The sequence below is a fragment of the Pomacea canaliculata genome, linkage group LG11, assembly GCF_003073045.1.
Source record: "Pomacea canaliculata isolate SZHN2017 linkage group LG11, ASM307304v1, whole genome shotgun sequence".
NCBI lineage: Eukaryota > Metazoa > Mollusca > Gastropoda > Architaenioglossa > Ampullariidae > Pomacea > Pomacea canaliculata.
Window position 1 is genome coordinate 7,197,648 of NC_037600.1, and position 64,599 is coordinate 7,262,246.

The following is a 64,599-nucleotide window of genomic DNA, read 5'->3' on the forward strand; positions in this document are numbered from 1 at the left end:
TAAATACTATCATATCCTATCTGCCAAAGCCTCATAGTACAGATTTATATATCACGACATAAAATAAAATATCTTCTAAAAATGAAATTGATAATTCAATAGATTATAAAACATTCTCTTTTCATTTATATTTTTAAAAGAAATATGAAGTTTACATAGCTTCTCGAGGCTCAGGTAAAGGGAGACAATCTTTGTTTTGCATTGAGTGTGATTACGTACCTTGAGAAAGAAGGGAAATTTTGCGACGAAAAATCAAAATTATTACTGTATTTGAATGAACACCCGCTGGTGCAAATAAATACTAAGGACATCCACACCGTTTATAAGACTCCAATAGTTTTCACCTATTGTCTACTGTTGCTGAGATACACACATGTACCACGTGGTGGTTAGTTTTCTTTTTCACCATTTCGGTTTGTTGTTGTGTGATGATGATGATGATGATGATAAAATGTTTGGCTGTTTTGACTTCTCATTTTACCTGTAATCAATATTGTACAGACTTTCCCACAATTTCAACACAATTTTCCACTTGTCGACTGTATTTACAGTATTGTATATTACAACATATGCTCTACACTACCATCAGCAAACTTGCTTTAATTTTCAAACCGGACTGCTGGTAATTATGAACAATGCATAGCGACAACATTGTCATAAAACTGAATTTCGCAGTCTTTTATCACATCATGACGACCTTGTAAATATACATTTAATATTTTTATATTTTTACAGATCCTTGTATATATTTTATATATTTATAGTCTTGTTGAATGACGGTTGATACTGCAGGAAATAAAGCTTGTTAACAGCAGTTACGACATTTGTTTTTTGTTTGTTTTTGTTTCTGTTTTTTGTTGATGTCTTTTTTTTTGTTTTTTGTTTTTTTGTTTTTTTTTTTGCTTTGTTTTTGCTTGTTTTCATTTCTGTTTGTTGTTGTTTGTTTGTTGCTGGTCTTTTTCATTTTGTTTTGTTTTTGTCTTTGAAACACTGCTTATGTCCCCTGCTTAACAAGGGACAGCTATACCAGAATATTTTCTATTCACTCGTGTTCAACAGTTCAGCTTCTGGCAAAGGCCAAAAAGAAATAATTTCTGAAATATTCTTACTTTTTTCAAAGATGCTATATCCCTAGTAGCATTTGGAGGAGAGGCCATATAGGACCCATGTGTGTCCCATATAGGACCCATATGAGCTATCTTATGACCATATGGGAAGCCTATATCGGCCCAACCGCCGAAAGCGCAAACAGGTCCGACCGTGGGCTGAGATGGGCTTCCTATATGGGAAGCCCATGTGAACCTAGATACCTAGATTTCCAGCTATTATTGGTAATTTTAGGTATTTTGGCATATTCTGATTTACGTTGTTTTTAAATCAGGATATGCAAAATTCCTAGAAAAACCAATAATATCAAATGCATCAAAATAACCCTATAAATGCCAAACAAAATGTTACAAAAAACAAACATGATTTGTCGTTTCTGATGTTTATTGAAATTGTTAATTAAAAAACTAATTTTAAATATGCAAAATTGTACAGCTTTACTTGTCCTCCAATTCGTTCCCCACCCCAGAACTATTTACTGACTTTAACAGTCTGTGCTCAGGTGCCCTTTCCCTTCTGCCATTCTCTCAATCCTAGCACCAGCTAACCAGCTAGAGAGATCTGCGTCTGCAGTTCTGCTTCAGTAGCTTGAGGGCAAGTTTTTCGTGCAGCATCTAAAAATAGAACAAATATAAGAATATGAACTCTGCGTAAAAATAATCACTTAATTGTAGGTCACTGACCCTAATATCCAGAACATAAGGTGAATAAAGAAAGGTACAAGCAAATTATATAGATATGTAAAGTGGCACAAAAATTTTAAGTGCTATAAACAGAAAGAACTACAAGTGGAACTGCATTTGAATTTCAGGTAGAATTTCTATAGGCAGGAGAACTCTGGAAAATACTGATTTCAAAAACAATCCCAGTACATGGGAACTGTAAAGATGTCTATCAACTGTCATCTTAATTCATTTCTACACAAAAATTAACCAGCTGATTAAAGGACTAGACATTGCATAAACATATTGACTTTTACAGACAAATGAAATATTTTTTCTCAATGACTCATGAAAACCAGAGTCAAATATTTAAATCCTTACCCTGAACTGTTTGTAAAAGAAAGGGGTGGTTCGTGAGTCCCTTCTTTCCTTCAGACCATGGAAGTTGTAAGACCTGGCTAATTTATTTGAAAATAGCAGAGACCGTTTGTCCCTGACGATATGCTTTAAAGTGAATCCCCACGCATTGCCAAATAGCATTCCTGGAAACAGACAATAATAAACATACATCATTTTTTAAAATAAAACTTGCTGTGGGCAGTATCATGATACGTGTTATGAGAACTAGTATTATAAGACCAAAATATGGATGAAAACCATTAAGGAAGTTTCATATTTATCTTTGTAACCAAGCTAAAGTGCTTACAGAAAATTTATTATCAGCTGTAATTCATGCCAGCATAACTATGCCTTTGTTACTTTTAGTACTGCAGACATGTCATTTTGTTCTATACAATAAAATGCTATGAAAACATTTAAAGGGAATAGCAAAAATACACTTGACTCCTCCTTCTAACAAATCAGAAGGTTCCCAGTCACTTAATCCCAGACACTTAATCCCCGACGCTTCATCCTTAAATTGAAATTTTACTATAAAATTATGAAGCCGGCAAAAAATTTAATTGAAATTCAAATAATTATCTTCATATAAACATCACAATAAGTTTTACAATTAAAATAAATATTGAAATACATTAATAATATTTCAAATTATACTATTAACTTCAACATCATTTGAAACATCTACAACATTAGTTAAACTATTTTAATTGTAAAAGCGTCGGGGATTAAATGTCTGGGGATTAAGTGACTGACACCAATCAGAATAAGCAAATTATAAAGATATGTAAAGTGGCATAAAAATTTTAAAGCGTTATAAACAGAAACAAGTGGAGCTGCATTTGAATTTCAGTTAGAATTTCTATAGGCAGGAGAACTCTATCCATAAACTGTCATCATAATCCCTTTCTACACAGTATTAACCAGCTGATTAAAAGGACCAGACATTGCATAAACATGTGTACATATTTTAAAATTTGCAATGTAATTCAACCACACTGAAATATTTTTCTCAATGACTCATGAAAACACAAAGTCAAATATTTAAATCCTTACCTGAACTGTTCTTAAATAAAGGGGTGGTTCTTCAGTCCCTTCTTTCCCTTCAGGCCATTATAGTTGTAACACCGGGCTAATTCTGTGAAAATAGCACAGACAGTATACCCCTGACTACGAGCTTTAAGCTAAAGCCTCCCCTCATCGCAAATAGCATTCCTGGAAACAGACAAAATAAACAAACATCCTTTTTTATAATAAAACTGCTGTGGTCAGTATCATGATACATGTTATGAGAACTAGTATTATAAGACCAAAATATGGATGAAAACCATTAAGGAAGTTTCATATTTTTCTTCGTATTCTAAGACCAAAATATGGATGAAAACCATTAAGAAGTTTCATATTTTTCTTCGTAACCAAGCTAAAGTGTTACAGAAAATTTATTATCAGCTGTAATTCATGCCACCATAAAAATGCTTTTGTTACTTTTTAGTACTGCAGACATTATACAAATAATGCTATGAAAACCTTTAAAGGGAATAGCACACAGACACTTGACTCCTAACAAATCAGAATAGAGTACATACCAAGCGTGCACGTTTTCCTGGATCGTCTTAAATCCAACTTGAGACATTCTACACCTCTGAAGATTTTAAGAAACTGTAACCCTTGTGTCAGATGTCAGCTCCTTTTCTTGGGTTTGGCACTCCATCTGCGCAAGCCTATTTTTCACGTCTTTCACGTCAGTTTTCATCTCTTCCAGAAGAGACAGTATATGCTGTACAGCTTTCTTAGTTTATCTTGTTTACCTGGAACCAACAAATGCAATAGCAGAAAACATGTAAAATAGTGATCCTTATTTATTTCAATTTTTTCACTATGGCAAAAGAAGCCTGGGATTTGCACTTCTAGTTATATTTCACAAAAACACTGTTCAAAAGTCTTGCCGAGGGTAAGAACAAACAAAATGTTAAAATGATTATGAACAAAATGACTTCAAATTACCTTCCAAGGGTTGGGGGTCCCTGTGCTGGCAGGATGAACACCAGACAAGGGCCGCTGGAGGCGTGAAGGCAAAGGTGCTAATTAGATGTCACAAATCAAGACAAAAGCACAGCATAAATTTCCCTTTAATTAATCACGTACTTTAGTCCCTTTCACTCTTATAGGGCAAAATCACAACCAAAGTTACACTGTTTGTGCCGTAATGACATGTTATAGTGTTCAAACAGTTCATAAATTTTCTTCTGCACAAGAATTAATTATGAATATTAGGAATCAAAAAATAAATTGCACTTACTTAATGACTTGTGCAGGAGAACTGGAAGCATAGAACATGAGGAATCTGGCTTTATAGCTCTAATTAATGAAGCTTGCATCTGGTTCAACAGATTGTGATGGCCAGTTGCACATCCTGTGACCACTTTCATCTTTAAATGCCAGCAGCCAGCTATCTAGAATAACAGTAAAATAAATTATTGACCATCATACAGTCATTACCATTTGTTGTAGAGAAAATGCCATTAAAGTTAATTTGTCCGAATCGAATACTTTGTAACGCTACTATACCAGTAAACAGAAGGAACTGTCGAAATTCTGTTGCTTTCGAATGGTAAAGTTCGTGACCTACACTTTCGTAATCGCAATTATTTGAGGAAATTCTGACAGCTCCGAATTCTCTGCATCGCTAACGCCTAAAGAATTATCAAATTGCAAGCTTCAGAACTGTTGGGCCTGATTTTACTTACTCTCTGGAAACTTGTGCATTTATTGCGTAAATGTGTACTCTAATCTTTCTTTTCTTAGCGTAATATTCTGCACTGAACTTGGAACTAAAATCTCAATAAACTATGCTAAACTTTAGAGTATATAAATTATACATACTGTTATTGAAGACTCCAACACATGTATCAGTTTTTATTGGAATTGACGGCGAAGAAGCTTAATTATAATTCCTCGTTGCGAAAAGTGTAGAACAAAACTTTGCAAATGGCGCGCAGTTCCGATCACCTAGTACACCATTGGCTAAAAGTCACGTGCCATTATAGGGGTTATGGCCCTTGGTTGGTAAGAGTACTCTCGCCCGTCAATATAGGTAACCTATATCGGGCCGATATAAGCCGAGATTTCGATGCGCATAGGGATGAGCCATTTCCAGATGGCCAGTCGCTTCAGGACCTGCTGGGAGCAGAGAAGGGGGTTATCGCGTGCAGGTGTCCGCGGATACTTTTTCTTTTATCTTTTTTTTTTTTTTTTGACCATCTCGCAAGCACTCGCTGTCCTTGCCCCGCCCACTCGCCTCTGTAATGGCGGCTTAGGGTTGAAGGGAAATACACTGCCGAGAGCGCTAATAATACTAAGGGACTTGTATAGCGAACTAATCCTGGTCCTGTAAAACACTTCGAGGCGGTAAACACTTTGAGAGCTTTGATGATCAGTGGATGATTTGTCGAGAAATATCCCCAAGTCGGTGAAAGTGTTTTAAGCCCCTTTTAAACAGAGACAAAAATGGTTAATGTTTGACAAAATTTTAAGCAACGTCTTGACGGATGTATAAAAATTTCGCTAAATTTGGTCAAAGGTTCGCCTTTTTTTTTTTTTTTTTTTTTTTTCGTTTTGTCCGGTTAGGAAGACACTTTGGAGAATCTGGCCCCTGACACAAATGTAGAGCCGCTATGAGTGCTCCTTCCATTCCTCGCCCTATCCTAAGGGTAGAGAACGTTGAAGAGACAACGCATCCACCTCCCACCACTTGCTCGTGGTGAATCCGCACCCGGCAGACACATATATACATCTAAGACACGAATGATAATCTATTTCCATCCCACAACCCCTGACCTCTGTAGACACGGTCTAAAAGCCACTGAAGTGTGGCGGCCTGCGCTACCAGCCAGCCTGGCAAGTAAAAACTTAGTCCTCATACCTGTCCGACAAAAATACCCTCCAGGTACAATCCCCATTTCCACCTGTCTGATGAGACGGATCGCTCACTCACGGAAGGATGCTAATAGTGACATCAAGAACCACTGTACTTACGAGGATGTAGCCCCCAGGCCTGTTAACTGACTAAATCAGTCCTTCCCAATCAGCTTAAACGTTTATTTTTAACAAACAAGACTGGTATAACAGAGGCATCCTCAGCCATCTTGAGCAGGAACAGATGGGGATGGGTGAGGTGTGAAAATCGAGGATTTTCCCCACCTGATGAGATGGCGTGTAACATAGAGTTTAGCTGAAGACGATGTTTGCTGTGGGTAATCAAGGCCAGCTGGAAAGTAGTAACTAGTACCCGTGATTAACCCGGGTAGTTTTCGTTTTCTGTAGTACATATAACAGACTGCTGTCGAGAGAGAGAGAGAGCGTGACCATCTTCTCGCTTACATCACTGGGTTCACGTCAAAGGTCAAGTCTTTATTACTTGAAAAATAATGTCTATGAATATAATCAATATGAAAAACTCGTTCTGTCACAATTATATAAGAAAGCCTGTCTACCTATTGAAATAATTGTGCTTATCTTTGTCTATATGTCTATATATGTATATGTCTATCTTTATATTTGTCCATACATTTTTTTTTTATATTCGTAAACCCATCTACCTCACAATAATCTTTATTTTCATGGATGTACCTGTTAATCTGCCTATAAATTTGTCTAGAACTCTAAATATATCTATCTACCCTTTTATCTCAATATTTTGTCTGTCCATCTATTTGCCGATCTTGTTTACTTGTGTATGTGTGTATTCGGTATACACGGTGTATTCCCCTGTTGATCAGGGGAAAAAAATTATTATAGCCGAGCTCGATGAAATCCTCCAAACTTTAAAAAAAAGATAAAAGTTTCAGAATTGTTGTACCCACCCTGCTGATCAAGAACAGTTTCGTGACAATTATTTAGCCTGGCAAAGATTGGGTTGGGAAGGGGAAGCGATTTTGAGGCTGGGTTCTCTTCCTTGACGTTTGAACTGAAACATTCGCGTGGAAACTCTGTGCGAGGAATCATCCACCCTCCCCTCTACTTGATCCCTGGCCTCAGCTCATGTATCCTCCAGTCTCTGTGCTACGAGCGCGATATCTCTAAGGTCGAAGGTCAAGTTGGATCAAGTCGCTGATCGACGACCACAAGGTGGAGGGCCCTGAGTGAGACAAGTGTTGTTGCATACTTCCGGCGAGCGCAAATCGCATTTGTGATTCCTTCACATCGTGAGCTTTCGGTGCGAGTGCCTTGACACACTTCTTCAGCTGTCACCGGATGTCGACACAGTTGCAGCCCTTTGGGGCAGTGTCGTCAACCTTGTATCTGCTTATCGCTAGAGTTGATGGGAGGCACGAAAGAGCCGGCGCGTGGAAGAAATTAACAATGTAAGAACAATTTGAACATGCAAAAAAAAAAAATCTGGAATGACATTAGAGAATACGAAGACTTAGGGAAAACGCCATCTAAGGCAAATTTTCATTTTATTATACATTGATAAACTGAGTGAGAGAAAGAGACACTTCTTCAAAGAAAAATCTTGCGGACGATGAAATCAGGTAGAGAAAAAGAGACCACAGCGACATCAATGGAACCGCTACCCATTTTTTCCTGATGTGAGAATGGGATGGTGACAAAGTTTTATTTATTCAAACACCTGGCGTTGGTGCGACCGTTTCAAATATTTAAAAAGTCAGTTCAAGGCGATGGAGGGACTGTGACCCCAACATTGACAGTTTTACAGTTATCATGGCGCTAGCTACTCTCAACACAAGGGCCATCACCGTGAATTTCAAACACATCAACACAGCTCCTGGTTGGGCATGCTGGGTCGATGACTGCGAAAACACAAATATTGATGAAACCTAATCGCGCCGCCGATGGTGCCGACACACGACGACGCGACCCAGAAACGAGCGAGACTCGTTGGGGTCTTTTGCGCATGCGTCGTGCTGTGGAAATGACGTAACACATCCGAGCCGCCTAGCTCCAGTGGCCAAGTCCATCAAGTCTTCGCAAACATGAACACGCCGAGCGTAGGGAACGCCCCGGATGTAACGACACGCTTGTCAAAATATTTGAAACTGAAGCAGATGTCCGTTAACTTCTCCAGTTGGCAGCCACAGTGACATGCGACCCTGTGGTGTCTCACCCGCTGTCTGGTGGTCACTGGTCAGCCTCCTTTAAATAAAAATACAAATATACAAAATAATTTGAAAGGAGTATTTTCATCATCATTACATCAAATGTCAAACATAATTAAAAAAGTAATAAAATTAATCCGTATTCGGTGAGGTTCGTTCATGTCACAATCTTTTAAAAATTTCTGTCCTGATTTTTTTTAATTTAATATTTTATTGATGGAGTTTGGGATTTTCAGTTCATTAGTATAATAGTTTCCTAATGATCCTCCTCCTCTCATCATCATCATCATCATCTGTGTCCCGTTGTTGGGGTAGTCGGGGGAGGGCTACATTAAAAAGCTCTCTACCAGCTCGCTCCATGTTTTGATGTAATCATCTCGATCATTATCTGTCCTTTGCTATATTGCCAACTCGCTGTAACTCTACCTTTGAATATTTTTTTTTTTTACTTCCTTCTCTCTGTTATCATCAACACGAACGATCCACGGTAAGGGCATATGTTGACATTCTGTATTCCCCTGCCCTCACCCTCCACTCTTCACAGATAATAAATAAACAAAAACAAAGGTTATGTTGAAACTTGGAAGTTTTGTAAAAAAGCAAACTACTGATATGGCAAAGCTTTCACAAACCACATCGTTCTGTAATGGTGAATATTTTCCACTTTACAACCAATTCTGGAGAGGAAGGTTGGAAATCTTCGTTCGTAGAACTCACAAAGGATGTGTGATAACGCGACTGAGACGAGATCAGCGCGAGCTAACCCCACTACCACCCACGAGGCGACTTGCACGTGACCGACTGGCTTCCATCCTGAGTCTTGAACCACAACGATAGGTTTGCACCAGACAGCGGAAACTACTTGCTTGACTCAATTATTCTTATCTCACAGGTGAAGGGAGCAGTTTGAAACTATCGGAAACCGGCGTTGGGTTGGGAGAGGGGGAGGGTCTGTGGAGGTTGTGGGGCGGAGATGGAGATAAAAGCTCGTGTGGCTGATGCATCGACAACTTTGCCCTGACTGCAAGATAATTGGTGTTGAGGAAGCGCGAGTTTGTCTTTTTTTTTTTTTTGTTCGTTGAGTGGAATTACCGAGTAGAAGGGTTGATAGCATGTGTCGAGGGATGGTCGCCCTGGCTTCAAACGAGCTCAACCCTTACCGTACCTGGTTGTGATGGCACTGCTGAAGCTTGACGCCTGAAATAATAGTAGAGGATGAACATATATTCAGCCTGGTTGGTTATTTGAGTCCACCGTCATTAGTTATGATTATTGTTATTCGCCTTCATTATTCTCATCTTTTGTAACGTGCCTCGCACGCGCTCACGCACACACACACCTCATGACACATGCAGGCATGAAAAGTCAATTTTGTTTTCAGGGTGGTGCTCATCTCCACCCCCTCGCAGCCTTATTTTCTCCGACCTTCTACTTGCTCAAAGCTGCAGACACCACGACAGTATCCATTGCAGTTTCCCAACCAAGAAGGTCAAGAGTCAAGACCAACAAGGTGCACGTGCCGCCCCGCGTAACATGTTTTCGTGCTCACCCCGACAGATTTGAAAGACAATAATAATAAAACACATCTTTATTGCCTCCACCTTGTCCCAACCTCAAGTTCCTGCTCATTTTTGTGACATCCGGCTGTTGTCGAGCAGATGCAGGTGTTATAATGCACCTGTCAAGTTCCCTCTGCCTCTCCGAGCGCAGGTCATGATCACGTGACTTCAGAGCCGCCATTACGATGCTGGTTTCTACAGTGTTTTAACATTGTTGCATGTCCTGAACATCATTACTTCTGAAGATGATGAAAGTATCAGTGCCCCTTGTGTTCTCAGCTGTTTTTTAGGTCCGTTACCACATCGTCTGTGTTACATTTTTTTTTAAACAGATAAGAACATTTCAAACAAAGCGCACATTCCTGCCTGTCTCGTCTGTGTCTACATATTTCTAGAGAACGGAAAACAATTATTTCATCATATTGAAGATGAAAAATAGTACGTCGATTTCTTCCTACCTTCGACAGAAAAAAATAGCGAAAACTAAAATCAGTCGATAGGCCAGACATTTATATGTAGCTAAACAGCTAAGTTGTTAATCGATTTGATATTAATACTAATACTAATTAAACAAATCAGATCAACACTCAAAATGGCATTTCCCTTATTTCTAGCGACAACCACACCACTGGCATACAAACATGAAAAAAAAATTAAGACTGTATGGAACCTTGAAACGCGAGTGGTTTACTGTGTCTAATGACACGTGAAAGGCAGAGGAGTCCACTTTTTTCATTCCATCGCTCTTTCCTCATAAATCAGTCACAGTAGGTTGGACTCGAGGGCGTTCCAGTCAACCATACGACCGACTCCCCAATCTTCAACCTCTTCGCAGAAAAAGCAAGAAAAGAAAAAGGATGGAAGAAAACAGCAAGAAAAAAGGATAGAGGGACTTCGGAAACGTGTAGCGCCCCCTGCCTTCAAATCAGAAATGGCGATGAGTGTAATGTGCCGGGCTATTACCCGATGCGAATTAAAACTGCTTGACAGTGCACGCCACGATGTTCCCCGGCTGACAACGTATCTGCAACGTAAAACAGTGGCGTAGGAACCAGGGGGGCAGCGGGGGCAGCCGCCCCCCCAAGGAAAATACAGGGGGGGCAGGAATATCCTTTTGCCCCCCCAATATTTGAGACGTAATTCCTCACAAAGAGCAAAGAACCAAAGAAAGGTAGGGGACGTAGAGAGGAGACGGTCATCACCGTCACAAAAGCGGGCCTGAGGCAAGTGGAGGCTCTAGCACCTCTGACGATCAGATCTGGGACAGTCCGTTGGTATTGTTTGCCATGCTAATTGCAGCTGTGTTGAAGCCTCAGCGAAGAAAGCAGCCGGACAGTACATCGGTAGCATCGAGTGTCGTCTCCTCCCCCTGCCCCATAATGCGACACCTTTTCTTTGGCGGTTTTCGTTGACCAACATCAACATCCCCCACCCACTCGCTGTCACCCTAAAATTATCTGCTATCGCTTACAACCGAAGGGGCCGGCACTGGCCATGGGGAACACCAGAAAGCCAGTAACGAATTAGTTGCATACCAATACCCCAGTGAGTCTTGCCAATCAGACAGGAACCCTTACACTTTGTGAAAAGCTAGCGAAGCATGAGAAGGCAAAGACTCCGAGTCCCTATATTGGTAGTTTTCTTTAGAGACAGAGAGACTGGTATTATTGCTATCTACGACTCAGGGGAAGTGCATAAGTAACATTTCTAAAACTACACAAGGGCACTCTTTTATCATCAACGACTGTGGCTGGTACTCAACATAAGTTATCTGTGTTTATCTGTTTGGTTTGTATATATGTGTCCGTGTTTTTTGGTAGATGGCCATAGAACGTGTCGCATCGCTGGCTCAGCACCGTCGGGTAGCGAGGAAGGGGTGGCCCTGCGGCCATTCCCACCCTAGTTTCGTCCCCTGGCCACGGTGGTCTGGCCAGTTTATGGCCCTTAATTATACGGTAGCCTTGCGTCCCTTCCTCTCTGGTCTCTTGGTTCTCTTTGGGGTGGATGGGGGCTATTTTTCCCACGGTGTGCGGACACCGAGTTCAGGTATAGGGCTGTGCCTCTTTGTAACGTGTATTATCTCGCGGACGCTGGGCCGTGTGGGTAGGGAAGGTTCTGGAGGTTTCTTGAAGCCTATAGAAACCTGCACACAGGTATATGTGGACTGGGAAGACGGCGGGGCGGAGAGACCTGTGCCCGTCCTCTGGGAGTAGTCGGGGGTTTGCCACGTGCTGTGTGGACTGTCGCTGGTAACTGGCGTGGTGTTAGAAGAGGGTTCAGCAACCAGCGTATTTTCCCGCGTTTGTTGTGAGATAGAACAAAGCGTGTCACGAGCCGTTGGGTGAGTAGGCTTAATTAATCTTTACCTTTGTTTTTCCACCCGATGGCTACCCTGCCCAGTATGCAGACGTGTACGGTGTGTGACCGAGTGTGACTGCGCGGTCTGTGCATGCGCGCATGTGTGCATAGTGTGTGCGCGCTGTGTATATGTGCAGAGCTGGAATGTTGATCGTTGCTGTCACGGGGTTTGGTGTTTCTTTTTATGTATAATGTTTGGTAGCCGGGGAGTCATTCTTTAATTGTTTTTTTTTTCTATTTAATGCTGCTTTGCCTTTTAACAATAAAGCAGCGTGTTGTGATGCTACCACTGTGTACGTGCGTGCGTGCAGTACCCCCCCCCATCCTTTTTTACGTAATGTGCGAGTGCGAAGCCGTTCACTGTCAACAGGGAGTTTGCCCCCCCAAAGCCGAACATCTTCCTACGCCACTGTAAAACGATTACGTGACGTGCCGACGCGTCTGTTCAAAAATCCAACGGCGAGGACTGAAACTGACATGCTGTCGTCGATAAAAGAAACAGATGCAACATGCGAGAGTGCAGCCACTCGATAAATTTGAATGCTTGAATGTCTTCACCCTTCCAGCTTTCAAAAACAAAATTTCCAAAAAAAAAACTAAGGGACAGATCACTCGGTAATTCAAGCTCGCAGAGATCAAGAGTCGCCTCCCTTTCCTGCCCAACCTCACCGCTTGTGGGTCGTTGAACGACCGGAGCGAAGAGAGAGAGGGCGAAGCGAGGTGGATGAATGGAGGTGGTGGGGAAGGAATGGAAGGGAGGGGAGGGAGGCAGCACGCCCGCGGCACGCGAACATCTGCCGAGCGCAGCCTCGTTCTGGGGCTGGTGACGTCACACAAAGGGCGGCGTATTCAAGCGAGAGAACAGCCGCAACCTGTGTGTGTAGTGAGTAGCAGCACTGCTGTTTCGTGTGAAACATTTCCTCCCATCACGACACTGGAGTACATGTACTTTGCAACCATGGGTCAGTGTGTGACCTGGACAAGAAAACCTTCTGCTTGACTTCAAAGGATTTAAAAAAAAAAAAATATTACAAGAGTGAGGATTCGCTTTTGTTTGTCTGACGGTAAGTTTCTTGTTTTATTCTTTCGTTCATGTCGCGAGTCTTGTTTACAAGTGGAGCTAGCGAGAGTTGTAAGGTCAGGTTGTTGGGAAAGCACGAAAAATAAGCATTTCAGTGGCCAGTCGAATGAAAAGAAGGAGAAGAAGAGAGATGTGTGTGGCCTGTATGTTGAGGAGGTCGAATCCATATTATCGGCGCAGGGAGATAGTTTGTGTTCGTAGCAACAGCGTATCGAGCGGAGGAGACTTGTGCAAAGCTCGGAGGTCAGACTCTGTGGCGCTTGGCAACCAGCTGTGAACACTTTGTGAGCATGCGTAGGAATTTACCGTGCGTGGTTCTGACTTTTGTCTGCAACTTTGTTCACATGTGATGTCGATGAAACTTGTCTGTGTTCGAATTTGCCGATCATCTTACAAGCATCCTTGTGAACAAAACACACTCATTCTTTATTTATACTCTGATACTTTCACTCACTCACACACACACACCTCTCACCAAACTATTCCAGTTCCACTTACATATAGTCTACATGACTCAGGGTGTACTACTACCCAAGGGTTTGGAGTTTAATATATTTTCTACCGTCGACAACTAAGATTGAGAGACGATCCTGTAATGGCATCCCCTCCCTTTTCTCGTCTCTCAATTACAGGATCAAGGCTATTGTTGGCCCTTGACCTCGCAATCCCAGCATGACTCTGTGACTTTTATTGTTCGTCGAACCATGAGAGTTGCCAGAGCGTGGCGCGATGGGTCGCCGACTGTTGAAGATGTGACAACTCTTTAAAAGCAAACCCCCCTTCTCCTCCCTCCCAACACCAACACACACAGTGTAACTCGGTTTCCTTTGGATTTAGTGTCGTAGGTGTCCATTACCTGTCGACTGTCCTTTGTCCGTGTTTACCGACCCGTGTGGATGCTAGACAAAACTGTGGCAGTCATCGGGAGAGGAGGATGGTCCACCAACAATGACATTGGCGCCACTCTCCTATTTACTTATGTACTTTTCTGGTCTGTTTAGTCTTGAAACCACGGGTACTGGGTTCTTTGGGAGGAGTATACAACAAACGTCACTGTACTATTGCTGTTGTTTTAACCCTCCCCACAATCGCCCTGCAGCACTCGGGCTTTGAACCCTGTCCATGTCAACGGTGAGGAAGAGATGAGTTGGAAGTGTCCAGCTCAAGTTTTGTCTGGGTAGGCGCATTGCTTACTGGCAATAAGTAGATGGGTAAATAATTAAGCGGAACTAGAATTCTGTGGTTACGTAGTCAGGTTGTTTTAAAGACATGGACAAACATATCCACACGCACGCGCGCTCACACACACACACACACAAAACACAATGCATACACATGTAAACATACTCATTCGACTGCAATTACAAACCCACAAACACATTACAGCTAAAGATTATATATTGTACCGCCTTAATAAACAAACTTCCTGACCCAACAGTATACAAGTATAGTACAGCAGTGGCCCGAGGGTCGTTTTTATTCTGCTTTTAAAAATATTGTTATTGCTGAAGACAGAAGGCGACAGTACACTGTGCTCACCTCTCCTCGAGATCAACAACTGAAGAGATTTTTGTGTAGGAACAAAGAAAGCCATTCACATGGGTACGGACAGAAACACGGACCAAACACGAATATTCATGAAGCGAACACCCTGTCAGTTAACAACTTCACTGGCAAGGAAGTCAGTTTGTTACTCTCTGTACCTTTATTCATTCGCGTTCTCTTTGACTTTCATTCCTTCTTGGTCACTCCGACCCTGAAGCAATCGCCATTTATCTCCGTTTTCTGGGTCCTTACATCTGGCATGTCTTCGATTAGTCGGCTGTCTGGCGGGGCAATAAACCATGCAACCAGGCTTGATAAGCACAGGAATGCCCGTCTGCCCATCGGTCATGGGGAGGCTTTGCGCGAGTTCCCACAGCGGCGGGGTCAGGGGTCAGCCAAAGCCCCTCCTCGACGGTAGCCGGCCCTTGCCGGCCTTTTCCCCCCTCGGTTATCGGTCCTGCTTTCGGCGGTACTCGTATAACGTACTCGACGCTGGGGTACGTTTCCTTTGATTTCGTCCGCGGTGTTGGAAGTGAGACCACGTGGCCTGCGATTGAGGGATGGGAAAAGGGAGGCTGGCTGCCGAGCTAAGCAGACGAACTGTGAACTGTGACACGATTTACCGAGCTTCTGCCACTCCAACCTCACGTTTAGACTAATTTACTTCATTCTGAGGTTTCCCCCCGACTAGATTAAGTTATTTTTACTGATGCGTAAAGTGAAACGAGTGTTTGTCATGGCGCATGACGAGGGTTAACATTGCAATAGTCAGGAAGGTTTGAAGTGAATCCGATTAGATTAGGGATATGTGTGTGTGTGTCTGCGCGCGTGCATGCTCATACGACTTTGATGACTGGCGCTGACGTAGTTTAACAGTCGATGACTGGTACCGTGTTTAATGAAGACACTTGAAAGTAATAATAACAATTCGTTGCCAATGATAATTCTTTATAAACGAGAAGAAAGCAAGACATTTTTTTTTTGTGCCATTTATCCCTCGCCCTAGGTAAGAATAACCTAAGTCATTAACTAAAAAAAAAAAAATAGTAATAAACATAACCGAAAGTCAAAAGAGAGTGTATGGTATACATGTACAAAAGTAGTTATAAATAACAGTATGTACAAGGGACCTGGAGATGGGAAGCATCTCTAGTGAAAGAGAGTCTGCCAGTCTGTTCTATTAGTGCATGTGCTTGAGTGGTGCAAACCGTGATGAGCTTATGGCCGGCTGGGTGGATGCCATTATCATGTAGGCTGACAGGCATTCTCGGAGCGAACGTCAGTCTTTCAGGACGCCAGAGATACCAGCGGGACGTCAGATAGTTTATGATGGCTCGCTGGCCAGGCCAGTCTTTATTGTAGCCAGTCTGATTGGATCCCATGAAGCATAGACAGACTTCACAGAATGCGCAGTGTATATATATATTTATGTGTGTGTGTGTTGTGGTGGTGGGGTGAGCAGCAAGGAAAATGTTCACGAGACACTGATGACTGACAAAGTCGTGGCACGTCGTATTTGCTATGGCGCCATACTGGTAATGACATGTCACTAGTTTAAAATTTCCTCCACGATATTCATCCATCTCTGTCAGCATTGATATTATTTTCAATCCCCTTCTCACTACAAAATAAAGATGTGAGACATCTCAATAACCTTCAGAAAGTTTATTCTATACACACATTTTTTTAAATGCCTCTGCTAATATTCCAGTGCCGCCATTGAGGTTGTAATTTTCTCAGTTTCATTTTCCCTCTGTTGAAAAAAAATAGTGAAACCCACTTTCAGTAACCTAGACAATCGCTTTCGATTGTTTATTTTGTCTTTACTCTTTCAGCAATGAGATGGGAAGTAAAAAGTAAGAACAGATTGGAAGAGTCATATTTTTAGCTTTTTCTTGGATTTCAATGGAGTTCAAACTCATTTAACCAAAGATACTAAATGCTAGTAATGTTTTTGATTTAACTGATAGAAGCAGCCACTACACGGACAGAAGTGACTGCACGGGAGGCACACGATTCTAGAAGGATACAGGGCTTTGACTGACATGTCCAGATGCCCACCCCACAACTCATCTTCCCCTCTCACCAGCACTACTTGGGGTCGGGCATACTTCGAAGAGTTCACGGCCCCTGCCGTTTTCAGCTCAGAGGGGGGTGGGATGCTCATCTCAGAGAGATGGGGGTAGGAGAAAATGAATTCTGCCGGTCAGGAGATCAAGCCATATTTTTCCTGAAAAGCCTTGGCTCCCCCTCTCAGTAGGTTGTTAGTAGACAGCGCGGCGGCCACGCCAGGGGAGCAGCCAGACTTTCGTTGGCAGCTAATGAAATGGGTTTCAGCTGCTTAAAACTATGGAGAGAAACAAAATATAGAAAGTTTTTTTACCGTCCAGAATCAGCTAAAACAGACGTGTAGCACTCGTGGTTACTGCTGAGTAGTGTGAGTGTGTTTGTGTGTGTGGTACTCCCAGTCTTGATCACATGGTGTTCCTGACATAAGGGATGGACATTTGCCGCTCGAAAAGTTCTAATTTATTGAGTTTCCGAGATAAACTCTTCAATGAAGAGAATCGTTAACAAGTGACAAAACTTATTTATTACTGTATGTAATAAGCTTACATAAAGATAACTGTTGCCATGTCCTCAACAGCCCGCCAGTGATTATGTACAGTACACCCTCGAGTGCAGCTTGCTTTTGTAGACACAAGATGTTTTCTGTATAAATTAACAACATTAAACCACAGCCTCGTTTTGGCCATGGACTTTGCTTTCATTGACTTGATCGTGTCCTGAAACTATACGACTGGAAGTTCAGATTCGACATGTCACAGGCGGATGTGACATCATTCGACATCGTCTTTATCATCATTTGTCTTCTTTGTCTCTTCCACGAACATCAGTCTTGTCCATTCTCTAACCACGTGACATTTGAGCGCAGATGCCAGAAGCTCAGGAGGGCATAGCAAGTAGGCGCGTGGGTTCTGGCATCTGCGTTCAAGAGTCACGTGACTACAGTTTAACACATTTGTGTCCCGTTGAGACGAGCCCCGACTGGTCACGACTGTGTCTATTTTTAGTAAGAATTTAACGGCGGAGAAGAGAGAAGAAAAAGAAACTTGAAGGATGTTTCTAGTCTCGCCGGCAATGGTATGTCGAGTCCCTTTTATCTTGGTTGGGAGACAGGGAGGGATAAACAGTTAGAAGTTCCGAAGCTGTTTTCGATCAGTGCGTGTGTTGCACTGTCTACGCTCTCTCCATTCAAGGGATTGTTGGGATTGGTCACACTACAAGACCGTCCAGGTGAGGTCATAATGGTACAACCACCATGAACATCCGCAGCCTCAGAACAAAGAATCCGCTTGGTAGCCGTGTCGAGGGGTCATCCTGGCCAAAGGGCAGCAACAAGGGTCGCTACTACAGAGCCAGACAAAGGACAGATGCTGACATTTTGTAGTCTGGCTCTGAACTCGTTTCTTCAGACTTTGATAATATGTGTTATCAACTGTTTCGAAAGATTTTAATAGCCATTAGTGTCTTTTTAGAAAAAGAAAGAGCAAGCAAGCAAGGCCCCCAAAACCCCATCAAAAAACATAAAACGAACAGTTTCAAATACTTGAAACCCGTTAAAAAAATTTAAAGATATTGTATCGGCTTGTCTTGTTATGTCTGACTTGGATGAGTAGCTCCACCTTTCGTTTCTCTGTATTCTTGGATATATATGTGTGTGTGTGAGAGTGAGTGAGAGAGAGAGAGATACTGTTCTTAGTGTCATTCCATCACCACCCTTCAAGCTTTTTAGACGGATGCTCGCTCGCTCATCGCGTGAGTCACTGACGATTCATTCGGTCAGCAAACATGAAACGACCTTAAAAAATTCAAATCACAATTCGGTAAACATAATAAGAACAAAACTCAATAGTTTACGAAATACTTATGTATGTCAGCTGTATTGCTGTAAAAGATTGACAATGGGATGACTGACATTTTTTAAAATATGTCCATACGAGTATCAAAGCCGAAAGTGTAATCACCTGCATGTTCCTTTCTTTCTTCGCAGGTGAGGCTTAAAAGAAAAACAAATGGAGCTCTGCTTGAAACGCCGCGAGTTGCTGAATCAAACGAGTGACGAGAATGATGTCAACAGTGGAAACACGTGCGGCGATGGCCTCGTCAGCCCTTACAAGCGCCTGAAGGTGTCGGAGGTCACCGGGAGCGAGGTCACGTGTCAGGGGCTGAACTCTGACCCTCCACAGCCAGCTGGTCAGTTCCGGCTACAGCAGCAGACTGACCAACACTTCGGATGGTCACTGCAACAGCAGCTGCGGCAGCGGCGGAAACCCCGTGTCCCAGGGGGAGCCTGCGGCCATCGCTGGAGACTTGGGACGAACCGCACAGTTCGGACCTCTTGGTGATTTTACCGCCGAGGACGACAAGGCAGGCGTGACGATGACTGGACCAGGAACATCAGCAGGAGTGGATTCGAACCATCTCGTCCCGCTGCGCAGCGCCCTCGCGTCCGGCCATCCTTGCTCCCTCGGCAAAGGGGAGGTGACTGTCGCGGAGAGCGTCAGCAGCAAGGCCAACAAGAGCGTCAAGTTCCGGGACTGCGGGGCGACGGACAGCTCCGGGGAGGGACTGCAGACCCGGGGTGGGGCTGGCTGCAGAGGTGGGGGAGCCAGGAACCCGAGCAAGCGCAAAGTGCTGGAGACAGAAGGTAAGTTGTTTGAACATCTTCGTTGACACGAATGGTGAGCAGAGAACAGTAGCAGAACATTTTCGAGGCTGCTTTTTGCAAAAATTGTTGTTGTTGCTGCTGCTGTTGTTGTTGTTTGCCCAGTCGTTGGCTGCTGAGTTCATTTGGCTAACTGACTTGTCTGTTTATTTTTGCGTTTCTTTGTTCGTTCTTTCCGGTAGCTGACCACACAGTAGTTTCGTGTGCGAAAGACACACCAACGACCAACCGCCACATGCATCGCGTGTTCCTGTAGAATTCTTCAGACGATGATGGCGGGTGCATCGTTCGATAGCAGGGTATCTGTTGAAAAACACTCCGCAACAGTAAGAACACTTTTGGTCCACCGTGTCACACATAAACACCATCCAAACTAAGAAACATTATTAGAACACAAACCGGAACACCACCTTTAGTCAGGGATTTGAAACACAATTGTCATTCATCCATTATTATTATTATTATTATTATTATTATTATTATTATTATTATTATTATTATTATTATTATTGCCGTACAGTACAAATTGCACGCGAAATTTTCTGCGTTCAAAATTACCGCGTTTTTACCCGTTTTCTATTTTATAAAAGTTCCTGAGAGGTCAAGCCTGTGCCGTGATACTGGCCACTGATGAATGAAGCATTTTCTGGTAATTTTAACCCTCCATGTGGTTCAGACTTAGGTAGTTTCCGACAGTGGAACAATGTCCATCCCATAATCAAAATCACAGTGTGAACTTTCTATCTCGCTCTCAGTTCTAAAGTCCTGAAGCTTTTTTTTTTTTTCAAAAAAAAAATGAACTTGTGCAGTCGATGAATTGTTTATTCCTCGGTCTAACTAACTACGATCTCGCGTTACTCGTTGCTGTAGTTGCCTTAAATAGTTTAACTTCTGATTTTCTATCTAATGAATTCACTCTTCTAGCGAAGTCTCCAGAAGAATCACCTCCGTTACATATTCTGTGTGAAATAACTTTTTTTCATCCTGTAAGTTATGTTATTTCAAGGATCACTTCATCTCTCTGCGTAAAATACTGGCAAGATATTGTATCTGAGGATACACGAAAGACATTATTCAAATGTGTGATCGAGCGAAAGTCGAGGAAAGCGGAGACGTCCGGACCCAAAAAAAGGCAAGAGGTTCGATACCCGCATAGCGCAGCGAATTTTCGTCCAGTCCACGCAACTGTAGGGAATGGGTAACTGAATTCATAGTGGGTATGGGAAGGGTGTAATTCACCGGGAGGGAAAGGAGATGAGCCTCGAACTCACCTTGTGAAAAATGTAGTCTCTTACACCTCCAGCTTCAACACCTTTACACACACACACAAAAAAAAGAAAAGGAAAAAAAGAAAGTAGGAGATAGCCTTAACCTCTTGCATGAAAGTCATTTTCCGCGGTTTTTGTTTCTTTATATGTTTTTGTTTTTCTTCTTTTATCTTTTTTTTTTTTTTTTTTTTTTTTTTTTTTTTTTTTTTTTTTTTGCAATGGTCTTGAGAGCTCATGGCCTTTTTCATTTAAAAACGACTCCTTATGACTTTTCCCTTTCATAAACTTGTGACTTAGTCGTCAGCATTTTAAGACGCCCATTACCGATAATATTTTATTTATTCTGATACCGAGGGAGTTAGAGTATAGTCTAGAATTCTGCTTTCTCTCTCTCTCTCTCTCTCTCTCTCTCTCTCTAAAGATATGCGATCTACGTTTGGGAAGAAAAAGGGCAGATATGGAAAAATTGATATTAAATTATGCACCAAATTGTTTCTTATTACCGACTAAATAAGCAAGGGGAAGGGTCTGGTAAAAAAAATCGTTCTGAAGAGTTGTATAACCCACTTTAATAGGTAAAAGAAATGCCATACATCGACTGAGTTGTTTAGACAAAGACATCGTTATTGTTATCGTCTGCTAGTGGAAAAATAGTCGAAGAAACAACTGGCACAAGATCGACAAGGAGTTCACGTTTCTTGAAACTTTAGGGGCAGGTTGCATGAATGTTTTTCCCCCATATGTTGCATGAGGTAAGATCGCCCTACGGGTATGTATGTAAGAGAACTTAATAAAGTTCGTGCGATCGAAACAAACACGATCATAATAAGTCAATGGTGTCTTACAATCATCCGTTTGGCCACCTTGATGAAGATTCCGCAAAAGGTTTTCCTGAACAACCGGCTAAGAGCGATGCTGATCATGAAAAGAACCAGCTGCGTGAGGTAGGCGAGGAGGTCGCCCAGGTAAAAGATCAGCTCCGTCAGGTAGCGGTTGGCGCTAAGCATGGTGAAGGTCGGGACGAAGTTCCCTATCGTAACATTGACCACCCGGGGGAGAGCTAGCAGCGAGAAGGCGAAGGTCAGAGCCAGAACGAGGCCGGAAGTTCGGTAGAGATTGTCCTGGCGGCCTGTGCTGCCTCCTGTTGGCGCATCCTTGAAGGTGGAGGGTGTAATAGTTTTTCGATTTTCAGCGTCCATGAATCCTGGTCAGTTGGGAGTCATGCGCTTTCAAGGCGACCAGGAGGAGGATGTTGAGGATGAGGGAGACGGCGATGGGCACGTAGAGGAAACCGAATCGACCCACGTTACGTAGAACCGAGAAGACCTGTGGATTGTCCAGGACCAGCTGCGAGAATTGGATCTCCCACACACCCGGGGTGGTCGTCGGCGCCACCACGTACTCGAGCGCCAAGGAGAGGTGTGCAGCTGCGGAAAGGATAAACACACACAGGGCCACGTAGCCGCCGTTCAGACCCATCCTGACCCCCGCCATGCTAAACGGGAAGACCAGGACCATGAAGCGCTCGAGAGCGGCGAGGGTGTTGCAGGTGACGGCGGCGCGGCGGAAGGCGGTGCCGCACGCGGTTGCCACGTACACGCGCAAGAGAAGGTAGCTGCGGTCCGTCGGCGGCAGGACTGACCGCGCGGCGTTGCACAGCGTCTCGGCCAACAGGAAGCCGGCGTCACCAAGGCTGACGGACAGGAGGAACCAGGCGCGTGACTCCTGTCGTCGCTGTCGGCACCCCACCAGCACGTTCATGATGCTAGCTGCCACCCCAGCCACCCCGAGCACCAGTGACAGGCAGTCAAAGACCTGCCGGAACTCGGCCAACTGCTGCTGAGAGACCAGCCCTTGGTCGTAGATGCTGGAGGTCCGGGCATCTGCCACTGACTGGGTGATCCTGTCATCACTGTTGTTTTTACTGGCCATTGAACTGTTTATTAGTTTATTATTTATTTGCTCTTCACTGCAACAATGTTCACTGGTCCAGGTCTTGCTTAGCAACCGCAGTATATACACTGACCTTTTACTTAGTTCTTAAGAACAGAGTTCACTCTATTTAATTACTCGTGAGAAAGAGAACATGCGCCGGTCGTTTATTTATTTATCTACAGTGAGTATTGATTTATTTATCACCGACAATACTTAAACTGATCATTTATTTAGTTAGTTAACTCCTGGTAAGTGTCTACCCGAGCTGTTCGAAAATTTTAGTGTTTGGCTTATAACATTTTTTGAACAACTAGCATTGTCGTCTGCCTGGCCACATCACCTGTACCGTCTCGCTGGAAAATATAGTTCACTAACGATGCAGCAGTTTTTTCTTCCCGCCAGAAAATGACAGTCTCGAACCGAGTTCGTATTTTTTATCCTCAAAACTTACAGTATGTCGGGTTTTGTAGAAGTCACTTCTGGCACTTGTAAGCGCTTGGTTCATTATTTATAGGCCGCACCTTGGACCAATCGAATAATTTTGTTGAAAAAAATTTTTTTAAAAGAAATTTAGAATTAAAAAAAAAGTAGACATCATTAGAGAAGGATAACATTACGAGAACATTTTTAAAAAGTCATCGAAATTTTAGAAGAAAATTTGGTATGTTGTCATGCTTTTATCAGGTACATTCATATTTTCTTTCCCTCTTTATTTTTTTTTATGTTTTTAAACTTTAATTATCTCTTTATCTCGCTTACATCTCTTTTTCTTCGTTGACAGTTCTACGTGTCTCGTTTGATGTTTGTTGGAATCCTTTTTCTCAGTCTGTAGTACCGATCAGCTGACATTGATGGTTGGGGTGTGGAGGGGGCGGGGGTTTGGAGGAGGTTGGGAAAGGGTGGTTTGCAGTCGATACTATACGTGAGCAGGTGTGGTAATTAAGTAGAATAAGATCATGTAAGGAAAAATATATATTATATATATTCTGGGCAAGTGTGTAATTAACTAGAATAAGATCATGTAAGGATAAGACATAACATATATTGTGGGGGTGGGTGAATCATTCAAAACACACACACACGCACACCTGCGCACAAAGAGGTGAGACATGGTCCACAGGTTGCAGTGGATGTCAAAGGAGACAGTCACAAAGCACCATTGGTCGCAGTGACAGGTGGCGCGCACGGGTCACAAAAGGTTGAGGGTCAACTCCGATGGAGGGAGGTATGCCACTGCGCATGGCGGAACCAATCGTCTGATATTGTTATCACCACAGCCTACACCTGTAGGTTCTTTAGTGTTTTGTGGGTTAGTCTTACCTCAGCAAACTCGCACGCGTGCCACTTACCCCTCCACCCCAACACACATACACACCTCCCACAGCTACCCTCTACCACATACCCGAAGTCATTTCTGTGTGACTAATGGCAGCGATTCTTTTGTCTCGTCAATTTTTATTTTCTTTGCATTGTGTAGTTTGTGTTTACAAAGTTTGCTGCCTGAGGACACAAGAAAAGATGGAGGAGACTTTTCTTTTTAGGGTAAAGTGTGAAAGAGACGGGAGAAAAATCAAAAGAACAGACAGGTTTATTAGTGCATGAACTTCTTACTATCTGTATCCACCCGGCGTAGTTCAGGGATTTACATTTGCACCCGTTCGTTTGATGAAATACGGGAAGATGGCTGGCCTAAGTGTAGGGACAGGTGAGGGTGGAGGATGACACTTGAATACCCAGGGTGGATGCGACACCGAGTGGCCTCCCAGTCCCACCCTTACTAATTGCCAAGAGCAGGGTATCTCGTGCATCGGGTCGCACACCTGCTTAGCATGGGATTAATCTCCACCCCTCCCACCGAAATACACATTTGTGCCTCATCTGACACAGGGTCGCGGGTGCTGCTGTGTGTGAAGCGGGTGTCTGTACCCGCTTGTGAATCTGTGTGTGTGTGTGTTCGAAAATCAAATGTGGGCTGAACAATGCCACCTTACTTTTGCTATTTTATTTCCATGATTTTGTTTTAAATAGCAACGAAGTTTGTGTTTGTTTGTTTGTTTGTTTGTTTGTTTGTTTTTGTTTGTTTGTTTATGTTTTGTGTTAAATATTTGCTGTCTTCAAGTAATTGTACTTCCACCAACTGATGTGACACTGCAGTCGTTGTTTCTACAGGTCAGCTCAAGTTGTCTGCTTACCTCAACTCTGGTCTTCTGACAATACACAGTAAGTTCTGGGTTTTCTTTTTTTTTTTTTTTTTTTGTTGTTTTTTTTTTTTTGTTGGTTTTTTTTTGTTTGTTTTTTTTTTTTTTTTTTTTTTGGGGGGGGTGTTTGTTTGGGAAGACAAGTTGGGAAGAAGTGACTGGAAGATGGAGGAAGGAGAGGTAATAAAGTCTTTCTTCTAATTGCAGAATCTCTTTACTCTCATGCTAGTAACCTCCCCTGACATCTTATGGTCCGTTATTTTTCTCATCGGTTGAAAACCTTATTCCCGACAATGGCCTTGCGACTCTAACTCTTCATGACCCCTAAAAAAAATAAAGAAAAAAAAGAAAAAAAAAAGAAAAAATTAAAAATTGGAAGAGTGGTGTGGAGATGCCTACTTGTATCAAAGCTCTTATTAACGTATGACTGTGTGGTGGGTGGGCGATGACATGCACACAGTGTAACGGTTCCTTGAGTGTAGTATAAAAGGACACAGAGCAGTGTAACAGTTCCTGCACAGCATCTCATGTTTGTTACAGTAATACAAGGACGACAGTTCAAGTCAGGGTGGAAGCCACTCTGCGACTCCTACGTGAAGGTGAGAAACTTCTAGAGGCGATTCTCCTCATTCTCGTCTTTCTTATTTTCCCCCTTCCATTGTCATTTACTCTCTCTGACTTCATCTACTTTTTGTCGTCTTCCATTTCTTCTTTATCCTCTTCGTCGTTCTTTTCTTCCTCCCTCCGGTCCTCTTCTACTCTTTTGTCTTTTTCTGTTTCTACTTTTCTTTCTGTTGATCTCGTGTTCTGTTTTTGTTCCTCTCTGTTTCTTCTTTGTTTTCAGCGTTCTGTTTCTCTTTTTCATCCTTTTTCTCCCCAGATTATTCCCACTACTACTTCTCATTTTTCTTTTCTTTTTTTTTCTTTTCTTGTTTCTGTTCTTTTGGTCGTCGTCGTCCTCTCTCTTCATATTGAAATCTTCTTCGTCCTTCTTTGTCGCCTTCTTTTTCTTGTTTAGTTTCGAATGGTTTGTTATCTTTAGTGCGATGTTTAGTACGAAAAACTGAGTATGTTTAGTAGGCTGGCTAGGTTTTAGTCAAAATAAACTGGTTGCGGTAGACATACATTGCTTAAAATTTGACCGTAATTACAGTGGTTATATAAATTATATTACAGAATTCATAACAAGTCTTCTGCTGACTTCTTTTCCAGGTATCCATTGTCCCCGAGGATCTCGACAGAAAGATGAGATTCAAGACCAGGATCATCAGTGACTCCAACAGTCCTTTGTTCGACGAAAAGTTTTCATTGTGAGACTTTTACTGCGCATGTCTGTGCGTGTGCGTGCGTGTGGCTCTGTTTGTGTGTGTGTGTGCACGCCCGCTGGGAGGACGGGTACGTGCGAAAGGCAAAAATGGTTTGTTTTTGTTTTGTTTTTGTGTATCATGCGAGCAAGTACTTACCTTTTTTCATTGGGCGGCAAGCTGTAGCAGCAGCTAAGTGCCTGTTAACAATATCGGGTGTCGTGGGTTCAGATCTCGTCTCGGGCACGCTGTTCGTTACTTACATGAGCGGCTGATTATTAACCGCCGTGAAGGTAACGAGGTGCAACCATGGTTATGGAGATTTACAACACAAGCCGCGGGTCAGAGTGTGCAATCTAAACACTGTTTATGTGTACTGTTGTCTTCGTCAAACACTTTGTCTTTCACTAATTTCTTTATAGGGAGTTGAACCACAACGACGAGAACAAAAGGCTGCTGGTGTCTGTGTGGCATAAAGACCAAACCTCAGGGTAAGAAACTTGTGTTCAAAACTGCTGTCTTCATTTTTCGGGTTTTTTTTTTCCCCATCCCCTTTCAATTTCTCTCCTTCTCTCTCTCTCTCGCTCTCTCTCTCTCTCGCTCTCTCTCTCTCTCTCGCTCTCTCGCTCTCTCTCTCGCTCTCGCTCGCTCTCGCTCTCGTAAGCGTGCACGCACACAATGCAACAAGTGATTAAACCTACACCCACAACACACGCACGCGCCTAAACACCCAAACACGCACACAGATACGCCTGGTGTCCCTGTTAACAAAGATGATTTCGATTTTTTTTTTCAATTTATATATTTTTATCTATAAAATACGATAATTTTTTTTCCTTTCTTACTGTTAGTTTGATTTTTGGGGGACCCAGTGATTTTTTTTTCCAACTCCGTTTCACGCAAAGCTCGATTCTAGTCAGTTTTCTGTCGTTTTTAGCTGTTTGTCATTTCCAAAACATTGCTTGTCTGCACTGCAATCATGCCACCTAAGAGTGTTGCGAAGAGACAATCATCTTCAAGTGCCAACGTTCCCTCTGACACTGAGAAATGAAAGTAGAAGGTGGTTGTTTTGTTGTTGTTGTTGTTGTTGTTTGTTTGTTTTTGTTTTTTGTTGTTGTTTTTTTTGGTTTTTTTTTGTTGTTGTTTTGGGGTTTTTTTGCTTTTGAAAACATACACAAGTGACTTAAAGTACAGCAAACCCATCAAGACTTTATTGTCATTAAACACGGATTTTGGACATACAGAATATTGTTCCCCAGGAATACATACGGGTTTTTATTCTAGAAAGGGTGAGCATGGCTGGTGTAGGACCTCTAACAAGGCTGAAGATCTCCGTAAGACTACAGCGGGGAACCAGTTGTCGGCGGACAGTCTGGTGGCTTCTCAGGCGTGACTGTTATCTCATCCTGGTCGGTCAAGCGGAAAATCCTTTCCCCCTTCCACCCCGAAAGCCTGCCGTACAGCTGGAGGTGATGGCATTGTATGTAAATCCCCTAGCCTTATAGCTCGCGGCTAAGAACGGACCATGTTTGCGTAACAGAGACCGAAAGATCGCAGCAAAGCGTTCTGCTTTGTTAATTCACATAATGGAGGTTGTGGGTGGGTGGGATGGGGTATGGACACCAGGAACAGCTGTCCACTACGGCTGGGAATCAATGACAAATTGAGTAGGCGGGAATAATTAAGAGGTCGAGCCAATGAGAGAAGCACGCGCTAGAACATCGCCCTCACCTGTCGTGCGGGGATGAAGGTGATCATGAGGGAAGGCGGGGGATCGAGGATGGGTGGAGGCAAAAACACCTGTCAAAAAGGTATCTTATAAGGGTAGCGGGGGATTGAGTGACTTCAAGTTGCGTGGGACGAGGCGGGTGGGAAAGCTTGTAAGGATGTTTTATCAGTGAGTGGCTGCAGTTCAGTGTCGATGCTCCTACTATGTGCGTGCGGCTGACAAGCGCCATTTACAAAACCCATCAAGACTGAAGTGGACAAGACAGATGTTGTGTAGGAGAGAATAGTCTGAACAAGATAGTATGATCGGAGGTGACTGAAAATTTGGCGACAGATAAAAATTTTTTATTGTGTGGTAGACCCAGGCAGCCTGCAAATTGTTACAAGGAACATCTTGTTTTGAATTCGCCTTAACCGGTGGTGTTGTCAGACAAAGATCTCATCTACATTTCTACTTTATGGTGCCAGAAATGTTTGTATAAAAAAAAGTCCAGCATTTTCCAAGCAACTAACCAAGCCAGCAAGACATCATGAATCAACGTGGCAAACGACTGTTTACCGGCACCAACCGATCCGGCAGCTCGTGCAAAGTTCGCTTCGCATCCTGGAACTGCGTGCGTCCCCTCAGACGCTGTTTACCCCAGCAGCCCTCGGATGTCACTAGGTCCGAGGACCTGGACAAAGCCGATTACAGCCACGTGGATGCTGCAACCATCGCAGCAGGCGTCACCGTTGGAATCACCGTGGAGCTCGAGGACGTGCCGTTGACGGAAACCGATTTATCAGATGAGATCGGAGATGATGAGAGCTGGATGCTCGACAGATTTGCCGTGTCTTCAGTTGTGACAGGTGACACGTCTTCGTCCGTCACTGACGTGTCTTCATGTCCTGCCTGGGGTCAAGGTTGGGTGTCTAAGACTGTCGGTGACAGGATTGCAGGCTGTGATGGCTCTTGTAGAATGGAGAGGCGTGGGATGGGCAAGGCTCATCAGGCTCATGAGGATCCTTGTTTTTGTTCTGACAGGCTGAGTGAGTTCCTTGGGTGCACGTCGTATGGAGTCAGGAACATCATGCGTAACACAAAGGTGAGTGAAAATGTTACTATCTTGCTGCCTGTTCCACAGTTTGATGCAGAAAAGAAAGGATGAAAGGATGAAATATGAGAGTGAAAGTAAGGGATACTTGAGGACGTTTTATCAAAAGTAATTTTCTAGTTAGAAATGTAATCCAGTATTTCACACTTTATAATAATAATATAATGGACAACAAGTTTCTCAGATTAAAATCGTCAAGTGCTGTTCAGTAAAAACGACCATTGTGTCAGCTGACAAACGAGTGTTTGAAGCACGATTTGTCATGTGAGATAGTGAAGACAAATATGACATGTAATTATTTTGTTTAGGGTATTCAGCAAATTCATTCTTACTTTATTTCTGACCATCCTCCACTGTGCTGACCCCCTGTCTTCGAAACGAGTTACGAAAGGTATTTTAGAACGATAAATGTATTCAGCAAACTGTCCTTTGCAACTGATTTCCCGGCGGCATGGACCAAAGACAACCTCAGTAACGGTAGGGAGGGTAATAGCCACGTGTCGACAGTCAACCACAATATTTAGTAGGCTTTATCCACAGAGGTATTGCAGCAGTATGGAGACTCAGCAGTGTCTTGAGATACGAAATCGTCTGTAGGGGGCGGAGGGACTGACTGCCGAGCTGGGGTGGGCGGTTTGACCTCGTGATCTTTAAACACCTTCCCTTCATAGCAGCAATCTCGTCGCTTTATCTTTCTTTTCATATCACGTCCTTCCAGGTCAGCCTGAACCATAAGCAGACGACTGAGAGGCACGCGCATGTACATAATCTGAGTGATATCGCCGAGTCATTTTATTAAGGCCTTGCGGATGTCGGTGGGTAGGGGACAGGAGGAGAGGGGGTTCAGCATTCTTGATGGAGCTGGTAGACCGTCTACTCCGATTAACACCTTGTAGGATTCAAGGGAAGGGTTACAATGAACCTTGGTAGAGGGCTGTATTCCCTGCACTTACTGGGGATGAATCAACATCGCTGTCATTACTTGCTCTTGCAATTGCTACCTGTCTCCACTAACTTTCACCTTTTTGGAAAAGTAATTCAACACTTTTCGAACACTTGGCCTCTCATGAGTGTTTACTCTGTGGCAGGAGGTGAACGGATGGTACTACCTGCTGACGGAAGAAGTAGGGAGGAAAAAACACCTTATCGCCTCCATGCGACCCCAACCGTCTCTCAAGATGCGAGGTGAGTTTATACGACTGCTTATAACCTTTCCTTTGAAGATGAGAGTGGAAGGTGCTTTAAATAGGAGGGTAGCTGTAAGAGGATGGTGGGGTGGGGAAGAGGATAACTAAACGGATAAAACCCAAAAATGTATCGGTTTGATTTTTTGGTCTTTCTTTTGTTGATAACAATTTTTTTTTAATGAGTGTCGAAAGTGTCTCAGGTGAGTGAGTTTGCAGGGATCGATAGTCATGGCTCTCTCTTAGAAGATTTGCTTCCTTACTCCAGAGGTAATACAGAATAAAACGCAAGTCTTGCCTGAGGTCACTCAGGTCATTTGTGGTTGAAGTAAGAGAGAGACTCATGGTCAGCATGGGTCAATGTGTCAGAACAGCTCATGCTTCATACTGCCATCACCGCTCAGTTTTCCCCTGACAGTTACCGGCAAAGTTTGTGGAGTACAGTTTCTCCACCAACTCTCCTTTCTTACTCTCCCCACTGAACTTTCCCTTTACCTTTTTTTTAACCTGTTCCTTTTAAACAATTTAAACACTGCCTTCGTGCATAGACAAAAGCTGTAAAAGGCCACAGGTGAAAAAAGAAAACAAACAAGTGTATAAGGAAGCAGGCGGAACGATTTAGAAAGCAAAGAGCAGGGCATAGTTCGTGAGGAAGTTTGAAATCGTCTGCGATCCATGGCGAAACTGAGACAACAGTTCAAGGAGTTTGCCACAAGGCTGATTCACATATCGTCTCATGGATGTACCAACACCATACCCTGTTTAGGGAAACTATTTGAGGCTGACCAGTCGACAATTGTGTACCCGAGTAATAGATGTCGGGGTTATGCTATGGATCATACTATCTACACCACCACCTGGTGCCAAGTCTCCATCCAACATTCTGCAGTAAGCAGGTGTGTTTCTGTTTCCACTGAGTCGTCATGCACCAGTGAGTCAAGAGATTATATTTGGAAAATTATAGTAAGTTCTAGACTACCACTTTGCTCTAAACACCCTGTTCTTCCATGCTTGACTGTAGTAATAGTAATAAAGTGTGAATTGTATAGCACACAATCATACTCAGGAAGGAGTATGCTCAGCACTTGAGATGAGTAGGAGAGACATACAGCATGTGAAGGATGGAAGGAGAAAGACCTATGCAAACAAGTAATAAAAAAACAAACATAGAAGACAACAAGAGGAATCTGAAAGAAACAGAGGAAGATAATCTACAGAGGAAGACAAGCAGGCTGTCTAGTTAATTGACTATAACAACTGTTGACCACTATGTTGATTGTGGTAAGGAGTTAGGGTTAAGGAGACTGCATTTTTGGTAACCTGTATGCATATAGAACCTTTGTTCTGAGAGAGCGGGAGTGAAGAGAGAGAAATGGAGAGTTATGAAGAGAAGACTTATTTACAGACTATAAAATGTGGTGTGGCAAAAAGTTGATGTGATGTTGAAAGTTACTGCCAATAGCCAACAAATTCCTGTTGCCTGTGACTGATCATTGCTTTCTGTTACACAGGCCACAACATACCTGCCATCAACAAAGATGTTGTTGGGCTGCAGTCTGTCATGGTAAGATTGTGTCCTGATAATCTTGTGTGGATAAATTGCATTTAAAAAAAGGTTGATTTAAAATAATGAAATTGGTGCAATGAAGTATACAAAGTCTGTAACCTTATTTGAAGTTTCTACAGGCTTTTTTAAATTTACATGCACAAACATACCCACACTCTCTCTCTCTCACACACACATAATCAGTGTTAATCCAGCTAATGATTTCTTACCATTCAGATACAAATGGCGAGAGGCAAGCATGGGTTTGGCTTTTCTGTTGTGGGGTTACCAGTACACTCCAAAAATTAAAATCCATATTTCAAATATCTTTAAAGGTTTTTTAATATAGAGTAACAAAATAACATAAATATAGCATTTTAAAACTTTTTTTGAGTACCTAAAGTGAAAATTATCACTTAAATCAACGTTTTTGTTTCAAAACGTACAAGTATTTTAAAAACACATTTACACAATACCATAAGTCATATACCTAAGGTTTTGGGGTTTTTTTTTACACTAGAGGCACTGATATAAAAAGTGATGCATTAGCCTTTTTGATATCTCAAGATTTCTAGAAGATATAAAAAATCAAACATGGTACCCCCCCCCCCGACTCAGTGTGAATGTGGCAATTAAATATTTAGAAAAGTGTTAATTTTATCAAAAGTAATGTTTATACCATATTCTACTATGCTTCACTTTCTAGCTTATGCATTTCTAAACAAAACTGCAAAATTGTACTGCTGTAGCACAAGCCAATCTTGAGAAATATGTTTTTATAGTTAAGGACTGGTTGTCAAAAACGGCAAACAGAGAAATTCAATCTTTAAAGATTTAAAATAAATATATCTTGTATTAGTTCATTTTTGAAAAATATATTTCAGTGTTTATATGCTACACTTGACATCCTAAAATATAATTTTAGTCTGTCCTAGTATGCCAGGACTATAAATTTCACCCCAACAGCTTTCTTGCTCGGAAACTATCAACTTTTTGTTGTGTTCTCTTCTTTTTTTCTCAGTGTCTATGTTTTATAAAAAGCCTTATGATCAGCTTGCCTTGCAGATTAAGCACTGTTTTACTTATATTCCATGCAAACTCACTTATTTGTTTGAATGGTCTGTTGTTCATCGTCACATAATATGACTTTGACATTTTTCATCACCGCATAACCTAATTGAAAATTCCACTAGATACCTGATACTGACGCTAATGTTCAGGTTTCATTTCTAAATAATCGGAAACAAATAGTCATAGAAAACAAATATCTATCGGAAAACTTTTATAATTTGTTCGGTCCCAATGAGGGAAAAGATCCAGAAATGTTTAATATATCGTAAAATAAGTGTTCTTATTGTGTGAAAACTGTGGAGGTGGGGGGTGGGGTGGAGGAAGGAATGAAAGTATTTATGTACTCGCTATATAAAATATTTGAGTATGTCGCATTGCCGCATTTCATTAATATAATCAAAAACTTTGCAAATCTGAAACTTTAAACATACAAAAGATTTTACTATCAGAGTTTCGTTAAATCGCCAGGAACTGTCGTTACATTTACATCATCGCGATGTCATTTCGGCACCTGGTATTTCCAAACGCTCGTTTTATTTCGTTGTGAAGTCGCTTTATTTCGCTTTTCCAGCTTCTGAGACTGTTTATCACACCAAGATTTATTCTTTTCACTCGTAAATTAGACGATATTCAGCGAACTATGCGTCAAGTGCAAACCGAGTCGGAATGAATCAACAAATGTCAGCCATTTTGGAGACGACGGAAGTGCTTGTTGTTAGGGTTACAAACCAATAGGATCACGTTGTTTTAACTTTTATACCGGAAACCACGATATAAGCCAATGGTAGTCAACGATATGAAAAAGGGTGACCAAAAAAGGCTCCATCAAGAGCCATTTTCGGTATCAGCACGAGGCTCAGCACGAGGCTTGGAGATAAAATTAGTTACGGCAGGTGTGAAAAATGATTGATGATGTCTATTTGTAATGCGCAGGTATTCATTCAGAAGAATGCTCATTGCGCACGACACCCCAACACCGCTATTTTTCCGAGGCGCCTATAACCTTAAAATAATGAAATTGGTGCAATGAAGTATACAAAATCCGTAACCTTATTTCAAGTTTCTACAGGCTTTTTTAAATTTACATGCACAAACATACACACACTGTCTCTCTCTCACACACACAATCAGTGTTAATCCAGTTAATGATTTCTTACCATTCAGATACAAATGGCGAGAGGCAAGCATGGGTTTGGCTTTTCTGTTGTGGAGGAGTTTCCAGTCCGTGTTGGCAGAGTAGACTTGGGTATGTAACTGAAGTCTTAAGTAAAAAGGAATTGGTTCATCTCAGCTTTACAGTAGTCTTACCAGAAAGAATTTTAAAGTAATATTTTTTTATTGTTTATAGGTTTATGCATTCCATTACTATACAAATAAGGATTTTACTGTTTACTTTGAGATAGTATGAAGTAAATTATATCCTGCACATATTAATAAATTATTAATAATAAACTAAACCTATATAGCACCACATCTTGGCCCTTTGGAATGATGCACAAATATACACTGATACACAATATGAAAATGGAATGTCCTATGGTGTAATGAAAGATATGCTCAATTTATTACTTTTTCAATTTATTACTACTAAATTTATGAAACATTATGTCAAGAAAAACGAGAGCCAGGTTGAGGATGATTTATGCTATTGACCAATAAAGATACTGTAAAGTTTTGATAACACTTTTTTTCTTCAGGCTAAGCATTCTTTTATTTGCTTTTTTTTTTGTTTGTTTGTTTCTTTTGTAATACATAATGGCTTGTCCTTTATTTCACCATCACTTTTTTTTTTTCAGCCTCACCAGCCGAGAAGGCAGGCCTAAAAGTTGGAGACTTCATTGTAAAGGTCAACAATCAGAATGTGTCCAGGTCAACTGTTGCCAGTGTCGCAAAACTTGTCAAGTGAGTGTTCATTTTATTTCTGGTTTGAATTTGCATTTTCTATTAGCAAATTAGTTTTCTCAGACTATTTCATACTAATACAACTTTTTGCGTAACAAAACAGTAGTTTCATGCAGATTTCCTAACATAAAGGTTAGCAACCCAGATAATAGATAACAACCCTTTTCTGTAGACTCTGTATATCACTTCCATCAAAAAATTGGAATATTTTGTTGCCTGTTCTTTGATTTCTTAGGTTGTTTTGTCTTTCTATGCATATCCCGAGACTAAATGTAGCAAAATCATCTGAGTGAGCAAATGTTGCTCATAATTATTTTTACAATTGTTAAGATTTGGTTTATCTTTGTTTAAATTAAAACAATAATTATGTTGATGATTTCCTCATACAGATGATCCTGCTGTGTTTAGTATAAATTGTAGAAAAAATAGTTGGAGGTAAATCTCATGAAATTTAATCCCATCCCATTATGATAAATAATAAAATAAAGTAGCTGAATGAATTTACCATGTCTTGTCTTCAGGAAGAGTGGGGCTAGCCTACTGCTTCAGCTCCAGCGACCTCGACAAGTTCAGACTGACGCCTTAGAGCAGACTCCATGGAAAAAAACGGACTCTATCTATGAGAGCATTACAGAGGAAGCTGTTGGCCAACAAGACCCTCATGTCTGTCCTGAAGGCATCTGTGATTACTGTGAGGAGGAGGAGGAGCTGTCTGCAGATTATGACATGACTGCACCCTATGCTCCTTTCCCTGTCGGGCAAATTCCAACAAGCACCCCTTTGCCAAATTTGATGAAGGTAATATTAGTGCTAGTGGATCTATTTATGGATTTTTCTTTTTCAAGAGCAAATATGTTAGTAAAATATAGTTTTTATCTTGTGTTGACTAATGAAGTGGATGTTTACAAGATTATTCTACAAGTTTAGTTTTTGCACGTCTTGGAGGCTTACAATATTATGTCTACTTTTATAGTTAAAACAACTATTTTTAATCATTTTTATTGAGAAAAATCATTTTTAGCTATTGAGACACACCACATGCTGTTTATCAGCAAAGATTTTTTAAAATCTGATTTTTATTTACGGTAAGCATTTTGTAAGGTTAAGTAATACAACCATTATTAATACATTCTATTATTTTTTCTTGTTAAACAAAAACAATTTCCAAAGACAAGTGTTGAAACAGATTGAAAAATAATCCAAGTCTATCATTTAACTGTAAATACTTGGGATTTGTTCTTTCCAGATGGACTGTAAAACAGCTGATGAGCAGAAGAAACATGAGGCTATCCATCGTCTCCTTAGCTTAGAGCTGGATTTTATCGACTTCATGCATGCTGGTATCCAGCGGTATTCCCGACCCCTCCGACATTGTGTCCTTTCAGGAACACAGCACTCTGCAGTCTTTCAAAATGTTGAAAAAGTGAGTGTTACTCTAAATTGACTATACTGATTTAGAACACAAATTTACATAGCATAGTGTAAATCATGTATGAAAAAGGAAATTGAGTCAATTCCATTAAGTTTTAAATTGTGCCAAGGAAAATTTGAAAATAAAAAGTCAGACCTGAAGTCAGAATGTTTTGTGTTCTGTCCTATTTTAGCTTGTGACGATCTCGGAGTACCATGTCAAGCAGATGCAGGAAAACTCTCCATCTGTGTGGTCGTTGTCTGACGATGATTCTCAGTCAAGTGGAAGTAGCCATTTTGTAACATCAATTGCTCTGATATATCAATCTAAAGTGAGTAGCATGTCAGTTATATCTGTTCCCTACATAAAACATTTTACACTTTACCAACGGTTCCAAAGAGTGTAGTGTATGCTGCCATTATAATTTGGTGGTAGCTGACTATTTAACAGTTTGAGCAGATTCAGTTAAGAAGGGAGACTTATTTTTTACTTTTGCTTTCATAAAATTAAATGCATCTGACCTCGGACCTGCAGCATTACCCAATGATTGAAATAGCCATTAAAGCTAAAAATCATCACATGTATATCTAATGGCTTTTAAAGATCTGTGAGTGCAGCAAGATCATATGTGGATTGCTTCCTGTAATTGTAATGATATAATATTTTCATGGTATTTTTTTGTGTAAATTATAGGTGCAGATGCTTTGTCAAGCACATGAAACGTATGCTTTGGGTTTACGTGAAGCCAATAGAGTCCTGTCAGAATTACAGCACAACCATGACTTTGTGCGATTTGTGAAGGAGCCAGCACTGGAGCCTGGGCAACCTAGCATCAGTGCATTTATCTTTAGGCCTTTACAGGTATATTAGCTTTTGTCCAAAATAATTTCAATGTAGAATTATATTCTTAAAGCTGGGAAGCACCATTGTAGAAACATGTATTTTCTGTAAATTCAGATTTTTTTTTAATTGTTGGCTGTAGTGTAGGGGTAGCCAGTCGACAACAAAGCACATGCTTGGAACAGTTATCAGTTTACCCTGTCTTGAATTTGTGTTTTTATGTTGCAGCACATCAGGGAGCTGTTTGTGGTCCTGCAGGACATCTTCCTTCACACCCCGCCACAGAGTCCTGATCACGCTACTCTGAAGCAGGTGATTCAAGGTGAGAACAAATAATGCATCTTTCCAGGCAACACCTCACATTCTAAACAAGTGCAAGGGGTTCTGTCAAACATAATGCTTTCTGAGATGTCAAAACCGAGTGTCTTTCAGTCACTAAGACTGCATACATGTACATTTTTATAAACTTGATCAATCAGGTGTTTAACTTTATGCCCTCCACCCACTTTATTCATTTATGTTGAACCACTTGGAAGGATTTTTAGATTTCACTCATTATTTTGATCTAAAGTTTTTTTCCTGTTTGCATTCAGTTATGAACAACTGTGTCACCAACATCGCCAGCATGAGCAATGCTAGGGTCCAGAGCCTGACATCACTGTCTTCCCACACCAAGAGTTCCAGCAGCAGTGGATGTTCTGGAAGAGGCGGCTTGGCATCATCTTCTTCTGACAGCTCATCTAAAGGTATAAAGGCAGTTTTTAAGTCATATAATGCATATTGTTTGAGGTATCACAACATGCAAGGTAAGTGTGGATGGGTTGTCTCCCTTGTGCTACAGTTTTTTTTTTTTAGAGACTATCTTTTGTTGAAAATTAAACATTTCTTTTTAAAATACGGGTAGTAAATGTATACAATAGACTTGCAAATATATTCTTTTGAAAATAAGCACTCTTGTATAACTGTAGTCATATTCTACTTTGACGTAGCTGTTAAAGATGCTTTACAGAAGCATTGTTAACCAGGATCTGTTCATTGCTTTCTTGCAGGCAGCATTAATTGTGGCAGCAGACACAGTCAAGAAAATCTGCCATTGGTGCCATCATCATCACTGCAGACATTACGATCCTTTGATCGTGAAGTGAAAGAACTTGAAGATAGACTTGTATTTCCTCAAAAGTGTCTAGTAAGAAATTTTATTTCTGTTTATTCAGAATCATTTTTTGAACTAAACATTATTTAGCAGGAACGAGCTGTTTACAGTGTGCTCTTAAGACAAATAATTCAGTTGATTTTCAATTTCATAGTGACATTTCATTACAGGTGTTTCAGCTAAGCCAAGAAGATCGACATATCATCTTCCAGGGAGATGTTTTTCACTGGAGCAGTGGCCAGTGGGCTAAGGTGCGTTTCATCAGTGTGTTTTCTGGTATAGCCAATCAGGCTACAGCTTATATTAGATCCACACTAGTTAACGCATTTCTTCATGTTGTCTTTTTTTACTAGTACCCAATATTTAAATTATGCTGTACACAAATGAAAAAATTGTGCTTATCAGTTAGGTATTTTCTTTTGTGTTTAGTCTTTATTGTGTGACATATGTCTGGATGGATATCTGCTTCAGGTGCATATCGTCTTTGCTTGCAGGTGATGATGGTGCTGTTTTCAGACATTCTTATGTTGCTGAAGCCAGAAAAGGGCGGACAGCTGCATGTTGTATCTGAACCCATTCTGCTGCGAAACATATGTAGCATAGAAACAAGCAGAAAACATTGTGAGTATTTTGTAAAATTTTTATCATGATTAATACAGTTATTAATACATAAAGATCAGACATTTTCCATTTTTATTTTTGTAGAAGAGATGAATTTCTTCACAAGAATTACAAAATATTTTTTATATTTTGCTGTTTTCATCTTCCCATGGAAGAAATAAGCATTAACACTCAGCAACTAAATGTTTACAAATATATATGTAGATACACTAAGATTTGAGACCTACTATGTGCTGATGTTAAAGTGATTAAAAAATAATAAAACTGATTTGGATTATTTAACAGCTACAGAGATTCTGTTGCAACATTACACAAGTCCAAGCAACACCATTCCAGCTTCACAGAAAATAATCTTTCGAGCTGCAACACTCGAAGATAAGGCAGCATGGAAAAGTCTTCTGGAACAGAAAGTATTGAGAGCAAGAGGGGGTCACATCGAGAACGTGGGAACCAGCGAGACATTCAGATCTGGCATCATCTGACCATCATCCTCTTGACCTCATGGTGTATTTTATTCTCCCAAGCTGCCAAAAATGGTTTGTGCATGTGGATTCTGCGATGTGTGCCAGAGGTGACAGGAAGTGAAATGTATTTGAACATGACTGGTGAAGTCACTACTGAATTGCTTTCAAGGATAGGTCCTGGGTGCACATCCTGACACGACAACAATGTTCATTTTGGATTCTCTGCCTGTGACAGAATTCACCTGCTGTGAATCATATTGGAAGAATTAGCACTGAGGCTACTTCATTTCAAGAGCTTCTTGGCAAAAACTTCTGAGGGCTGTGTGTAATTTATTTCATGTTAATTTCGACATTATTTATGAGGCATGGATGTTGAGATGGACAACTAGCATGACTAGTCAAAGACCTCGTAAGACTTTTAATGTCTATTCCAGCTTCTGCAAATACGTAAGAACCTTCTGATTGGAAAGGAAAAGAGAAGTGTTACAGAACTGCATCGTGGCTGCTGTTAAGAATTGACATCTGCAAAGAAAAGTTTACTGCAACGAGTTAAAACTCTCATTTAAAAATTTCAAACATCCTTAACAACAGAACACGACAAAGACCAGTTCCACTGTGATTGACAGACTGACTTTAATTCCACAGCTGTGGTGCATGGAATGCAACATAGCATCTTGTGTACATCCACTGTGCAAGCTTCTGGATACCACTAGGTGGTTTGACACCACTTCAGGAATCTTAGAGGTGCTAGAAAAGTGAGATCTAGCACGTGTTGCAACATAAAGATAGTGTACTTCTGATATAAGGTGCAAATTATCACAAAGTATCTTTCTGCAGATTGTGGATCACCTGCTAGGTGATTAGACTAAAAGGTGCCAAGTCACAAGGAATGATATGTTTTAATGAAATTTCATTTTTCCTGGTACCTTGGAAAAAATCCCGTTCTTATAATCTTTACATGCACCTGTGTGATCTGCAGTGAGGCAACACACAGTTGGATGCTGCTGTAGCATATGTTCAGTCATGTGCTTCATTCAAAAAGAGCAGTTCCAGTAGAACGTTTCACTACCTGGACATGCTTTTGGATATTCATCCACCTCAGATGATGTTACATGAAGTTTTTTGTATTTTCCAGATCATTACAATTTGAGATAAACTGTTTCAAAAGGAAAAGTTTTGATTTAGGAGCAGTGTTTATGATAATTTTTATGCTTAACAAAATTTCTTTTAAAGAATCCTTGAAATGTTAAGTAGAGATATGGCGTGTTTTAAAATTCTAGTCAAAGCAGCATTGACATCCTGGTGGGGAGAAGTTAGCATCTGCACCATCAGGAAATATTGACAACTGGAAAGTATTTTTTTTAAATGGTATGATTTACTGTCTTTCCACAAGTCATATTTTTATTCAGTATTCTGGCTTTTTACTTATTTTTTTCTGAATTGCACAATTTGCAAACTTTAAAAAAATAAAGTCTGCAGCTTAAAATCTTTTCTCCTTTCACAATCTTCTTCTTTTCCAATTCTTGTCCTTTTCAGTTTCTATCAGAGATTTATGGTTTTATTTCTGCTGCTCATTTATATTGCTGTCCTTAACATAAGCAATAATTGGATTTCTTGATGTATGTGCTATGTTTATACTAATCCCACTCCTTGCCAGCCTGTAGTGGCAGGCACCTTATGTCTCACCATTTTATTTTTAGTTGAATATATAATGAATTCCTTACATCCTCTGCATCGTACAATATTTTTCACCAGTCTCTTGAATGATAGAGTGTAACTACACCTTGGCATGCAGACTCGCACACATACAAACTGAGGTTAAATCATCATCATCATCATTCCTTGCTACTCCTGAGGTTAAATCAGCGTGCAAACAATTTTTCATTCATGCATATGTATTTCACTACCTTGAAGTACATGAATATAGTGTGCATTTCCTATACACCAGAACTTTTGTATGCAGGAAACCCCAACTGGACTATTATCACGATAGCAGATAAAAATTAGGATACATGGACTCCCAAAAGCCAGCTATTGTACGACATGGTTCTTCAAAAAGGGGCCCCTGCATCAAAATTTACATGCACTATCGTGTGACGATAGTCCAATTGGGGCTTCTGCATATGAGGACTGATGAATAACAAAGTTGCCCTGTCTGCAACAGACTATGACAAAAATGACTGTTAAGAGCTAAGTAGAATTTTGTTTTTATGAAAAGATTGCAATAATTATACTACCTCACTGATGCCTATGATACAAGGATTGGCATACATACTTGATCTTAATTTTTATTTTTATACTCCACTATTTTTAATTGTGATGAAGTGAAGACAAGTTGTTACAAATTACATGTAAAGACTTTCATGCTGAAATGTAATGGATTTCGGCAGAATCTGATGTCGTTTATCCACTTTGTTCACACCAAGATACTGTAGATCAACATTGTCAGCAGTCCTCAACATGCATCAGTTGTCCCATATCATTTTTAGTCTTAGTCATCAGCCATCAAACAACTTTTCTCGATTAATTATGCTTCTCTCCTTTCCTTCATACTGTTGTTAATTTTATGGTCTTCCTCTCTTAATTATCCAAGAGCACAATTCTTTAAGTTTATTTTTTACAATCTTCGTTACCTGAAGTATTTAATTTTTCTTATTTCTTCACTGTAGTCTGGTCACCAGTTTGCAGAGCACAATATGATAAAAATTAATTTTTTGTTGAAGATTGAACCAGCAAATAAAAAAGAAAACACCAAGTATATGAAGTGTTATCATCCAATGTGTGTGTGTGCATTTGCATCTTTGTTTCTGATGGATACTTTCTCTTCTTCCCATCCAGTTTTTTTGTGGAGTATTATTTCTGAAAAATATAATAACCACAAATTCTGAAACCTATTACAGTGGTACCTCGACATACGAGTTTAATTCGTTCCGTAACCTTGCTCGTATGTCAAATTGCTCGTATCTCAAAGCAATTTCCCCCCCCCCCCTTTTTTTTTTAAAGAAAAGCAAAGAGTGCTGAAAGTGGGACAATGTTATTGTTTACATGTAGAAAACTCTGATTTATATTGATTTTGATTCTCCCTCTCGCGGACACATACATGCACACAAAAGAGCACACAAAATCACTGATATAAACATTTTTTTTATTTATTAACTTTTATAATAAACCCCAAAGTTTACAATACAGTGATACTTTATTTCATGGAGAAAATAAATCTTGCCCCAAAAAAATTGTTTTGGGCAAATGGAAACATCCTCAAAAAAATTTGAAGAAAAATGCAATTTTTAAAAAGACACAGGAAGAGCAATTTTGTTACATTAAAAGTAAAAGCATTCATACATTTAAGTTTCCTCTACTTGAACACACAACTTGTTCACAAGTGGTGAAAATTTCACTCCTTTGTACAGAAGTGGGTACCTCGCATTTTTTGGGTCCTGCACAGGTCACCTTACCTGACAAAATATGTGGGTGTGCATATATCCACCAATACAAATTGAACAATCAAATAATAATATAAAAAAATTTAAGTGTTAGTGGTGTAGGAAGGAGGAGAAAAATACGAATGAACATCAATGATCACACAATGATCTGTTCATGAATCCTGTTCAGCTGCCAAAAAATATTTAAGGAAGAGCATCGACAAAATAATTTTTGTTTTTGGAATTGCTGTAAAAAGCTTGCGCCAACCTTTTTCCTTCACAATAGTTTACAAAGTGAAGTTATACTAGAGAGAGTATAGTTACACATTTTACAGGGATGAAGGGATTGCTGTTAAAAGCAGAATGCTATCTTCAAAGGTAATGGCTTGCATAGAAATGTAGTCACTGCATTTGGTTTAATGCATATGTGGTTCTTTGGCTGCCTTAAATTCTTAAATGTTTCCGATCCGATCTAATATTTTATAATTTTGAAGTGACTTTTTTCTTGATATGCTGTCAGGATGGCAAAACGTGGGAGGAAATGGAGATGGCACACTAAATGGGGAAAGGTACTTCCTTCATGTTGCTTCTAATTTTATGTACAGCCTGGGGAAAAAAAAAGCTATGAAACCTATAAAGAACTCTGCCTAAGCCCCCAACTACTAGACTTTTCATGTAGACATTGCTTAATACAGCAAAACTTACTGCAAGCATCTGAGTGTGGTTCACTTTATTAGGTGTGTCTATATAGTATTCATCATCAATCAGAGAAATTATAGAATCCTCTATCAGACATTAATATATCACCAACGCGCGGAAGGGCATCGTGCTGAGCTGGGCACATCCGGGTCAAGACGGGTTTCATCACGTGAACAACAAGAGCCCTGAAGATGTTAAACGCCTGCTGGACGAAGCTGGTTTCCATTCACATGACAACGACAGTTTGTCGTTAAAGAAAAGCTCAACATTCTTTTGGTTTCGAGAAAATATCTTCGTGTTTAGAAGAAAATCGGAAGCCAGTCTAATAGAAGACGATGCATAGACAGGGAGTCACACTACAATTAAAGGGTATTTAGTGGAAGAGTGGAGGGGATAGGGCGAAGTAATTGGAAAGGGAAGGTGGTAAAACACCTATTAGTGGGCTGTCCGTGTCGTGCCGCGCCGGTCTTCGTGTTAATTAAGTTCTGTTGATAGGTTGTTGTTGATTAGTTCGAACAAAGGAAAGAGTGTGATAGTGTTTTCGATGTGTGTGGTTTGATTGGGGGAGAAGGGACAGTCTCTTTGGTGTTGTCAGTGCATCCGGAGCCGACGGTTTTTGTTTGTAACCAGTCTTGACGGACTGTGTGTTGTACAAATCCTGACCAGATTTGTATGTGGTACAAGTCCTGAACCGACTTGAAGTTACCAAACTTGTTTGTATTTTTGTTAGCATTGAACCTGTTGAGGTGAGTGTGAATCTGTTGATTTTTCCGTGAGTGTGTATTTCTGATGAGTGTGATATATTTATGTATACTTCATGAACATGGTTTGAAATAGTTGACTTGAAATACTAGACTTTTCATGTAGACATTGCTTAATACAGCAAATCTTACTGCAAGCATCTCAGTGTGGTTCACTTTATTAGGTGTGTCTATTATTATTTTACAAACACACCTGATGGGAAATCCCCGTAATGACACTTCACTACATCCACGAGTTCATCATAACCAGCAAGGCAAGCTTTTCTGGCTCACTAGCCACACGGGCCTTGCAGCTTCAACTTGTCAGAAATACTGACAAACATATATTGAGTAAGTAGGAGCAAATTATTGTTGTATCTTTTTCAATTGAAAATAAGTAGCTTGTCAAAAAGGCATCCCCATGGCCCATGTCGTTTCATAAGTTACAACTCCTGTTGTTTGTGGTCTGCCCGGTAGACAATATTAGGAGACAACAGAAAAATGAAGTTATGGAGTTTAAGCGAGGTGATCGATGATTAAAATAGTCATCTCTTAAAAATAAAAAAGAGAGAATGACATCCAAATCATCTGTCAAGCATTATCAATCATAATCATGAATCTTCGTTCATCATCATCACGAAAATAAATCAATCATCATCATCATCATGCACGAGGGTATGCTCTTTTAACCTCCTCCCAGGTGTGTATATTTCCACAATGTTTATTTTTACAATGTGTATTTATTAGCAAGATCGATGATTAAAATAGTCATCTCTTAAAAATAAAAAAGAGAGAATGACTGAATGACTAACTGGCATCATTTCAGGATGCAAGACGTCATAAATGCATTCAGAAGACAAGCTCAAGCTCTGGCCACATGGAGCTACATAATGTATGTTATGAGTTAGAAAATAGATATTGATGTTTAAATCATGTTTGATCAAAATTTCGGACTACGAAACGAATTTTTTCTTTGCAAACTCATCTACAGCACAGCTTCGTGGCGACTCATGCAGGATCCCATTTGACTCGTTGACAGGTGTTAACAGCTATAACGCGATGAATATTTTATCACGTGTTCACAGACCTGACAAAGACGCAGAGCAGCAACTCGCGTCGTGTGGGCTCGGCAGAGCGCACGTGCCAGGCCGAGCGCACGTGGCTAATTAGCATGCACGATCGTGCTTGAAAGCTTTTAATCGGTCACAATTGGATGAACACATGAGAGGGGAAACACGCATACCCAAAGAGAAATGGTGCCCCTTCTTACCATGCATGACAAAAGTGCGCATGCGTGTGATTAAACGAGTGTCTTTAAGTGGCATCTAATTACATCTCATTCATCGACACACACATTCTGACGGCTTGTCTGCCCCTGCTTTTTGCAGAAAACACCATTCCCGACGACAACACGGAGCCTCGTCCCATCCAGCGGACAAGGTATCGCGGCTATCAGCTGGAGCTGCTGGAGGGCGAGTTCTCCAGGAACCCCCGCCCCTCGTGGGATGTCATAGAAGAACTCGCCCGAGAGACGGGGCTAACGGAAGGACAAGTGCGGGTAAGCACAGTAAACCGGGAAGAAGAATATTAAAAAGGAGGAAAACAAAGCATTCTTCTCGTTAACGGCAAGTCTGACATCAACACTTCCAGTGGAGATTCTTCAAGACCTCCATCTGCAAGTACATAAAATTTGCCACCAATCCATGCTTCAATATCAAGCTGCCGAAAAGGCTTCATCTCCCCTTCATGGAGACTGGTTAAAAGCCTAGTCCACTAGTTGTTAACTAAACAGCCCTGACTTCAGTGTTGTTGACTGTTAACAGTGTTGTTAATTATATTCTTGTCATTAGAATTGAAACTTCATTATTGAATCTGTTGTAATTAGGTGTGTGGGCGCATGCAAGCCATTGCGCGCAGGACCCACGTAACCGTCAATTACAGTACAACAAGGACATAAACTGGAGCTTTCAGAGAGAGACAGAAAAAAAGATGTCAAACACTAATCTGTGAGTAAAGTACATTTCACTCTGGCATAAGTCGAAAGCGATAGCGAACTAATATTCATTCTGAGCGAACTCCTACTACATTTACATATGCTAATATCTCCTACGACGATAGATTAAAAAACCTCAGTCTTTAGAGATTGAATTAATAATAATCTTTTTTAAGGTCGTTTTTAACTAGAATTCGGAACATAGGTGGGAAGAGAAACCTGGATACAAATATGAATTTTGCCTTGCGGTACTCAATACTGTTCAATGCTAGTACATTTAAAGAATTTGATTGCCCTGTGTTACCGCTAGGATTGTTTATGTGTCTATTGCATCTCTAGAGTGAAATTGGCTTTGTAGAAATTTTGTGCATACCGCTAGATTTGGACTGGATACATAGTGCAGTTTAATGCGAGACAAATTAGAAAAATATGTTTGATAGTTCTGCATGCCTGTTTATTGAAATAGCCTTCATTTGTTGAATTAGTGCTTACACTCTGAAGTGTTGACTACTGTGTTAACTCAAGGATTTTTATTTCCTCTTGGTGTTACTAATCATTGTGCAGGCACGTTGGGAAGTAGTAATTACATTTCTATCCTGATTGTGTGAGTGATTAGGGGTGTGAATAGTTTGTTCTTTTAAGGATCACTTTTCCGCCCTTATGATTTTAAGAAAACTTTGGGCTGATTGGTATATGTATTGTACCACTAGTATTGTCTGACCTTATTTATGTATGACAACATATTTTCTCTACAATTGATTTGTTTACATACGCTTCATTGTAACACAGGGAAGCACTTCCACGCATTTTTGTGGATTCTTGGCATTAATTTTTTGTTAAATTGTTTGCAATAAGTCTTATTTTGTGACAATGTACATTATTATTTTTCTTATTATTATTATTGGTGATTATTCTGAATTTCTTTATCAGAAACCCTCATAAAGCCAGTAACTAAGGCTCTAACGTCATAGAGGAACCAATTGTGTAAATAGTTGAAGCATGCAGAAAATGAAAACAGCATGCCTGGGTAGTCTTTAATTCTTTAAGTGGCGTTTTATTACATCTTATTCATCGACACACACATTCTGACGGCTTGTCTGCCCCTGCTTGTTGCAGAAAACGACAGGACCACTTCCGACACCCCCAAGCCTCGACGAGCCCCGCGGGCAAGACTCCAGAAACAACAAATCTACATACTGGAAACTGCTTAACAGCAAAACCAACACCCCTCAGCGGCTGTCCGCGAGGAGATCACCACATTGACGGGGCTCTTACCCAATTTTTACACCAGCATTTTTTTTTTTTTTATTTTTTTTTTTTTTGCTGTGGATTCAGTTTTGCTGTTTACTGCAATTGTAGGTTTCTTAGAGCTTCAACTGCTAGAAACAAGACATGTTTATCTTTGATATCAATGCAATTATTGTAACTTTGTAAGTATATACTTTGTGTCTTTTGTCTAAAAGCTGCAATATAAACTCAAAGACACTTTATTTGAAAAGAGACCAATAATTAATAATTTCTTCCTTATTCCTCCGTTCCGATGCTTTGTAGAGGTAAATGGCAAAGCAAAGTGTTATGCCTAGATTATTATCAGCCGTAAGTACAGAAAATCTAAAGTGAGATGGAAATTTACAGAACTTGGATGGAATACACTCTTCTCTCAACTCGGTATACTACGACAAACAAGTACAAAGTAAAGTTCGATCTCATCACAGTAATAACCAGCCATCTAACAATCCTCATCCCGAATTCTACAGAACAGCACGAGGGTCGGTACCAGTGCCTCGTCAATGAAGATAACGACATTGGGTCAAGAGCATGCTCTTCTAACCTGCTGCCAGGTATGCATATTTCCACAATGTTTATTTTTACAATGGGATATTTATTAGCAATATATAGGGGGAAGTATTTATATAATTATAATAAACACGGTATTTCAATGGTCTGCCACCAGTGACACTATCATAACCAGGTAGGGCTGTAGGAAGACTTTTTTTTTTTTTGCTTTTCGCTTTTCTTTATTACTCTGTGTGTGTGTCTGTGTGTGTGTGTGTGTGTGTGTGTGAACGATTTTTTAAAATTATTAGCAGATATTCAAAGATGACCCATGTCCCAAGGGGAGTGATCCTCCTAATGATCCCCAAGGGGGGGGGAAAGAGATGGAAAAGGAGGAAAGACCAAAATAAGCAGTTCTTTTCTCTTATGAGATCCCTGGCAGATGGTCTGCCAGTGGACATCCTTTGGGATCTCCACATGAAAATCCACTAGGAACACCCGCCCTCGTGGGATGTCCTAGAAGAACTCGCCCGAGAGACGGGCTAACCGACAGAGCAAGTGTCGTCATCATCATCAAACAACGACGATACACCTCGAGTGTATATAATACATCAAACAAATTATAGAATCCTCTATCAGACATTAATATATCACCAATCAACAAACATGATCATTATCCTCATCGTCGTCGTCGGCGGCGGCGGCGTCGTCTTCATCATCATCAATTATCAGAATTCACGATCAACCATCATCGCAAATTATCAATCAGCATCATCATCATCATCATCATCATCATGCATGATACCAGTGTCTCGTCAATGCCTCGGGACAAGAGCATGCCAGGTGTGTATATTTTCACAATGTTTATTTTTTACAATGTGTATTTATTAGCAATATATAGGGGGGAAGTATTTATATAACTATAATAAACACGGTATTTATCAGCAGTTGTAACATGTGTGGTGTGTTCGAGAACTATATATATATATGGAATTGATGAAGAATATTCTTTTTAAGGCCGTTTTTAACTACACTACTGGCATCATTTCAGGAGGCAAGACGTCATAAATGCATTCAGAAGACAAGCCCAAGCTCTGGCCACATGGAGCTACATAATGTATGTTATGAGTTTTTAAAGTAATTCAATGCTTCTAATCTGAGAGAGCCAACCCCTCCCCAAGACACAGGTACAGCTGGTTCCCAGTAGAGACAGCAGAAAAGGTAAACCATCATAAAGCCAGTAACTAAGGCTCTAACATCATAGAGGAACCAATTTTGTAAATAGTTGAAGCATGCAGAAAATGAAAACAGCATGCCTGGGTAGTCTTTAATTATTTGCAGCAAAACCCAGAAGAGCCACAGCCACGGAGGAGTACGTGATTCTGCCCCATCAAAGAGAAGGAAGAAGAATATTAAAAAGGAGGAAAACAAAGCATTCTTCTCGTTAACGGCAAGTCTGACATCAACACTTCCAGTGAGATTCTTCAAGATCTCCATCTGCAAGTACATAAAATTTGCCACCAAACGTGCTTCAATATCAAGCTGCCAAAAAAGCTTCATCTCCCTTCATGGAGACCAACAACACCACCGTAATGACACTTCACTACATCCACGAGTTCATCATAACCAGCAAGGCAAGCTTTTCTGGCTCACTAGCCACACGGGACTTGCAGCTTCAACTTGTCAGAAATACTGACAAACATATATTGAGTAAGTAGGAGCAAATTATTGTTGTATCTTTTTCAATTGAAAATAAGTAGCTTGTCAAAAAGGCATCCCCATGGCCATGTCGTTTCATAAGTTACAACTCCTGTTGTTTGTGGTCTGCCGGTAGACAATATTAGGAGACAAAAAAAATGAAGTTATGGAGTTTAAGCGAGGTGATTAAAATAGTCATCTCTTAAAAATAAAAAAGAGAGAATGACTGAATGACTAACTGGCATCATTTCAGGATGGGCAAGACGTCATAATGCATTCAGAAGACAAGCTCAGCTCTGGCCACATGGAGCTACATAATGTATGTTATGAGTTAGAAAATAGATATTGATGTTTAAATCATGTTTGATCAAAATTTCGGACTGAAACGAATTTTTTCTTTGCAGCACAGCTTTGTGGCGATCATGCAGGATCCCATTTGACTCGTTGACAGGTGTTAACAGCTATAACGCGATGAATATTTTATCACGTGTTCAAGACCTGACAAAGACGCAGAGCAGCAACTCGCGTCGTGTGGGCTCGGCAGAGCGCACGTGCCAGGCCGAGCGCACGTGGCTAATTAGCATGCACGATCGTGCTTGAAAGCTTTTAATCGGTCACAAGTGGATCAACACATGAGAGGGGAAACACGCATACCCAAAGAGAAATGGTGACCCTTCTTACCATGCATGACAAAAGTGCGCATGCGTGTGACTGAACGAGTGTCTTTAAGTGGCATCTAATTACATCTCATTCATCGACACACACATTCTGACGGCTTGTCTGCCCCTGCTTTTTGCAGAAAACACCATTCCCGACGACAACACGGAGCCTCGTCCCATCCAGCGGACAAGGTATCGCGGCTATCAGCTGGAGCTGCTGGAGGGCGAGTTCTCCAGGAACCCCCGCCCCTCGTGGGATGTCATAGAAGAACTCGCCCGAGAGACGGGGCTAACGGAAGGACAAGTGCGGGTAAGCACAGTAAACCGGGAAGAAGAATATTAAAAAGGAGGAAAACAAAGCATTCTTCTCGTTAACGGCAAGTCTGACATCAAACACTTCCAGTGGAGATTCTTCAAAGATCTCCATCTGCAAGTACATAAAATTGCCACCAATCCATGCTTCAATATCAAGCTGCCTAAAAGGCTTCATCTCCCCTTCCTGGAGACTGGTTAAAAGCCTAGTCCACTAGTTGTTAACTAAACAGCCCTGACTTCAGTGTTGTTGACTGTTAACAGTGTTGTTAATTATATTCTTGTCATTAGAATTGAAACTTCATTATTGAATCTGTTGTAATTAGGTGTGTGGGCGCATGCAAGCCATTGCGCGCAGGACCCACGTAACCGTCAATTACAGTACAACAAGGACATAACTGGAGCTTTCAGAGAGAGACAGAAAAAAAGATGTCAAACACTAATCTGTGAGTAAAAGTACATTTCACTCTGGCATAAGTCGAAAGCGATAGCGAACTAATATTCATTCTGAGCGAACTCCTACTACATTTACATATGCTAACATCTCCTACGACGATAGATTTAAAAAACCTCAGTCTTTAGAGATTGAATTAATAATAATCTTTTTTAAGGTCGTTTTTAACTAGAATTCGGAACATAGGTGGGAAGAGAAACCTGGATACAAAATATGAATTTTGCCTTGCGGTACTCAATACTGTTCAATGCTAGTACATTTAAAGAATTTGATTGCCCTGTGTTTACCGCTAGGATTGTTTATGTGTCTATTGCATCTCTAGAGTGAAATTGGCTTTGTAGAAATTTTGTGCATACCGCTAGATTTGGACTGGATACATAGTGCAGTTTAATGCGAGACAAATTAGAAAAATATGTTTGATAGTTCTGCATGCCTGTTTATTGAAATAGCCTTCATTTGTTGAATTAGTGCTTACACTCTGAAGTGTTGACTACTGTGTTAACTCAAGGATTTTTATTTCCTCTTGGTGTTACTAATCATTGTGCAGGCACGTTGGGAAGTAGTAATTACATTTCTATCCTGATTGTGTGAGTGATTAGGGGTGTGAATAGTTTGTTCTTTTAAGGATCACTTTTCCGCCCTTATGATTTTAAGAAAACTTTGGGCTGATTGGTATATGTATTGTACCACTAGTATTGTCTGACCTTATTTATGTATGACAACATATTTTCTCTACAATTGATTTGTTTACATACGCTTCATTGTAACACAGGGAAGCACTTCCACGCATTTTTGTGGATTCTTGGCATTAATTTTTTTGTTAAAATTGTTTGCAATAAGTCTTATTTTGTGACAATGTACATTATTATTTTTCTTCTTATTATTATTGGTGATTATTCTGAATTTCTTTATCAGAAACCCTCATAAAGCCAGTAACTAAGGCTCTAACGTCATAGAGGAACCAATTGTGTAAATAGTTGAAGCATGCAGAAAATGAAAACAGCATGCCTGGGTAGTCTTTAATTCTTTAAGTGGCGTTTTATTACATCTTATTCATCGACACACACATTCTGACGGCTTGTCTGCCCCTGCTTGTTGCAGAAAAACGACAGACCACTTCGACACCCCCAAGCCTCGACGAGCCCGCGGGCAAGACTCCAGAAACAACAAATCTACATACTGGAAACTGCTTAACAGCAAAAACCAACACCCCTCAGCGGCTGTCCGCGAGGAGATCACCACATGACGGGGCTCTTACCAATTTTTACACCAGCATTTTTTTTTTTTTTTTGATTTTTTTTTTTTGCTGTGGATTCAGTTTTGCTGTTTACTGCAATTGTAGGTTTCTTAGAGCTTCAACTGCTAGAAACAAGACATGTTTATCTTTGATATCAATGCAATTATTGTAACTTTGTAAGTATATACTTTGTGTCTTTTGTCTAAAAGCTGCAATATAAACTCAAAGACACTTTATTTGAAAAGAGACCAATAATTAATAATTTCTTCCTTATTCCTCCGTTCCGATGCTTTGTAGAGGTAAATGGCAAAGCAAAGTGTTATGCCTAGATTATTATCAGCCGTAAGTACAGAAAATCTAAAGTGAGATGGAAATTTACAGAACTTGGATGGAATACACTCTTCTCTCAACTCGGTATACCTACGACAAACAAGTACAAAGTAAAGTTCGATCTCATCACAGTAATAACCAGCCATCTAACAATCCTCATCCCGAATTCTACAGAACAGCACGAGGGTCGGTACCAGTGCCTCGTCAATGAAGATAACGACATTGGGTCAAGAGCATGCTCTTCTAACCTGCTGCCAGGTATGCATATTTCCACAATGTTTATTTTTACAATGGGATATTTATTAGCAATATATAGGGGGAAGTATTTATATAATTATAATAAACACGGTATTTCAATGGTCTGCCACCAGTGACACTATCATAACCAGGTAGGGCTGTAGGAAGACTTTTTTTTTTTTTGCTTTTCGCTTTTCTTTATTACTCTGTGTGTGTGTCTGTGTGTGTGTCTGTGTGTGTGTGTGTGTGTACGATTTTTTAAAATTATTAGCAGATATTCAAAGATGACCCATGTCCCAAGGGGAGTGATCCTCCTAATGATCCCCAAGGGGGGGGGAAGAGATGGAAAAGGAGGAAAGACCAAAATAAGCAGTTCTTTTCTCTTATGAGATCCCTGGCAGATGGTCTGCCAGTGGACATCCTTTGGGATCTCCACATGAAAATCCACTAGGAACACCCGCCCCTCGTGGGATGTCCTAGAAGAACTCGCCCGAGAGACGGGGCTAACCGACGAGCAAGTGTCGTCATCATCATCAAACAACGACGATACACCTCGAGTGTATATAATACATCAAACAAATTATAGAATCCTCTATCAGACATTAATATATCACCAATCAACAAACATGATCATTATCCTCATCGTCGTCGGCGGCGGCGGCGGCGTCGTCTTCATCATCATCAATTATCAGAATTCACGATCAACCATCATCGCAAATTATCAATCAGCATCATCATCATCATCATCATCATCATCATGCATGATACCAGTGTCTCGTCAATGCCTCGGGACAAGAGCATGCCAGGTGTGTATATTTTCACAATGTTTATTTTTTACAATGTGTATTTATTAGCAATATATAGGGGGGAAGTATTTATATAACTATAATAAACACGGTATTTATCAGCAGTTGTAACATGTGTGGTGTGTTCGAGAACTATATATATATATGGAATTGATGAAGAATATTCTTTTTAAGGCCGTTTTTAACTACACTACTGGCATCATTTCAGGAGGCAAGACGTCATAAATGCATTCAGAAGACAAGCTCAAGCTCTGGCCACATGGAGCTACATAATGTATGTTATGAGTTTTTAAAGTAATTCAATGCTTCTAATCTGAGAGAGCCAACCCCTCCCCAAGACACAGGTACAGCTGGTTCCCAGTAGAGACAGCAGAAAAGGTAAACCATCATAAAGCCAGTAACTAAGGCTCTAACATCATAGAGGAACCAATTTTGTAAATAGTTGAAGCATGCAGAAAATGAAAACAGCATGCCTGGGTAGTCTTTAATTATTTGCAGCAAAACCCAGAAGAGCCACAGCCACGGAGGAGTACGTGATTCTGCCCCATCAAAGAGAAGGAAGAAGAATATTAAAAAGGAGGAAAACAAAGCATTCTTCTCGTTAACGGCAAGTCTGACATCAACACTTCCAGTGAGATTCTTCAAGATCTCCATCTGCAAGTACATAAAATTTGCCACCAAACGTGCTTCAATATCAAGCTGCCAAAAAAGCTTCATCTCCCCTTCATGGAGACCCAACAACACCACCGTAATGACACTTCACTACATCCACGAGTTCATCATAACCAGCAAGGCAAGCTTTTCTGGCTCACTAGCCACACGGGACTTGCAGCTTCAACTTGTCAGAAATACTGACAAACATATATTGAGTAAGTAGGAGCAAATTATTGTTGTATCTTTTTCAATTGAAAATAAGTAGCTTGTCAAAAAGGCATCCCCATGGCCCATGTCGTTTCATAAGGTACAACTCCTGTTGTTTGTGGTCTGCCCGGTAGACAATATTAGGAGACAACAGAAAAATGAAGTTATGGAGTTTAAGCGAGGTGATTAAAATAGTCATCTCTTAAAAATAAAAAAGAGAGAATGACTGAATGACTAACTGGCATCATTTCAGGATGCAAGACGTCATAAATGCATTCAGAAGACAAGCTCAAGCTCTGGCCACATGGAGCTACATAATGTATGTTATGAGTTAGAAAATAGATATTGATGTTTAAATCATGTTTGATCAAAATTTCGGACTACGAAACGAATTTTTTCTTTGCAAACTCATCTACAGCACAGCTTCGTGGCGACTCATGCAGGATCCCATTTGACTCGTTGACAGGTGTTAACAGCTATAACGCGATGAATATTTTATCACGTGTTCACAGACCTGACAAAGACGCAGAGCAGCAACTCGCGTCGTGTGGGCTCGGCAGAGCGCACGTGCCAGGCCGAGCGCACGTGGCTAATTAGCATGCACGATCGTGCTTGAAAGCTTTTAATCGGTCACAAGTGGATCAACACATGAGAGGGGAAACACGCATACCCAAAGAGAAATGGTGACCCTTCTTACCATGCATGACAAAAGTGCGCATGCGTGTGACTGAACGAGTGTCTTTAAGTGGCATCTAATTACATCTCATTCATCGACACCACACACATTCTGACGGCTTGTCTGCCCCTGCTTGTTGCAGAAAACACCATTCCCGACGACAACACGGAGCCTCGTCCCATCCAGCGGACAAGGTATCGCGGCTATCAGGCTGGAGCTGCTGGAGGCGAGTTCTCCAGGAACCCCGCCCCTCGTGGATGTCATAGAAGAACTCGCCCGAGAGACGGGGCTAACGGAAGGACAAGTGCGGGTAAGCACAGTAAACCGGAAGAAGAATATTAAAAAGGAGGAAAACAAAGCATTCTTCTCGTTAACGGCAAGTCTGACATCAACACTTCCAGTGGGATTCTTCAAGACCTCCATCTGCAAGTACATAAAATTTGCCACCAATCCATGCTTCAATATCAAGCTGCCTAAAAGCTTCATCTCCCCTTCCTGGAGACTGGTTAAAAGCCTAGTCCACTAGTGTTAACTAAACAGCCCTGACTTCAGTGTTGTTGACTGTTAACAGTGTTGTAATTATATTCTTCATTAGAATTGAAACTTCATTATTGAATCTGTTGTAATTAGGTGTGTGGGCGCATGCAAGCCATTGCGCGCAGACCCACGTAACGTCAATTACAGTACAACAAGGACATAACTGAGAGCTTTCAGAGAGAGACAGAAAAAAAGATGTCAAACACTAATCTGTGAGTAAAAGTACATATTCACTCTGGCATAAGTCGAAAGCGATAGCGAACTAATATTCATTCTGAGCGAACCCCTACTACATTTACATATGCTAACATCTCCTACGACGATAGATTTAAAAAACCTCAGTCTTTAGAGATTGAATTAATAATAATCTTTTTAAGGTCGTTTTTAAACTAGAATTCGGAACATAGGTGGGAAGAGAAACCTGGATACAAAATATGAATTTGCCTTGCGGTACTCAATACTGTTCAATGCTAGTACATTTAAAGAATTGATTGCCTGTGTTTACCGCTAGGATTGTTATGTGTCTATTGCATCTCTAGAGTGAAATTGGCTTTGTAGAAATTTTGTGCATACCGCTAGATTTGGACTGGATACATAGTGCAGTTTAATGCGAGACAAATTAGAAAAAATGTGTTTGATAGTTCTGCATGCCTGTTTATTGAAATAGCCTTTCATTTGTTGAATTAGTGCTTACACTCTGAAGTGTTTACTACTATGTTAACTCAAGGATTTTTATTTCCTCTTGGTGTTACTAATCATTGTGCAGGCACGTTGGAAGTAGTAATTACATTTCTATCCTGATTGTGTGAGTGATTAGGGGTGGAATAGTTTGTTCTTTAAGGATCACTTTTCCGCCCTTATGATTTTAAGAAAACTTTGGGCTGATTGGTATATGTATTGTACCACTAGTATTGTCTGACCTTATTTATGTATGACAACATATTTTCTCTACAATTGATTTGTTTACATACGCTTCATTGTAACACAGGGAAGCACTTCCACGCATTTTTGGTGGATTCTGGGCATTAATTTTTTTGTTAAAATTGTTTGCAATAAGTCTTATTTTGTGACAATGTACATTATTATTTTTCTTCTTATTATTATTGGTGATTATTCTGAATTTCTTTATCAGAAACCCTCATAAAGCCAGTAACTAAGGCTCTAACGTCATAGAGGAACCAATTGTGTAAATAGTTGAAGCATGCAGAAAATGAAAACAGCATGCCTGGGTAGTCTTTAATTCTTTAAGTGGCGTTTTATTACATCTCATTCATCGACACACACATTCTGACGGCTTGTCTGCCCCTGCTTGTTGCAGAACACGACAGGACCACAGGAGACGACGGAGATATTAGGGAATATGAGAAGCCATCGGGCTCATCACGTCGCCCGCAGCCGGCAGTGCCACGTGAGTACTTTAACAGGCTCTGTAGTGAGTTTTGTACATCAATCACCATCTTTTGTGTAAACGTCTTCCCTGACTTATTTTTGCAGGTGGGTGGGTGGAATGCGGTTAGATGGAGGTAGGATTGATGGCCTGGTAGAAACATGAGAGTTCGCTAATTAGCATGCACGATCGTGCTTGAAAGCTTTTAATCGGTCACAAGTGGATGAAACACATGAGAGATGAAACACGCATACCCAAAGAGAAATGGTGCCCTTCTTACATGCATGACAAAAGTGCGCATGCGTGTGATGAACGAGTGTCTTTAAGTGGCATCTAATTACATCTCATTCATCGACACACACATTCTGACGGCTTGTCTGCCCCTGCTTGTTGCAGAAAACACCACTCTCGACGACAACACGGAGCCTCGTCTCATCCAGCGGACAAGGTATCGCGGCTATCAGCTGAAGCTGCTGGATGGCGAGTTCTCTAGGAACACCCGCCCCTCGTGGGATGTCCTAGAAGAACTCGCCCGAGAGACGAGGCTAACCGACGAGCAAGTGTCGTCATCATCATCAAACAACGACGATACACCTCCAGTGTATATAATGCATCAAACAAATTATAGAATCCTCTATCAGACATTAATATATCACCAATCAACAAACATGATCATTATCCTCATCGTCGTCGTCGGCGGCGGCGGCGTCGTCTTCATCATCATCAATTATCAGAATTCACGATCAACCATCATCGCAAATTATCAATCAGCATCATCATCATCATCATCATGCATGATACCAGTGTCTCGTCAATGCTCGACAAGAGCATGCCAGGTGTGTATATTTTCACAATGTTTATTTTACAATGTGTATTTATTAGCAAATATAGGGGAAGTATTTAATAACTATAATAAACACGGTATTCATCAGCAGTTGTAACATGTTGGTGTGTTCGAGAACTATTATATATATGGAATTTATGAAGAATATTCTTTTTAAGGTCGTTTTTAACTACACTACTGCATCATTTCAGGAGGCAAAAAATATTGAACACCATATTTCGGCTTCTGACTGATCTTGTGGATCAGATAGAACAACTGCTAGAAAAAGGAAAAGAGAGGGTGAATGGACAACAATCAGTAAGTACATTTCACTGCGACATAAGTGGAAAGAGAGAGCGAACCCCTACTATATTTACATATGCTAATATCTAATATGACGATAGATTAAAAAAAAACTCAGTCTTTAGAGTTTGAATAATAATGGTTTTTAAGGCCGTTTTTAACTACACTACTGGTATCATTTCAGGAGGCAAGACATGTTTAATAATCTAGTTCGTCTCCTGGCTGCTCTTGTGGGGGTTCTAATTTTTTGTTAAAAATTGTTTGCAATAAGTCTTATTTTGTGACAATGTACATTATTATTTTTCTTCTTATTATTATTGGTGATTATTCTGAATTTCTTTATCAGAAACTCTCATAAAGCCAGTAACTAAGGCTCTAACGTCGTAGAGGAACCAATTTTGTAAATAGTTGAAGCATGCAGAAAATCAAAACAGCATGCCTGGGTAGTCTTTAATTCTTTAAGTGGCGTTTTATTACATCTTATTCATCGACACACACATTCTGACGGCTTGTCTGCCCCTGCTTGTTGCAGAAAACGACACCACCACTCCCGACGACAACATGCAGAAAAAGAGAGGACCACTTCGCACACCCCCGAGCCTCGTCGAGCCCCGCGGGCAAGACTTCTCGATGAGCAGCTGATACTGCTGGAGATGGAGTTCATCTCATTCATCGACACACACATTCTGACGGCTTGTCTGCCCCTGCTTGTTGCAGAAAACGACACCACCACTCCCGACGACAACATGCAGAAAAAGAGAGGACCACTTCACACACCCCCGAGCCTCGTCGAGCCCCGCGGGCAAGACTGCTCGACGAGCAGCTGATACTGCTGGAGATGGAGTTACAGCGAAATCAACACCCCTCAGCGGCTGTCCGCGAGGAGATCGCCACATTGACGGGGCTGTTACCCAATTTTTACACCAGCATTTTTTTTTTTTTTTTGCTGTGGATTCAGTTTTGCTGTTTACTGCAATTGTAGGTTTCTTAGAGCTTCAACTGCTAGAAACAAGACATGTTTATCTTTGATATTAATGCAATTATTGTAACTTTGTAAGTATATACTTTGTGTGTTTTGTCTATAGCTGCAATATAAAGTCAAAGACTAATAAAACCTTTTAAAAAGATTTATTGGAATTAGAAAAGTGTCAAATGGTCGAATGAGTTCGAGAGGAACGCAAACCCCTCGAAGGCTGTCCGAGAAGATCTAGCCAAAAAATTTGACAAAAGCGAACGACTCAAAGAGACACGTATTAACACTGTGCAGCAATTGTGACCAGTACGACGACAACACGACAGCACCACTCCTGACAACCAGCAGACTCGTCGCGCCCCACGGACAACACTCCGGGATGAGCAGCGACAGCTGCTTGAGGAAGAGTTTCCGAGGACGCACTACCCCGGGGTGGCTGTCCGCGAGGAACTGGCCAGACAGACCGGGCTGTCGGCCATAAGTTTTCGGGAAGGCACATTAAACCCGTTAAAAGCCTAGTCCACTAGTTGCTAACCAAACAGTCCTGTACATGTAATGAAATCCAGGTGGTCTTGTGGATGGTTTTGTGTGGATAAACTGTGCCTCCGACAGTCAATCTAAAAATAGGTCATTGAACAAGCAGAAGTCTGTTAGCAGCTCCCCATATTCGTTGCAGTTTTCAAATGAACCAAAAAATAAAGGAAAGAAAGTATCAAACAAACAAAGAAAATGTTGATAAACGAGCGTCTTTAAGTGGGATCTAATTACATCTCATTCATCGACACACACATTCTGACGGCTTGTCTGCCCCTGCTTGTTGCAGAACACGACAGGACCACAGGAGACGACGGAGTTCCAGCAAAATCAGCGCCCGTCAGCAGATGTCCGCGAGGAGATCGCCGCTGTGACGGGGCTGTTACCCATAAGAGTACGGGTAAGCACAGTAAACCGGTTAAAAGCCTAGTCCACTAGTTGTTAACTAAACATCCCTGACTTCAGTGTTGTTGACCTCCTTCTGTGCATGATGATATTTGTAAGCAAACATGTCTGAAATGGAAGGGTGCTGATTCCTTAGGATTGTGGAATAGGGAATATATGTGTTAATCATATATCGACAACGACGACGACTATTATTATCATTATTATTATATAGCACTACAAATGTATCCTCTCACAGGACAGCGAGCTCAAAGAATTTTATAAAAGCGTGCCTGGGTAGTCTTTAATTATTTGCCAGCCAGGAGGAGTGATTCTGCCCCATCAAAGAGAGGGAAGAAGAATATTAAAAAGGAGGAAAACAAAGCATTCTTCTCAGTTAACGGCAAGTCTGACATCAACACTTCCAGTGAGATTCTTCAAGATCTCCATCTGCAAGTACATAAAATTTGCCACCAAAACGTGCTTCAATATCAAGCTGCCGAAAAAGCTTCATCTCCCTTCATGGAGACCAACAACACCATCGTAATGACACTTCACTACATCACGAGTTCATCATAACCAGCAAGGCAAGCTTTTCTGGCTCACTAGCCACACGGGCCTTGAGGCTTCAACTTGTCAGAAATACTGACAAACATATATTGAGTAAGTAGGAGCAAATTATTGTTGTATCTTTTTCAATTGAAAATAAGTAGCTTGTCAAAAGGCATCCCCATGGCCCATGTCGTTTCATAAGTTACAACTCCTGTTGTTTGTGGTCTGCCGGTAGACAATATTAGGAGACAAACAGAAAAATGAAGTTATGGAGTTTAAGCGAGGTGATCGATGATTAAAATAGTCATCTCTTAAAAATAAAAAAGAGAGAATGACTGAATGACTAACTGGCATCATTTCAGGATGCAAGACGTCATAAATGCATTCAGAAGACAAGCTCAAGCTCTGGCCACATGGAGCTACATAATGTATGTTATGAGTTAGAAAATAGATATTGATGTTTAAATCATGTTTGATCAAAATTTTCGGACTACAAAACGAATTTTTTCTTTGCAAACTCATCTACAGCACAGCTTCGTGGCGACTCATGCAGGATCCCATTTGACTCGTTGACAGGTGTTAACAGCTATAACGGGATGAATATTTTATCACGTGTTCACAGACCTGACAAAGACGCAGAGCAGCAACTCGCGTCGTGTGGGCTCGGCAGAGCGCACGTGCCAGGCCGAGCGCACGTGGCTAATTAGCATGCACGATCATGCTTGAAAGCTTTTAATCGGTCACAATTGGATCAACACATGAGAGGGGAAACACGCATACCCAAAGAGAAATGGTGCCCCTTCTTACCATGCATGACAAAAGTGCGCATGCGTGTGACTGAACGAGTGTCTTTAAGTGGCATCTAATTACATCTCATTCATCGACACACACATTCTGACGGCTTGTCTGCCCCTGCTTTTTGCAGAAAACACCATTCCCGACGACAACACGGAGCCTCGTCCATCCAGCGGACAAGGTATCGCGGCTATCAGCTGGAGCTGCTGGAGGGCGAGTTCTCCAGGAACCCCCGCCCCTCGTGGATGTCATAGAAGAACTCGCCGAGAGACGGGGCTAACGGAAGGACAAGTGCGGGTAAGCACAGTAAACCGGGAAGAAGAATATTAAAAAGGAGGAAAACAAAGCATTCTTCTCGTTAACGGCAAGTCTGACATCAACACTTCCAGTGGAGATTCTTCAAGATCTCCATCTGCAAGTACATAAAATTTGCCACCAATCCATGCTTCAATATCAAGCTGCCTAAAAGGCTTCATCTCCCCTTCCTGGAGACTGGTTAAAAGCCTAGTCCACTAGTTGTTAACTAAACAGCCCTGACTTCAGTGTTGTTGACTGTTAACAGTGTTGTTAATTATATTCTTGTCATTAGAATTGAAACTTCATTATTGAATCTGTTGTAATTAGGTGTGTGGGCGCATGCAAGCCATTGCGCGCAGGACCCACGTAACCGTCAATTACAGTACAACAAGGACATAACTGGAGCTTTCAGAGAGAGACAGAAAAAAAGATGTCAAACACTAATCTGTGAGTAAAAGTACATTTCACTCTGGCATAAGTCGAAAGCGATAGCGAACTAATATTCATTCTGAGCGAACCCCTACTACATTTACATATGCTAACATCTCCTACTACGATAGATTTAAAAAACCTCAGTCTTTAGAGATTGAATTAATAATAATCTTTTTTAAGGTCGTTTTTAACTAGAATTCGGAACATAGGTGGGAAGAGAAACCTGGATACAAAATATGAATTTTGCCTTGCGGTACTCAATACTGTTCAATGCTAGTACATTTAAAGAATTTGATTGCCCTGTGTTTACCGCTAGGATGGCTTATGTGTCTATTGCATCTCTAGAGTGAAATTGGCTTTGTAGAAATTTTGTGCATACCGCTAGATTTGGACTGGATACATAGTGCAGTTTAATGCGAGACAAATTAGAAAAATGTGTTTGATAGTTCTGCATGCCTGTTTATTGAAATAGCCTTCATTTGTTGAATTAGTGCTTACACTCTGAAGTGTTTACTACTGTGTTAACTCAAGGATTTTTATTTCCTCTTGGTGTTACGAATCATTGTGCAGGCACGTTGGGAAGTAGTAATTACATTTCTATCCTGATTGTGTGAGTGATTAGGGGTGTGAATAGTTTGTTCTTTTAAGGATCACTTTTCTGCCCTTATGATTTTAAGAAAACTTTGGGCTGATTGGTATATGTATTGTACCACTAGTATTGTCTGACCTTATTTATGTATGACAACATATTTTCTCTACAATTGATTTGTTTACATACGCTTCATTGTAACACAGGGAAGCACTTCCACGCATTTTTGTGGATTCTGGGCATTAATTTTTTTGTTAAAATTGTTTGCAATAAGTCTTATTTTGTGACAATGTACATTATTATTTTTCTTCTTATTATTATTGGTGATTATTCTGAATTTCTTTATCAGAAACCCTCATAAAGCCAGTAACTAAGGCTCTAACGTCATAGAGGAACCAATTGTGTAAATAGTTGAAGCATGCAGAAAATGAAAACAGCATGCCTGGGTAGTCTTTAATTCTTTAAGTGGCGTTTTATTACATCTTATTCATCGACACACACATTCTGACGGCTTGTCTGCCCCTGCTTGTTGCAGAACACGACAGGACCACAGGAGACGACGGAGATATTAGGGAATATGAGAAGCCATCGGGCTCATCACGTCGCCCGCAGCCGGCAGTGCCACGTGAGTACTTTAACAGGCTCTGTAGTGAGTTTTGTACATCAATCACCATCTTTTGTGTAAACGTCTTCCCTGACTTATTTTGCAGGTGGGTGGGTGGAATGGCGGTTAGATGGAGGTAGGATGGATGGGCCTGGTAGAACATGAGAGTTCGCTAATTAGCATGCACGATCGTGCTTGAAAGCTTTTAATCGGTCACAAGTGGATCAACACATGAGAGGGGAAACACGCATACCCAAAGAGAAATGGTGCCCCTTCTTATCATGCATGACAAAAGTGTGCATGCGTGTGACTGAACGAGTGTCTTTAAGTGGCATCTAATTACATCTCATTCATCGACACACACATTCTGACGGCTTGTCTGCCCCTGCTTGTTGCAGAAAACACCATTCCCGACGACAACACGGAGCCTCATCTCATCCAGCGGACAAGGTATCGTGGCTATCAGCTGGAGCTGCTGGAGGGCGAGTTCTCTAGGAACACCCGCCCCTCGTGGGATGTCCTAGAAGAACTCGCCCGAGAGACGCGGCTAACCGACGAGCAAGTGTCGTCATCATCATCAAACAACGACGATACACCTCGAGTGTATATAATACATCAAAGAAATTATAGAATCCTCTATCAGACATTAATATATCACCAATCAACAAACATGATCATTATCCTCATCGTCGTCGTCGGCGGCGGCGGCGTCGTCTTCATCATCATCAATTATCAGAATTCACGATCAACCATCATCGCAAATTATCAATCAGCATCATCATCATGCATGATACCAGTGTCTCGTCAATGCCTCAGGACAAGAGCATGCCAGGTGTGTATATTTTCACAATGTTTATTTTTTACAATGTGTATTTATTAGCAATATATAGGGGGGAAGTATTTATATAACTATAAGCATGCCTGGGTAGTCTTTAATTATTTGCAGCAAAACCCAGAAGAGCCAAAGCCACGGAGGAGTGATTCTGCCCCATCAAAGAGAAGGAAGAAGAATATTAAAAAGGAGGAAAACAAAGCATTCTTCTCGTTAATGGCAAGTCTGACATCAACACTTCCAGTGGAGATTCTTCAAGACCTCCATCTGCAAGTACATAAAATTTGCCACCAAACCGTGCTTCAATATCAAGCTGCCGAAAAAGCTTCATCTCCCCTTCCTGGAGACTGGTTAAAAGCCTAGTCCACTAGTTGTTAAC

At 40.9% G+C, this 64,599-nt stretch overlaps 3 protein-coding genes and 2 long non-coding RNA genes across 8 annotated transcripts in view; 4 read left to right on the top strand and 1 right to left on the bottom strand.

Annotated features, from left to right (window-relative positions):
- Positions 1-323, top strand: part of LOC112575703 (elastase-1-like) — a 7,114-nt gene extending 6,791 nt beyond the window's left edge. The window contains exon 7 of the mRNA XM_025257682.1: positions 1-323. This exon is cut by the window's left edge and continues 987 nt beyond it. The gene's annotated coding sequence lies outside the window, so the exon portion shown is untranslated.
- Positions 324-12,974: 12,651 nt separating this feature from the next.
- LOC112574971 lies at positions 12,975-42,036 on the top strand. Of its 3 annotated transcripts, XR_003101537.1 has the most exons (22): positions 12,980-13,268; positions 18,885-19,541; positions 24,932-24,982; positions 25,501-25,559; positions 26,173-26,270; positions 26,687-26,755; positions 29,017-29,077; positions 30,175-30,271; positions 31,782-31,834; positions 34,052-34,133; positions 34,684-34,789; positions 35,311-35,587; positions 36,036-36,212; positions 36,394-36,531; positions 36,894-37,061; positions 37,269-37,362; positions 37,634-37,786; positions 38,090-38,226; positions 38,364-38,444; positions 38,688-38,814; positions 39,100-41,095; positions 41,135-42,036. XR_003101537.1 is itself a non-coding variant. In XM_025256428.1 (21 exons), exons 2-21 carry the CDS (start codon positions 19,274-19,276, stop codon positions 39,294-39,296), a joined length of 2,493 nt encoding a protein of 830 aa, XP_025112213.1. In that variant the 5' UTR covers positions 12,980-13,268; positions 18,885-19,273; the 3' UTR covers positions 39,297-42,036. The 3 variants fall into 3 exon arrangements, 2 of the variants coding, with proteins under 2 accessions (XP_025112214.1, XP_025112213.1); XM_025256428.1 differs by having other exon boundaries at positions 39,100-42,036; XM_025256429.1 differs by lacking the exon at positions 36,394-36,531 and having other exon boundaries at positions 12,975-13,268; positions 39,100-42,036.
- Positions 27,430-29,837, bottom strand: LOC112574978. The gene is made up of 2 exons (XR_003101540.1): positions 29,419-29,837; positions 27,430-29,105 (listed from the first exon to the last, which is right to left on the bottom strand). It is a non-coding gene; the product is annotated as an uncharacterized LOC112574978 (long non-coding RNA).
- Positions 42,037-49,489: 7,453 nt separating the features above from the next.
- On the top strand, positions 49,490-52,130 carry LOC112574976. Its single transcript, XM_025256440.1, has 3 exons — positions 49,490-49,618; positions 50,406-50,575; positions 50,904-52,130. The coding sequence occupies exons 1-3, from the start codon at positions 49,501-49,503 to the stop codon at positions 50,973-50,975; spliced, it is 360 nt and encodes a 119-aa protein (XP_025112225.1). The 5' UTR covers positions 49,490-49,500; the 3' UTR covers positions 50,976-52,130.
- Positions 52,131-52,310: 180 nt separating this feature from the next.
- Positions 52,311-60,587, top strand: LOC112574977. Of its 2 annotated transcripts, XR_003101539.1 has the most exons (4): positions 52,311-53,641; positions 58,138-58,243; positions 58,761-60,135; positions 60,379-60,587. It is a non-coding gene; the product is annotated as an uncharacterized LOC112574977 (long non-coding RNA). The 2 variants fall into 2 exon arrangements; XR_003101538.1 differs by having other exon boundaries at positions 58,761-60,587.
- The last annotated feature ends 4,012 nt before the right edge of the window (positions 60,588-64,599 follow it).

What these genes read in the sequence shown, in the direction of transcription:
- LOC112574971 (XM_025256428.1), top strand. Translation starts at nt 19,274, where the DNA reads ATGACTGGACCAGGAACATCAGCAGGAGTGGATTCGAACCATCTCGTC. An exon ending in TGGTCTTCTGACAATACACA is followed by an intron (nt 24,983 to 25,500) that starts GTAAGTTCTGGG and finishes TGTTTGTTACAG; the next exon opens with TAATACAAGGACGACAGTTC. An exon ending in TGTTGGCAGAGTAGACTTGG is followed by an intron (nt 34,134 to 34,683) that starts GTATGTAACTGA and finishes TTTTTTTTTCAG; the next exon opens with CCTCACCAGCCGAGAAGGCA.
- LOC112574976 (XM_025256440.1), top strand. Translation starts at nt 49,501, where the DNA reads ATGACACTTCACTACATCCACGAGTTCATCATAACCAGCAAGGCAAGC. An exon ending in TACTGACAAACATATATTGA is followed by an intron (nt 49,619 to 50,405) that starts GTAAGTAGGAGC and finishes TGCTTTTTGCAG; the next exon opens with AAAACACCATTCCCGACGAC. An exon ending in TAACGGAAGGACAAGTGCGG is followed by an intron (nt 50,576 to 50,903) that starts GTAAGCACAGTA and finishes TGTTGTAATTAG; the next exon opens with GTGTGTGGGCGCATGCAAGC.